The 72,089-nt window shown below is 41.4% G+C and overlaps 3 protein-coding genes across 4 annotated transcripts; all 3 read left to right on the top strand.

The window, feature by feature from the left end:
* The first annotated feature begins 7,299 nt into the window (after positions 1–7,299).
* Positions 7,300–9,048, top strand: NPVF (neuropeptide VF precursor). The gene is given in 5 exon segments (XM_070425165.1): positions 7,300–7,372; positions 7,375–7,436; positions 8,673–8,742; positions 8,745–8,999; positions 9,002–9,048. Coding segments are annotated over 5 exon segments (507 nt in total).
* Positions 9,049–21,966: 12,918 nt separating this feature from the next.
* On the top strand, positions 21,967–46,928 carry SPMIP4 (sperm microtubule inner protein 4). 2 transcript variants are annotated; one of them, XM_070424452.1, is made up of 10 exons: positions 21,967–22,203; positions 22,774–22,931; positions 27,827–28,003; positions 32,316–32,387; positions 34,803–34,832; positions 39,054–39,235; positions 41,154–41,242; positions 41,955–42,129; positions 42,413–42,504; positions 45,833–46,928. In XM_070424452.1, the coding sequence occupies exons 2-10, from the start codon at positions 22,798–22,800 to the stop codon at positions 46,652–46,654; spliced, it is 1,773 nt and encodes a 590-aa protein (XP_070280553.1). In that variant the 5' UTR covers positions 21,967–22,203; positions 22,774–22,797; the 3' UTR covers positions 46,655–46,928. The 2 variants fall into 2 exon arrangements, with proteins under 2 accessions (XP_070280553.1, XP_070280554.1); XM_070424453.1 differs by lacking the exon at positions 21,967–22,203 and having other exon boundaries at positions 22,754–22,931.
* Positions 46,929–52,174: 5,246 nt separating this feature from the next.
* On the top strand, positions 52,175–54,239 carry CYCS (cytochrome c, somatic). Its single transcript, XM_070424450.1, has 3 exons — positions 52,175–52,281; positions 53,285–53,461; positions 53,570–54,239. The coding sequence occupies exons 2-3, from the start codon at positions 53,293–53,295 to the stop codon at positions 53,716–53,718; spliced, it is 318 nt and encodes a 105-aa protein (XP_070280551.1). The 5' UTR covers positions 52,175–52,281; positions 53,285–53,292; the 3' UTR covers positions 53,719–54,239.
* The last annotated feature ends 17,850 nt before the right edge of the window (positions 54,240–72,089 follow it).

The following is a 72,089-nucleotide window of genomic DNA, read 5'->3' as shown; positions in this document are numbered from 1 at the left end:
ACTGGTTGTGAGGTTGTTTTTCTTTTTCTTTTTCTTTTTCCTTTTTTTTTCTGCTGGTTTTTCCCTTCCCTCCCCCACCCCACCCCAGCTATTTTTGTGCTTCTGTTTTCCCTTACCCCTCTGGATATTATTGGTGGTTTGTAGTTTGCATTCATCTCCAGGGATCTGTTGCTGGAATTTGTTGAGATTAGTGGCAGTTCTATTGGAGTTTGCTCCTCATACGGGGAGTCTCTTCCCCACTTCTACTTCATTCTCTTTTTTCGCTCTCTTTTTTCCCCCCTCTTTTTTCCCAATTCTATTTTTGCACTCCTTTTTTGTTTGTTTTTTTCTTATTTTTCTTTTCTGTTCTCTCTTTTATCTTCTTCTCTTCTTTCTCCCTTATCCCCTAATTCTCTTAATTCGGTTGGTCACCTTTATTTGGAGTTATTAATATTGTGAATATACTTGTGTTCAGTGCCTGGTACGTTGTGCCTTGCTCTGTTGTATTTTGTGCCTTTAAATCAACGCAGCAGATCCAAGCAACAGCAGCCCCCTGATCACCGCAGCCTCCTGATCACCACAGCCTCCTGATCACCACACCCTCTGTCTGTGGAACAGCAACTGTACGTGAAGCCTCCCCCCACCAGCCAGAAGAGCCAACACAGCTGTGAACAACACCCACCAGAGGAGCTGCTGCCAACTGGAAAGCAGCTGCTACCGCAACCGTCTGAGCAGCAACCACAACCCAAGGAGCCCCTGCCACCCAGGGAGCAGCCACTGAACACCTCAACATCTACATATGTCAGCGAGATCAAACATGGGTAGGCAAAGAAACCCCCAAAGGAAAGAAAAGGAGGACTCGCCAGAAAAGCAGCTAAGTGAGACAGAGATATGCAACATGACGGAAAAAGAATTCAGAATAAGGTTCCTAGAGTACATGCACCACATGTTCAAGAAGCAAGAAGAAACAGATGAAAAACTCAACTACTTATGCAAGAAGCTAGAAGAAACAGATGAAAAAATCAACAACTTAAGTAAGTCCCAAGAAGAAATGAAGAGTGACATAGCTTCAATAAAAAACTCCATTGAAAGTATCAACAGTAGACTGGGAGAAGCGGAGGACCGAATTAGTGAATTAGAAGACAAGGAAGCAAAACACACTCAAACTGTACGGCAAATGGAGAAAAAAATTAAAAGACAGGAGGAGAGCCTAAGGGAGCTTTGGGACAACATGAAACGAAACAACATACGAATAATAGGGGTGCCAGAACAACAGAAAGATGAACATGGATTAGAAAACCTATTCGAAGAAATAATATCAGAAAACTTCCCTGAGGTGGGGAAGAAAAAAGTCACACAAGCCCAGAGAGTCCCAAACAAGGTGAACCCGAAAAGACCCACACCAAGACACATCATAATTACCATGGCAAATGTTCAGGATAAAGAGAGAATCTTACAGGCTGCAAGAGAGAGACGGAAAGTAACATACAAGGGGTCTCCCATTAGATTATCAAATGATTTCTCAACAGAAACACATCAGGCCAGAAAAGAATGGACGGAAATCTACAAAGTGATGCAAAGCAAAGGACTGAATCCAAGAATACTCTATCCAGCAAGGCTATCATTCAAAATTGAAGGGGAAATAAGAAGCTTCACAGACAAAAAAGGGCTAAGGGAGTTTATCACCACCAAGCCAGCCATGCAAGAAATGCTAAAGGGACTGGTGTAAAAAGAAGAAATATCAAGCTCAGAAAGAAAACAGCCACACACACACACACAAAAAGAAATGGCTACAAACAAATACCTTTCAATAATAACTTTAAATGTAAATGGACTAAATGCTCCAACCAAAAGACATCGAGTGGCTGAATGGATAAAAAAACATGACCCATACATCTGCTGTCTACAAGAGACCCACCTCATTAGAAGGGACTCACACAGACTGAAAGTGAAGGGATGGAAAAATATCTTTCACGCAAATGGAAAGGAAAAGAAAGCTGGGGTAGCAATACTTATATCTGACAAAGTACATCTCAAAGTGAAGGCCATAACCAGAGATAAGGAAGGCCACTTCATAATACTAAAGGGATCAATACAACAAGAAGATATAACCCTGGTAAACATATATGCACCCAATGCAGGAGCACCCACATACATAAGAAAACTTCTGGAAGATATCAGGGGAGAGATCGACAACAATACAATCATAGTAGGGGACTTTAATACACCACTGACATCACTGGATAAATCCGCTAGACAAAAACTCAGCAAAGAAACAGCAATCCTAAATGACTCACTAGATCAGATGGACTTAATTGACATCTTCAGAACACTTCACCCCACAGCTGCGGAATATACATTCCTCTCAGGTGCTCATGGGACATATTCAAAAATAGACCACATATTGGGTCACAAGCAAAGTCTCCACAAATTCAAGAAGATTGAAATCATAAAAAGCTTCTTCACAGACCACGATGGCATAATGTTAGAAATAAACTACAATAAAAACAACCCAAAATACTCAAACACTTGGAAGCTGAATAGCATGTTATTAAATATTGATTGGGTTACCGATGACATCAAAGAAGAAATTAAAAACATCCTGGACACTAATGACAATGAAAACACAACAATCCAAAACCTCTGGGACACAATGAAAGCAGTCCTGAGAGGGAAGTTTATAGCTCTACAGGCCTATCTCAAAAAACAAGAAAAAATGGTAGTCAATCATCTAACTCTACAACTCAAAGAATTAGAAAGAGAGCAACAAGAAAACCCCAGAGTGAGCAGAAGGAAGGAGATAATAAAGATTAGAGCAGAAATCAATGAAATAGAGACCAAAAAAACAATACAGAAAATCAATGAAACCAAGAGCTGGTTCTTTGAAAGGATAAACAAGATTGACAAACCCCTAGCCAGGCTCACCAAGAAGCAAAGAGAGAGGTCCCAAATAAACCAAATCAGAAATGATAGAGGCGAAATAACAACAGACCCCACAGAAATACAAATGATTGTTAAACAATACTACGAGCAACTCTACTCCAACAAACTGGACAACCTGGAGGAAATGGACAAATTCCTAGAAAAATACAACATTCCAAAACTCAATCAGGAAGAATCTAAAAACCTCAATAGGCCAATAACTATGGAAGAAATTGAAGCAGTCATCAGAAAGCTTCCAGCAAACAAAAGCCCAGGGCCAGACGGCTTCACAGGGGAGTTCTACCAAACATTCAAGGAAGAACTAAAACCTACCCTCCTCAGACTACTACAAAAAATTCAAGAGGAAGGAACGCTTCCAAGCTCATTCTATGAAGCCAGCATCACCCTAATACCAAAACCAGGTAAAGACATCACAATGAAAGAGAATTACAGGCCAATATCCCTCATGAACATAGATGCCAAAATCCTCAACAAAATCTTAGCAAATCGGATCCAGCAGTACATCAGAAGGATCATACACCATGACCAAGTAGGATTCATCCCAGAGATGCAAGGATGGTACAACATCCGTAAATCAATAAATGTGATACATCACATAAACAAATTGAAAGAAAAAAAAAAAAAAAAAAAAAAAAAAGTTCGGTTCCCGATTGGTGGAACTGATGCGTTCCCCGCTCTAACTGCCTGCCAGAGGTTAGGGTGTGGCTAGTGGGCATGGAAAAATAATAAGGATTCAGAGAGCCCCTTCTCACCTCAGCCAGAGGAGCCCATAAGCCTATGAAGGCTGTCTGGTGGGAGACCCCAAAGCATTGTCAGAAAGCCCTCCATGGGGCTGTGTAGTCTCTTTTCAGACCCTTCCTGGTGTTTGGGGCCTTCGACATGGCAAGATCCAGCAGAACATATTGAACCTAATAAGTTGTAAGTTGCACTACAACAGAATAAACCTAAACTCACATTCAACCGGCTTATATCTGACTATTCCTATATGGGTCTCTGACCTGGAAAGCCTGAGATGTTAACATGTTATGATTTCAGGATAAGCCAATAAACTTAAGCTCCAATAATGTATAAGTCACAGCCGAGAGAAAACTCTGGTCGACAGCCAAAGCTGGGAAAATTAATTAACAAGCAACTTCAGTTTTAACTCCGATTTCCAAAACTAATGAAAAATGTATTCATTCGTTTAGAAATGAAATGTCCTGAGATCCCAGTGGAAATGCCACTGGGATCTGCACAAGCTGGGTCCTGCCTTCATAATTTCCAGAGCAGCGGAGGGGAAAGAAGGAAGCAAGACAAGTGAGAGTGAGCAGAGGCGCGGCTGGGGAAGGACAAAGCCATTTATTGGAGCTGGACGTCCGGAGGGACTTCTCAGACATGTGGTGCCTCCGCTGAGACCCAGACAGTGAAAAGGTGGAAGAAGTGGACGAATATTCCACAGGAAAATCATGAACAGAGGCCTGGAGGCTTGAGAAAGCACATCCACTTACTTGGAAGAACAGAAAGAAGTTGGTCATAAAGCAGAGAGTTTGTAGGGAGTGGAGAGAGAGAATGCGGGAGAAATAAGAGTACCAGAAATGACAAGCGGGCGCTCTAAAGATTGTCAGAGAAATGGGAAATCATAGGAAGGTATTAAAGAAGAAATCAAATAGATGGTATTATATGTTTTAAATTTCTTCTGATTGCACTGTGGAGGAAGAATTGGAGAGGACCAAGAAAAAGTTCTAGTCTGGAGAAAATGGTGAGTGAGTAATGGCGGGAAGAATAGAAAGACATGAACACATGTAAGAGCTATTTAGAGGTTAGGAGAGGCCAGACGTGGTTGGGCAAACTAGCACAGTGAGTGCTCAGACAGCTCGGGTTCAAATCCTGACTTTGCCACTTGAGAAAGTTAACCCTCCTGCACATTAGCCTCCCTTTCTGTGGTGTAGGAACAATAATAACAGGACCTGCTCATGGGATTTGTATGAAAGATAAGTTAATTCACAAAGTACTTAGAACAGTTTGTGGCACATGATAGGTGCTCAAAAAAAATGTTATCTATTGGCTGTAATAGCTCAAAACTAGAAATAAGTTTCATTAGAATGGGAAGTGGCAGAAAAGAGGAGGAAACAGTCAAGGATCTTACAAAGGATTTTGGCTTGGACAAAGGGTGGATGTGCCAGGACCCTAAGTAGCAGCACTGAAAACTGGTGAACTGCTAAAGTTTGAAACTAGAGACAAACATATTTTGAAAGAGACTCAAGCCATTCCTTCTACTTTTTCCAGAGTGTGAACTCGACCAACATAACTTGCTCCTTGCTTCTCCCATTTCTCAAGTTTGGACCTACTGACCACAAAAAAAAAAAAAGGAAGTTCATCAGCAGTTTTCAAAGAAACAATTTGGAAGAGAAATGTATTAAATCCTCAGGGAAATTAAACCCAAATAAACCACTAACGGCTTTACAAAATTAACATTCGACTATGAATTTAATTAATTGCCTCTTACTGTGGGGATCCTTGGCTACCACAGACCAAAAGAAATGAGGCCAATGCAGTCAACTGCCTTGAGAGGCCGTGGGCAAGTGTGACGTGGGGTACCTGAGAGTTTGCCCACTGTTGTTTTCCACTTTCTGGTTTATTCTCAGGACCTACATTACAAAGAAAGGGCTTCAGCCGCCAGCATGGCTCAGTAGTTGAGCACCAACCTATGAACCAGGAGGTTGCAGTTCAATTCCCGTCAGGGCACACGCTCGGGTTGTGGGCTCCCCCACTCCCCGATGTGGATCGAGCCTGCATCCCTGTGCAGGAGGCGGCTGATCAGTGATTCTCTCTCATCACTGATGTTTCTATCTCTCTACCTCTCTCTTCCTCTCTGAAATCAATAAAAACTTATTTAAAAAAAGAAAGAAAGGGCTTCACTCCTGCCCATCTCACACCTCAGACAGTGATAGGTTGGTGAGAGAAGGTGGTACAATTCATGACACAAAAAGGGCAATTTTATGATTGTTTCTTTTGTTAATCCACCTCTAAGTGTCTGTGTCTAGAAGTAGCTAGAGTGTTGGAAATCTGTCTTTTTCTCCTGAAAGGGTTCAATGGACAGGTAGGAACAAGTAATGATTTCCCTAGAACCTAGGCCCGGTTGGCAAACTGCGGCTCTAGAGCCACATGCGGCTCTTTGGTCCCATGAGTGTGGCTCTTCCTAAGCCTTAGGACTACCCTAATTAAGTTAATAACAATGTACCTACCTATATAGTTTAAGTTTAAAAAATTTGGCTCTCAAAAGAAATTTTAATCATTGTACTGTTGATATTTGGCTCTGTTGACTAATGAGTTTGCCGACCGCTGACCTTGGCAGTCTAGTGATAGGTGGGTCTTTTAAGAATACCAGGCACCTGCTCCAAAAGAGACTCTCTTTGGCATTTCAGTACATAAGCATTTATTTCTGCAAATTCCTTTCTTTTGCCATGATGTCTGTGTGCCTGTGGCAATGTGAGATTACTTAAATAATATGGGCCAGGGGAACGACAAAATCAGCATGTGTGTGACTCACCAAACCTCTGCTGGGGTCCTTAAGGGCTTTGAGGATGAAGGTAGGATGCAGCGTCTCATAAAAATAAAATCCCGATGATTTATACAGTTTTGCCAAATAAGGCCCACAGGGCAAATACAAACGGCCTTGAGCTGCCTCCAGCTTCTCCCGAGACAGCCAGTTTGTCAAAATGCCTATCACATGGTCTTATGCACGCCCTTCACGCTACAGCTGACATTTACTCCGAAGCTTTTTAATAACCAAACAGCATTTTGCAAAAAGTTAATTAATGGCATTTTATTTGGGTATTATGAGACTTAGAATTACTTTCACATTCTTTTTTTATCCCTTCCCCCTTTTCACCCAGCCCCTATTTTCACTTTCTTAATTTTGTTTGACATTTTGAAAATAGTATGCCTAATTCTTTTGTGTGGATAAAAAAAATTTAACGTGGCTAGCATGTATTGAGTATTATTTTTTCCTTCTCTCAGGAATTGATGCAAACACCAATATATTTTTTGTTTGAGCTCAGAGAAATAAAGCATTCTGTTTGTTCAGGATCTTAATTAGTATGGCCCCAAACTTACCTCATTAGAAGCTCCTTTTTAATGAGGAAAATTATTTTCAAAGTTAATGAATCTGCAAGCAGAAACATTGCTGTCTTCCAGAATAGTTACCCACATTCCTTACATACATATTTTAGTTAAACACTCTAATTAATATTAGTACTTAAAACATGTGGGATTGATTTCCATGGTAAAGCAAACTTGCCTCTGTTTTTAGACAGTATAAAAAGACCACAGTTTCCCTTCTTGTAGACATCAGACATCTTGCTGCACCTATAAACTTAATTCTAGATTTAGGACAAAATGCAAGTTATTTCATCAAAACGATTCATTTTATTGACTTTAGCCACTTCAAGCTTGTTAACATCAACCATCTTCATGCAGATGAATTAATGATGTGCAATCTTCACAGCAAAGAAAATGATGGCAAATGTTCTGAAGTAAGCTCTTTAACTCTATCTATCATGACTAGCACTAACTATATATGTGATGGTTCTGTGAAGAATAAGGAAGAGTTCATTTGTGCTTTGCTTTCCGTCTAATTTCGGCATTCCCATGACAGCGATTCCTTACAACTCAGGTTGTTTAACGCAACAGCAAACAGCCTGGCTTCTTCAATTACCGTGTAAGTACAGTATCAACTTAGCAAGCACAGGGTGCATTAATAATTTTCAGTGGACTCGGAAGTACACAGTTGTAATAAACAGTTGCAAAAATAAGATCTGGATACATTTCAGCTGGACATTTGAACTGTCTGCAACCACAAACAAAACCATATGACATTGCTATTTTCTACTTAGCAAACAAATAAAAGTTTGTGGTAAATCTAACTAAAATATGTATCCCTACATGGTGGGTTTGCAAGTTATTTTTATTTTCTTCCTTGTGCTCTTAGATATTTTCCAAATTTGCTGGAATGAGTATATATTACTTGTTACAATCAGAAAACAATCATTTAAAAATCTTTATATGGACAAACTTTCATGATTACATAAATCTAGTTATACAGTTGCTGTATTTTAAATGGTTTCTTTAAAGCTGGCATCTTACTGGGGCGATAACCCACAAACTAACTGGTGCTTTACTAAAAAATATAATTTATATACTAATAAAAATACCATCTTTATCTTGAGAAATGCTTTTGGACTGGAACTCTGAATATGAACCGGTGGAAAGAAATGCAGAGGAGCCTCCTCCACCTGCACCTCAAAACCAGGCTCGCGTTGCTGTGGCCATGTGTCCACTGTGACCTTCACAGAGGGGGAAACAAGAGACACGGAGAGGCAATGGGAGGTTTCTCTAAAATAAAAATATATGAAATACTCCATAAACAACATGAATCCAAAGCCGAAAAAGAATAAGGGAAGTAAAATAAACATGTGTCTCATTTCAATGCCTCATTTTGTTCCTGCTGCTTGAACACATTGCTGTATTCACTCTATATATTAATATTTTATAGTTGTCTTACAATAGTCCAGGGACAGAGAAACCAGATTGCTTTCAGAAACTTAATGCAAATTATTTATTCAATTATTGTGTGCATGAAAACACACACTTTGGTTATAGCTTTAACAACTCTACAGATTAAAGTCTGGATTTAAGTTCATTTGGGGTTCAACTCTATTGCTTATAACAATAATAAATAATTTTAATTCTCATTTCTAATGATATCATAGAGGAACACTTAAAGGGGGGAAAAAAGAAGTTTCCGTTTTGAAGAATTAAAAGTTTGGGGTCCAAAACACATATGAAGATGAGCACACGTGCCGTCAACAAAAACTTGCCCTTGCGACCTGGGAGGCCCGTGGAAGAAGCAAGCACTGGGGCAATGGCCACCCTGCCCTGAGATTTGAGAGAACATAAAGGAAAGCATCTCAGACATGTTCCTAATCTGGCACAAAGGTTTGGGAGAACAACAGCCAAAAATGTGACCGAGACACTGAGTGATGTGCTCCAAAGACCCATGCATTCACCATCTGTCAGTGAGTTGCTTTAGGCTCTGTCCTTCAGCCCCCAGAAATCCAGAATCCTGATCAAAAACACCCAAGGTAGTTACCTGAAAACCCATGACACTGCGTGGGCAGTTATGTGCAGCTGGTCCAGAAACTCTACACAGGATTGCATCTTTTCCAGAGAAGTTTCCAACAAAGTTAAGTTTCTTAAAAGGAAGAAGGCAAAGACCCAGGGAAATAAACACCTGTACGTTGAGAACTATAGAAGGTCAGGTGCAAACATGACTATAGGTATAATGTAATGAGATGGCTCCTCCTAAGCCCCATATGGGCCATATCATTACCCAATAGCCACAAAGATGGGACATGTGGTGACAGATTGGGAATTTAAGCTCATGACATTGTCCAACATTTGACCTCTCTAACATAAAAGGTCTCATATGAGTTGTCTGCAAGTACAAAGGATACCCAGTTCTCAAAATCAGAAGATTATCCTCCTCAACTGCAAATTTCTTTTCTGGATCTCAATTCACAAACAATTTCAGTTATTATAATCATTCTTTTTATTAAATAATAAGTATTTCTTGAGTATCTACTACAGTGGGGCCTTGACTTACGAGTTTAATTCGTTCCGTGACAGAGCTCATAACTCGTATGTCAAATCAATTTTCACCATTACAATGAATTGAATACTGGGCTGATGTTGTGGCGTTTACTGTGACGTTCGCTGCGCCTACTAGCGGTGGAGTATCTGAAGCTGGCTCGTAACCCGAATTTTAGCTCGCAATTCAAAGCAAAAAATCAGCCGAGAGATGGCTCGTATCTCGAAAAACTCGTTAGTCAGGACACTCGTAAGTCAAGGCCCCACTGTATGTACAAATGAGAGTGCAAGGTCTACAAGAGATTAAAAAAACAAATAAGCTACCTACTTATTATTTTCTAGTAGAAAGTACATGTAAAAAATTTTTGGATAAAATAGTACATGACACTTTAGGTAAGACCGGAAGGAGTACAGTGGCATGCTATAACACCTCATTATAAGACCTCGGAACACCGCTGGTTTACTTTTTACCATCTTCTTATCACCACCTAACATTATGTATTTAGGGTCTGTCCCCTTTACGAGAATTTCAGTTCCATAAATCCCACAGTTTTTGTCCATTGCCACATCTCCAATGCTTACAACTGTGTCTTATGCATAATAAGCCCTCAAGATTTGACAGAATGAATGAAATGATGTGAGAGGCACTAATAAATTCCTATGAAGGGTCAACAAAAAGAGAATGTTTCTTCATCTGGGAATCCAGGGATGTTTCATGAGTTGGACTTTGAATGGTGGCTCTACTTTGAGCGTTTAGAGACCGGTGGGAGGAAAGAGGATACTTTCAGGCAAAGACAGGGGATATGAGCAAAGGTATTAAAGCCACATGAGCCAAGAACATCTGGGGTTCAGTTTGGCAAAGCAAAGAGGAGAGGAAAGAAGGTGAGAAGGATGAACTGGAAGCAGAGAGCATATGCAGGGCAAGGCAAAGGACTGGGGGTGTTATTCATCAGGAAAAGGAAAACCGCTGGTGTTCCTGCTGAGGTTCTGAGATATCACACAGAGGTAGAATTCGCCAACTCATCACATGTTGGGAGCGGGGCCGTGATGGGGGAGAGAAGAGTCAATGTTAAGTTTGTGAGTCTGAGTGCCCATTACAAATCACTCCCTTCAAGTGCAACACAACTAGGATCTCTTTCCTCCTCATTTAATGTTTCAGGTATTTAATTTGCAGAAAAAAATCTGGTCACTCCTACACTAACAATTGATGAGCACAGTATGCCACAATCCTAATGCAATTATTTGACTTTAGTCATAGGAATAGGAAGCCCTTAATCAGATATAAATAATTTATCCAACTCCATAGGGTGCAAACCGGAAATGGTGTTATTTTTCATCCACCCTGCTCTGGCTGGGCCGTGTCGGATCTCCTTTCCCTGCTGGGGAGAGATCCCTTAATGATGCTGTGGACAAACTCTATGACTTCTTTAGTCACTTCTTGGTATTTAAAAACGCCATCAAGTCCAGTTAAAGACGCAACCTTGGATCTGAAGCACAGCTTCCCCTCCCCATCGCAGGCTGGGCTGGCTGCTGGAAGCACCGGCAGAGGAAAGGAGCATCTCTCCGCTCTCTCCTCCTCCTCTTTCTCACCTCAGAGGTAGGTGGTGAGAGAGGACGTGGTAGAGCCTGGAAAACAACCTCCTACTTCTCCAGGGTGTTGGGACGGGTAAAGGAGGATGTGCGGGTGGGAATCAAGAGCAGCCCTCTCATCCTCTCTACATAATAGTGCTGCTTCTGCGCGGGAGTTCTTGGGAAGCACAACAGGGACCTTCACGCTGACCTGAGAGACCTGCATGCTGCCTGATCTCTCCGACCACCCCCATCTCACCTGGACTCCCAGGTCCATTTATTGCCCAAGAAGGGCTCAGGCCTGCCACCTTCTCAGCATCCACTTGGTCCACAGAAAATGCAGACACCACTTGCCATGCCCAGGGCAGAACTGCAGGCTGCCCGCACTGCCATTCTGCTGCTCCTATGTGTCTCCACTTCCCTTTGCCCAGCTTAGGGGAGCAGGGGCCGATGAATAAGACTTCTTCCTGCCATTTCCATAGTATTTAGGACCTTTGCACCTCCAGATTTGAGCAGCAGAGACAGTATCATGCAACATCCGGCTACACAAATAAATAAAGAGCCAGATTCACTCCTGGGACCCAGAGGATGGTACCGCCCACCATTGCGGGCCCCCCTTCTGGCAAGTCTTCTGTTTCCCATGATACCTTTCAATCTCCAGGCTGACCTCAGCCCTCACCCTGGGGCACAGGCACGCACTTCACTCATGCCCATTTTTCTCTGGGGTCCTCTACAGCAGGAATCACCCTCTATCGGCTCACCCTCCACATTGGAGGCTCTCCTCTACTCTTCCTCCCCCAGACGCTTCAGCTTTTTGGCCTGGAGTTGGGCACCAGTTCTTTGCTTCTCTTAACCACATGGAGCATGTTTCCTCATCCTACGGAAGCCCCTCCCTGGTGAAGGGACATCTGGGCATAGGTCAGGGGCATTCACAGCAAGCTAACATGCTCTCCAAAGAAATCTCCCCATAAACCCCAATCTTATCCTTTAATAGCCTCCAAGTAGGTGAGAGAATTGAGAAGTAGGAGAACCACTTCCTTCAAAAAGTCTACAAATAGCCCTGGCTGGGTAGCTCAGTTGGTTAGAGCATCGTCCTGATACGCCAGGGTTGCAGGTTTGATCCCCAGTCAGAGCACATACAAGAATCAGCTAATGAATGCGTAAATAGGTGGAACAACAAATTGGCATCCCTCTCTCTCTCCCTCTTTTTCAACTCAATACGTTTTTTTAAAAGTCTGCAAGTGGTGATCTTGCCTTGGGAATTTCACATCTATTATATTTTGGAGTTTTAGTTAAAACTTCAGTTTTGACACCTTTTGCAACAAAGATAAATCTCTCCTTTTAATGAATATTTATAGCTCCTAAAAATGACCATTTCTCTGAATCATTACACAAAATAGGTTCATTTGCAGGGGAGAGAGTTTGGAGTTCTGGGGTTAAATTCTCTCAGGGGTTTGTGATCCCATTAAGTTCAAGAATGACTGCAACAGAAGACATTTTTATTTCTAGAATTATTTTAAAGTAATATCTAATTCAATTTATAAAGGAATAGTATTATCTGATTGGCCATTAAAGTGCTTATGAACATGAAGCCAAAATAATCAGAATCACTCAAGTGGTTTAATCTGCCCCTCCTCCAGATACCGGCTTTCCGCAGCAGAAAATAGAGGTGAGCCGGTGCCTATGCCCCTCTCCTCAATGTGCCTCCTCCCCAGGCTCATTCCCCAAACCATTCTCTCTTCCAACGCCTCCCTTCTGCAAGGACATTCCACCCGATCGGTCCTGACCTAAAGCTCGGGCAGCCTGTAAAGATGAGTGGACGGCCGGGGCTTTGTGGGAAAACTGGAGATGGCACAGTATACGTCAACGATTTTCATGGAAGGCAACTTCCATGTGATCTCAGACCCACATTTCATACATCATACTGTGACAGTGACCTTGAGAAATACAGAAAGGGGAAAAAATATACTGACTCAGAGACCAATTTCTCAGTGAGAAAAATGAAAGGTCAGTGTTCACCTAAGTGTGACCAACAAAATGAAATGGGCAAGAAAGGTGAGCGCTTGGCCTCCACTTGTGTGTGTGTGTGTGTGTGTGTGTGTGTGTACTTTTCTCCCTAGAGCTCTTCCTGCAGACACTGTGTGACATTTCTCCTCTGGATCTTATCAAACCACATGTTATTCCTGTCACATTTCTGCACCTTTTTTCACTCCAATTCCTTCACCTGTAAGGCCCCTTTTCTGTCTAAATCAGTGGTTCTCAACCTTGGCTGCACATTAGAATCACCTGGGAATCTTTCTAAAATCCTGATTTCTGGGCCTCGTCCTCCGGAAATTCTGTTTCTTTGTTATGGGGTAGGGCCACAACATTAGTAACAAAGAAATAGAATTTCCAGAGGATGAGGCCCAGAAATCAGGATTTTAGAAATATTCCCAGGTGATTCTAATGTGCAGCCAAGGTTGAGAACCACTGGTCTAAATCCTTCAAAACCCAGTTCAAATGTGGATGCAGCTGCATGTAATAAAAAACCTAAATAACATTGTTTTTTTTGTTGTTGTTTTGTTTTTTATATTTTATTGATTTTTTACAGAGAGGAAGGGAGAGAGATAGAGAGTCAGAAACATCGATGAGAGAGAAACATCGATGAGCCGCCTTCTGCACATCTCCTACTGGGGATGTGCCCGCAACCCAGGTACATGCCCTTGACCGGAATCGAACCTGGGACCTTTGAGTCCGCAGGCCAACGCTCTATCCACTGAGCCAAACCGGTTTCGGCAAAATAACATTGTTTTAACATTGCTTCCGGTACGAGCCCCGACCGGGGATCAAACCCGAAACCTAGGTAAGTGCCCTGACCGGAAATTGAAACTGCAACCTCTCAGTGTACCCTATAACAGTCCAAACTACCAAGTTACCCAGCCAGGGCTAACCAAGCAAAACTTTTCTCTCACATAAAAATGTCTGGAAGGAAGCAGTTCTGGGCTGGTATGGAAACTCCACAGTCATCAAGGATCCAGATTCCTGCCATCTTTCCACTCCTCTGTCCCAAGCACATGGCTCCCACCAGGCCATTACGGCCCCTTCCAGGCAGCAAACACAAAAGAACAGGCAAAGGGGTACTCTATCCCCAAGGGCCCCTTAAAGATCATCACCAACAGCTTTCGTGTCATTGGCCACCCCCATCGGCAAGTGAAGCTGGGAAATGTAGTTTCTCCACTGGACACAGCGCCCCAGCCACTATTACAATGGCGAAAAAAGCAGGGACATGGATGGACAACTAGAACACTAGATGGTCTGCCCAGCTTCTATGAGCTCACTTCCTTGTTATATAAAATATGTAACATTTTATTTTTTTTCTTTCACTAGGCCAACGTCAACACAATTGACATTTGGGGGGGGGGGGGGGTAATTCTTTGTTGTGGGTAGGCAGCCTTGTGCCCAGAGGGTATGTAACAGCACCCATCACCTCTACCCACTAGGTGGCAGTAGCACCACCCCCAAATGTGACAACTAAAAATGTCTCCGGACTTTGCCAGATGGTTCCTGGGGTGCAAAAGCATCCTGATTAGGAACCACTGCACTAGACTGTCCTTTGTATTCCCTCCCTAGCTTAATAAAAATAGGGACTAGTTATTGTTATAACTGTGTCTCTTTTAACATTTAATGCTGTTTTACCCACTTCTGTTTTGCTCATTTTTATACATGAGAACTGAGCTCAGAAAGAACTCTCTGAAGCCCTAGCCAGTTTGGCTCAGTGGGTAGAGCGTCTGCCTGTGAAATGAAGGGTCCCAGGTTCGGTTTCTGTCAAGGGCACATGCCCGGGTTGTGGGCTCGATCCCCAGTAGGAGGTGTGCAGGAAGCAGCTGATCAATGGTTCTCTCTTATCATTGATGTTTCTATCTTCCTCTCTGAAACCAATAAATGTATATTTTTTTAAAAAGGAAGAACTCTGAAGAAACGAACCTAAGAAGTGGGCTCCACTGAGATCTGTCTGACTTCAAAGTCTGTGCTCTCCTCCATCTGCTACCGGTCAACATTAATTGTTGATGATGAAATCAATTATCAGTTTCTGCTTCGATGGAGAACTGAACTGGCCAAGGGAACCACTGAAATATGTAGTCTCTGGCAAGTGGAGGCATCAGTAGATAAGCTTTTGCAAGGGGAGGTCTCGTCTTTCAATCTCTGGGTTATTTCCAATCTCCTACAGATCTCATCCGTGAATTAGGACAAAGCAGTAAAGGAATTAAAATAAATCAGAATAGAATCCACTGACATGAACCGTAGGAGTATTCCAGTATCTCAGCCTTTCCCTCCTCTCCCCCAGACGGAAGTCTGTTGCCCACTGTTCTGTGGGAAATATAATCACTTTGCTTCTTAGAGTCAGGCTTGAATCAGGAAAATACTGTGCAGCGAACGTTTGTCCCTCTTTATGACATCCAATGTTTATTTTAAATGACTATTTATTAAGTGACCCTGACTTCCTGAGAGGTGTATTAGCTATTGCACATTTTCTCATTGTTGGTAGAAGTGTTTAAAAATCAGAGAGATGCCGAAACCGGTTTGGCTCAATGGATAGAGCGTCAGCCTGCGGACTGAAGGGTCCCAGGTTCGATTCCGGTCAAGGGCATGTACCTGGGTTGCGGGCACATCCCCAGTGGGAGATGTGCAGGAGGCAGCTGATCGATGTTTCTCTCTCATCGATGTTTCTAACTCTCTATCTCTCTCCCTTCCTCTCTGTAAAAAATCAATAAAATATATTTTTTAAAAAAATTTTAAAAAATCAGAGAGATTTCACTTGCCTTTCTTATGTAGTTTTTTTTTTTTTTTTTTTACTGTGGAAAAATATACATACAAAATGTATCCTTTTAACCATCTTTAATGTACAATTTAGTGGCATTAAGTGCATTTCACTTCCCTTTCAACATCATCTATTCTCTAATTATACTATTAATACCTACATAATACCATACCCAAAGCTTTCGCGTTGTTTTGCCTACAAAAAAAGTTCCTATGACAACAGTAAGATTGATGCTTTTTAAATCGAATTTATTGGGGTGACCCTGGTTTGCAAAACCATACAGGTTTCGAGTGTACAACTCAATAAAACATCACCTGCGCACTGCATGGTGCGCCCATCGCCCAAAACAAAGTCTTTCCGTTCCCATTTACCTCCCTTTGCCCACTCCACCTACCCCCCCACCCCTTTCCCTCTGGCTATCACCACTCTTTTGTCTGTCTACGTGCTATATACATGTTTTTTGCTTAATCCCTTCACCTTTTTTTCATCCAGTCCCCCAACCCCTCTCCCCTCTGACAGCTGTCAGTCTGTTCCATGTATCCATGCCTCAGTTTCTATTTTGTTCGTCGATTTATTTTGTTCATTAGATTCCACATATGAGTGAGATCATGGGGTATTTGTCTTTCTCTGACTGACTGATTTCACTTAGCATAATACTCTCCAGGTCCAAGGTTGATGCTTTTTGGAGATGCCCTGATTCTGACAGGCTAATACGTTAGGTAGGAGTATCACATTTTTCACCAGAATGTTAAATTTTCCCTGTAGTCCCTTTAAGCTTATTTTGAATGGAGTCATTGTGGCTCATCTTTTTATCTCCTGAACTATGTTATCATCTCAGCTGGGCCCAGAGCTAATGGTTCTCTGTAAATATCTGAAACTTTCAGGCATGAGAAGGTATTTATTTCATAACAGTAATGAAAATGAAGAGTTTGGATAGTTTAATTTTCCTGAGAAAAAAAAGAATGGTCAAAAATCATTCATGAACTATTTTTATAGCACTTTGAACTTCAGGGCTTTATCAAATTCTTCCTAATGGCCTATTTTTTTTTCATGTATCATGAAGTTTTCCTTTCATAATATAACACTCGTGTAATACGTTTATTCCTATGTGTAGCTTAGGAAATGGGAAGTATTGCCCGTTATTCTCTTCCTAAATATAGAAACTAACATATAAAAGGAGTCAAATAGGAAAATCACAATTAGAATCAGGAGTGAAATTAAATTATAATGAGATTAATGTTGAATTAATACTCTTTGTAGAGGTAGAGAAATACTGTTTAATCCCAAAGAAAAATTATCTCAAAATTTATTTTACCTCTTGTAAGATTTCCCGGCATTAGTATATTGTGGTTAATAAAACATAAAAATATTGTGTATCTTTCTTAAAATATGCAACAATACTAATTAGCTATAGCAATGTACCTATATAATTTTCAAACCGCTTATAAAATAGCATGTAGCCTTTCCCTTATAATTTAAAACACTGAAATGTAACCAATATTGCAAAATTGCTTTTTGCCACTAGAGGGCAGAAAATGCTCCACATTTGTACTTAACTAATTCTAAATTCTTTGACCATTCTTTGATCAAAACAATAACCACCACCACAAGTAGTCTCTGAGATCCTCTGGTTATATTCTATACAATATACTGTACACTTAAGGCTCAGTTAACCACTTAAAAATTGTAAACTAACATACAATCGCCTAAACTCAACGGTTTACAGAAGGCAAAAGTAAACAACATTTTTGCAGCCTGCGTCTAGCTCTGAGGTAAGGGTTACTACCATCAAGGAATCAGTACATCCCCAGGAAAGGCAGAGCACTCAAACAGCACAAAACACACTGTGATTGAGAATCAGTAATATTGTTTCTATGTTAAAATGCCTGCAGTGAAATGCAAAGGTTGTTTTTATTATAAAACTAAAATAGTCACTCAAGTTACAAAGCAATAGAAGACTAAAATATTAACATTTGACTCTGTAATTTCCATGTATGTCTTCTTTTGCCACAAACCAGCTGTAGATCTAACTGTGGCAATGATGTTTTTAGTTTCCTCCTAATATATCTTTTTGACCTAATTAACGTGTGTTCCCCTACCCGTTAAACCATTTGCATTTCAGTAGCCAAAGCACTACTTTGTTTGATTAGAAACCACAACCTCTTCCGTTTTCACTCTCCTTTATTAAAACACATCATGGTAAACTAAGCCATTTGGATTTCAGTCTGGATAGGTGTCATTTTAACCACTGCCCTTCAACCTTCTCTCTCTCTGTCAATCTTGACCGCGTCCTACATCATAGGACAGCAAGAGGGCAGAGATGGCAGCCTGCGAGAGGAATGGAGCAGGCATGGAGCCGGGGATTAGACATCACTGAAGTCAGCGACTTCTCTGATGCATGAGCCTTTCACTTGCCAATCAAACCTTCTGCAGGGTTATGTATGACCTTGCCCGAGACAATAAATCCTTTCTGAAGTCTTGGTTCTTAGCCTAAACAAACCCGCCTTCCCCACTTTTCACTCTAATACTAATAAACACAGCACAGTGGGGCCGAAAAGCTGGGGGACTGGACAAGGTACCAGTGTCACGTCTTTTGGACTAAAGAAGCAATGCACTTTTAAAACCAGGGCTAGCCATAGAAGAGAAAGGGTTCTGTATTATATTCCTATTGGTGGAGCTGGCAAGTTTGAAAGAAACTGATAACAATTACAGCTGCCCTGTAATAGACCTAACGTGAGCCAGGGAAAGGTATTTGAGCAAAGACTAGATGGTTACACGTCAGGAATATCACTGATGTCCTTTCTGCATGGACTGTGAAGCTGGACTCATTGACTCCACAAACCTTATCAGTCTGCATTTAAGATTAATTTTATGTTGAAGAGAAATACATGCACAAAGTTTAAAGAGTCAAAAGAACTCTACGGGGCTTATAATTAGGGTGACTGCACCCAGTTTTCCAGGAACATTTCTGATTTATGCTTATTTTCCGTGTAATTTTAATAGTGCCCCCTTTCACCCTCATGAGTGTCCCAGTCGGATGAAAAACTACTGTCTCAAGTCCAACCTCATCCCCGCCAGTTTCTATTCCCCCAACTACCCTGAATTCATTTAGAATTTTTCTATACGGCTTCAAATTTCTAAAACAAACAAAGAGCAAACAAAGAGGGATTATACTGCTTGTATCAGTTAAAATTGCCTTTGAATTCAAAGGGAGAGGAAAGCATTGACTTAAACAAATAGAGATGCCTGGATGGTGCATTGTTTGAAGACTTATTCATCTAAAAATGACTTTTCCTCTTTCACACTTTGCTGGGATTTCATATCCATCCAAATTCTCAACAAAGTGGGCCTGAATAAGATGTAAGTGCATATTGCAAAGTCAAAGGATAACTGCTCAAAAATTTTAAAAAGAGGTATAATTGATATGTTAAGAGGAGACAAAATGGGATCACATAAAATGCTCAACTAAAACCAGACAAGGAAAAAGAGAGAGGAAGACAAAAGAAAAAGGAAAGACAATGAACAGAAAACAATAAGAAATAAAATAGATATTACCCAAATATATAAACAATCACTTTAAATGTCAAAGGTCTAAATGTATAAGTTAAAGGACATGGGTTGTTATAAGGAATAAGAAAACCACACCCCAGTGTATTTTGTGTACAATAAACTAATTTGGAAGACATAATTATTTGGAAACTAAAGGGATGGAGAAAAATATGCCATGCTACCACTAATTGAAAGACAACGCAGCCTTCAGAACAAGGAAAGTCATCAGTGGTTTCCAGAGGTTCAAGAGGAGAGGAGGGATGACTGGGTGGAGCACAGGAAATTTGAGGGGGCTGTACACTATTCTGTTTGATACTGAAGACATGACATCATGTATCTGTCAAAGCTCACAGAACTACACAACACAAAGGATGAGCCCTGATGTAAACTATGGACTTTAATTGATACTAATGTGCCAATGTTGGTTCATCAGTGGTAACAAATGCACCACCCTAATGCAAGGTGCTAATGGTAAGCGACACTTTATGGGGCGTACATGTGAGCCCAGTGCCTGTACACGTGAGAATACGTTCTATTTCAGAGAACAGGTAGGAAAAATGGTTTTCTAGAACCTGCTAGATTCCCCTCCCCCAGCCCAACTGATCTGCCCTGGTTGCTAGGTACCTGTTTACTTAGGAATAGAACACTCCGTCGAGGTCAGGTATGGCACACAGGGCACTGGCACTCAGAGACAGAGCTGAGCGCCCAACCAGTCATGGAGGGCCACCTGCCGGCCGTGCATTCACCTTTCAGCTAGTCCTGCAGCACCTGTGCAGTGTTCTGCTGGAGATTCCTGAAAGCTTGGGACAGTCCCACGTGCCTACGAATTTCCCTGGAGGATCCTGGTATGTGCTGTGGTGATGGTTTTGATAGTGAAGAGATGACACACTTTAAGAATTGTGAAAGTGCTAGGCAAAAAGTGTTCTGACTTCGATGAAGTCTGTGAAAGGAACAGTGTAGTGAGAATAATGGACCAATGACACAAGCCAATGACTCTGTCAGGCCGTGTGGGGTGAAGATTTGCAACCTGTATGAGAAGATGGAGGGACACATGAGCAAGAAATTATAGAAAGGAGACAACCTTCCATGCTAAAAAAAAAAAAAAAAAAAACTCAAGAAAACTGGAACACAGCCATGTCGACTGAAAATTCATTGAGTTAAGGAAAGAAAATGATTGCAACAGGCAAATGCTGGCCAAGGTTGAGTCCAAGTCTCAGCCTTTCCCAGATGGTCCTTTTTCTCCACAAAAGAACGAACGTGTCAGGGGATCGCCAGGATCATGAGCCCCCTGTCCCCCAGGAAGGAGGAGGCTTATGCAGTAAAAGCTCAAGAATCCAGGGTCACCTGCAGATTTGATGCAGTTTCCACAGCGGCTGGGTCTTGAACACCCACAACCGCAAGAGGACATCTGCATTGTTTTCTCTTTCAAGTGAGTTGAATTGACCTCTTCTTAGTTTAGCTACTGTTATTTAATTGATGCTACAAATCCTCTTACTCAACTAGATGTAGCATTATAATTTTAAGTTAGTATTTTAAAATAAAGATTCGTTTTTAAAATTCTATTGTGAAATGTCATGTATAATAAGGTAATAATTTGTAAGAGAAACTTGGACGTGAAAGTTCGTGTATTGCCTATGGTTGCCTCCCACCTGCTCAAATCTGGGGCCCTTACCAGTTAGACTCCAGTGGGTAGAGCAGCAGGTGGGAAAGCACATGTCCTGGAAATCTAAGAGCTTTGAGAAACGGGGTTGTTTATTTATTTTGGAAACCTTTTGAACTCTTGCATCATCACTTCTTTTCTATTCTACTGAATCACTCCCATTAGCAAACATTCTGCAATACCTCCCATTTTTTAAAAAGTCCTCCCTTGACCCCACATTAACGCCAGTTTCCGCCTGATTTCTCTGCTTCCATTCACAGAAAAATTCAAGAGTTGACTGTACTCACTATCTCTACTTCCCCTCCTTCCTTTTTCATTCCAACCAGGGTTAGGGTTAGGGTTAGAGTTAGGGTTAGAGTTAGGGTTAGGGTCAGGGTTAGGGTTAGGGTCAGGGTCAGGGTCAGGGTCAGGGTCAGAGTTAGGGTTAGAGTTAGGATTAGGGTCAGAGTTAGGATTAGGTTCAGAGTTAGGGTTAGGGTCAGGGTTAGGGTTAGGGTCAGGGTCAGGGTCAGGGTTAGGGTTAGCGTGGAGCATGGAAAGCTGGGTGCTTACAATGGGCTGAGCTGACAGGGTATCTGCTAGGAGAGAATGTAATGAGACCCTGAAAACGAGCGGCACAAAGGTTAGGTGGACTCTTCTAGGAGAAACTGAACAGGCAGCCCTCGAAGAAGAGAGTGATGCCGCCGCCAGAGGGCGCCCTGCGGGCGAGGCGCGGGGGCCGGGCGGGGGAGAGGCGGGCCCGGGGCGGCGGATGAGCCCTGATCAACTCGGGACTGGGCTTCGGACCTCTCTCCTCACTTCCGGTTCCGCTTCCGCTTCTCCAAGGCCCGGAGCTCCGAGGCCGGCTCCCAGCCAAACCGGGACGAGCCGCCCGCCGACCCGCAAGAATGCGTTACCTAGTGCCGCGGTCACGGCCGCCGTCACAGGGGCCCCGACCCCGCCCCGGCCCGCTCAGTCCCTCTCCCTCTCCCGCACCTGCCCGCGAGCTCCCCGGGGCCGCAGGTGCGGGCCACGGCGGAATTCCACGCCCCGCGAGGCCCGCCAGCTCTGGGGAGGGACGGGGAGGCCGATGTCCCAGGTGCGTCCGAACCCGAGGCTGCGCTCGGCGGGGCGCTGATGGCCGGGGGGTCCCCCTCCAAGCCCGAGGGCGGGGTGGGGTTTTCACCCTTTGGGGCCCCGCTCTGCAAAGGGCTTCCCTCGCTCAGGACACCCGAAGTCTTCGGAAGCACCGCTGTTGATCTGCTGAATAATGAGTCTCCCTGCTCCATTGGGGAGACCATGGGGGGCGCGTTGATCAGCTAAGTTTTCCTGAACGGTTACGGCTAAATGTGAGGCCAGAACTGAACGTCAGCCCATGTCCTCGAAGTGGAGCCCTTGTAGGACGGACCTACAGGGGTTCACTCTACTCGGGGACATCTTCCACATTGCGGATCTGTTTCCGTTGAAATTCATTCCCATAGTAATGACTGATGTGCCACCGCAGGGTCCACGGAGGGGCTGGAGGGAGGGAGGAAGCCCCTGCTCCTCTGCAGCCTTGGGGTGGACAATTTAGCAAAGCCTGTTTCCTGCCGGCCCTGAGGGAGGGTCCCTGTGACAGCGACCGAGTCACCCGCTGCCAAGTCATGTGTGCCCTCCTTCTCTTGTCCAGATTGTGCCTTTTTAGCCGGGAAGCATGGAGGTGATCCACCACCGGCCCTGCTGCTGCAGGGAGCGTGAAGGAGCGGACCTCCTGTCAGACACCTTTTACTCCAATGAAGTGCACACTCCGCTGCAAACAGCTCCTCGCCCAACTGCCTCGGAGGACAGGTACAACAAAAACTAGAGAAAGCAAAAACAGTTTAAAAGGGTTTTAATATGTTTGTATATGTAAGAAAAAAAAAAACTTGTGGTTATGGGCTCTTCTGTTTATCACACGATTGGGAACGCATAACATGACAATTACCTAAACTTTAAAGCGCTCACATCTGGTAGGAACTTGATAAAAAGTAAGTTGGTGTGTATTTTTAAAAGGCAGACATCAAATTCATCCATTGCATTATAAAACTCTAGGATGATTGGTTCCTTCATTTGAAAATTAATCTGTTTCAAACAATTTTATTCTATAACACAGTCGGGTTAAAAATACTCCCAGGAGCTTGTTCATAGTTGCACCTAAATTTTTGCTTTACCAAATTTCCTGTAACACAATAACTGCAGATTATGATTAAAATTGCATTTACTGTATAATGAGTCATTACTATGTGTGGGCACTCTACTAAATGCTTTTCATGTAATAACTAGAGGCCCAGTGCACAAATTCATGTACCAATGGGGTCCCTGCGGGATCAGGCCGAAACCAGCTCTCTGACATCCCCCAAGGGGATCCCGGATTGTGAGAGGGCGCAGGCCAGGTCAAGGGACCCCACCAGTGCACAATTGGGGCCAGGGAGGGACAGAGGGAGGGCTCTAGGGCCTGTCCGGCCCGTCTCTCGCTCAGTCCCTATTGGCCAAACCCCAGCAGCAAGCTAATCTACCAGTCGATGCATCTGCCCCCTGGTGGTCAGTGCACATCATAGCGAGCGGTTGAGTGGCCTTAGCGGCCTACCGGTCGACCAGACACTGAGCATATTATGCTTTATTATATAGGATTCTTTTAATCCTCACAACAACCCTAAAAGATAGTACTATTACTATTCCCATGTTATGTATGAAGTAATAGGTAAAACAAATTCTCCAAGATCTTAGTGCCAGCTTTTCTGCATTGTATTTACTTGAATCATTTTGAGGGGGTGGGGGAATTTCACACTTGGATGGGTGAAAAACTAGCCTGTGTGGTTGTTTTGTTTGTTTTTATTTTTTAATTTCATTTCATTTAGAATTATTTCTTTAAGACCTCTTCATTTAAGAATTATTTCATTAAGAAATCAGACAGCAAGTCTGGAACATCACTACCTCACAGGAAGTCCATTTGGAATGTTTCTGATTATTAGATAATTTTCTTCCTACTGAGAAAATTCCCCCTTGTAATTTCCACCTGCTGATCCTGGTTCTTCCCTCTGAAGCCATGTAAAATAAGAAAATCAGTCATCTCCATGATAGCAGCCCTTCAAGAATGTGAAGATTCTTTTGGCCCTCAAAGAGTTCTCTTTGTCAGACTAAACACTGGCTCTCAACAGACTTGACTCTTTTTTCTTCTTCTATCTCAGCTTTCACCATCTTGATCTTGCATAGATCTGTTCCGGTCTGTAATATGAAAAGAAAAAAAGAAGGCTTTTTTCCTAATTATAAAACTAACACCTTCCTTATGAATACTTTAGAAACCATGGAAATCCATAAAGAAAACAAATTTCCCATTGTTTGACAGAAAGAAAAATTATGTACTTCCTTTGTACAGAATACCTGTTCTTTATCTAGAAATGACCACCGTTAACATCTCAACATGTGTTCTCTCCATTTTTTTAAATTTAAAGATCATATTCAATGTGTTTTTTGTAAACTATTTTCACTAAATGAAAAGGAATATTGTCATATTTGTGGAGAGAGGGCTCAGCTCACTTCTCCTGAGTTAGTCCTTGCTGTACGTCTTTTCTACTATTAACCTGATACCAAAAATCGGTTGTCAGCCCAGAATTCCTCTCAGTTCCAAGGGCCATCCGATTAGGCAGGGCTTCCCCTGAGTCAGGGAGAACCGTTAGCAGATCATGTGTGATCTGGGGATGAACAGTTGGCTTAAAAGCAGCATTGTGAGGTTTTATACTTGGCCAAAAGGTTTCGGAGTAGGAATTTAGGTCTGCCATATCTGATTAATCTTTATCCCCTCAAAAGTACTCTAAGGCTTTTCACTGAAATTTTGATCCCTTCTAGCTAAATGATCTTATGGTTGATTTATAATTGGCTCCAAAACCCTTTAACTGGCATGAAATGTAAGAGAAGCATCTTTAAGACAGTAATTGCTTTTTGTTAACTGACTATAAAATAAACACATGTCCTAGGTATAAACATGTTCCTGGCTTCTGATTACTAAAACTTGCTTTCTCTTTTACTCCATGGACTTCTTTCCTTTCATGGTCCCTAAGTGGGAAAGTCAGGATGATCATATATTCTCAGAACCCCTCCTGTTAAATCCCTCTCAAGAATCAGCCGGGCAGCTTACAGAATGAGAAGTTGGCTTTTCTCTCCTGGTTGTCATTTGGAACTGCTCTGGAAAGTGTCATCAAGAGAACATTGATTGGTACCTCTGTTCTATCAATGCTGAGGCTTATTTCTTCAGACCAGGTTAAGGGTCAATAACTCCCAACTCAAATCTCAAAAGCAAAACAAAACGAAAAGCTCCTAGCTTCTAGAAATTACCCTTCATAATGGTAAGGATGAACATGAGTCCTAGCATATGTTAGCTCTCAGCAGCTTAATTTTCTAAACATGGATGTGCTTAAGGGGGATGTCTTTTTTTTAATATAATGTATTTTGAACTCAGTTGGTAATTTTAAGAGCAGTGCAAAATTATTTCCTCACATCAGCCTACTTTTTTATTTCCTTTCCAGAATATGTAACGCAGTCTAGCACCATTGTTACCCAATGGTATACAGACAGGGTACATCAAAATCACCTGAGAAGCTTTCTAAAAATGCAGATTCCTGGGCACTCTCTGTAGATGTTCTAGCTCAGTAAGCTTGCGGTGGGTCTAGGGAATCTGCATTGTAAGATTTTCCAGCTTATTTTGAGAACCATTGGGCTAATGGAAAGCCTGAAAACAGTAAGACAATCAGGATTATGGTTCTGGCTCACCCATTGTCTTAGGGCAACTTAATCTTTATTCTTCAGTTACGTTCTTCACTGGTAAATTTTGAAGCAATTACAGTAGTCATTAATACAGGGTAGGGCAAAAGTAGGCTTATAGTTATTTGTATGGAAAATACTACAATAAATAATAATAATACAAGAAGAAGCTGGTGTGCTTTTGCCTCACCCTGTATATATACTCAGTTGATTGCTTTTTAAAATATTAATAAATTGATGGTGTACTTTTGTATTTCTTCCATTGAAAATTTAAGAATGACAGGTACAGCTATTAAGAATCACAGATGTCTATATCCTTTTTCCATTCGGTTGACATCTTCTGATCTCTAGCACAAGCATGTCAAACTCAAAGGCTAACACGGGCCAAATAAACAAGGTTTAAGTTTATGTGGGCTGCAAAAACCCAAAAGCTTCAATTTTCATAGGAACATACGTTTATTTCGATAGAGACACACTGAATACAAAGGGCTGAAATAAATGAGTAATCGTTAACATAAAATAATTGAACATTTTAATAAAAATTAACATTTTTTCTTGAACATTAATTTCCCAGACACTGAATAACTGTGCAAATTAATAAGTGTAATGCAAATAAACCTATTTTTCTTGTTCTCTGAAAGTGAAACATTTCCTGTTGCGCACACCAAACAAATCAGTACAAGACTAATGACGTGGCAATCGGCTGCTAAAATATTCACTGCTAGTATTAGTGGAGAGAAATGGTGTGCCTGCATGTATGGCACATAAGGGAAATGAATGCAACAGGATTATAGTAATCAGTCATTAACAAACGTTGTAGTTCGTTATAAATAATTATGTATAACAGGATATTGTAAAAATTAAGTTATGAAATTTTTATTAAAACGTTTCTTACATACCGCTATGTTGGCTGGGCCGTAAAAGTATTCATTGTGGACTACATGCGGCCCACGGGCTGCAAGTTTGACATGCTTGCTCTAGCAAGTTATCTTGTTCATTAGGGAGACAAACATATTAATTAAGGAAGTGCCTTGACAATTGCTTCAGATTTCATTATACATTCCCATTTTGTTTCTGGATTCATTCCATTGCTTTCTGATTGCTAAATATTTTTTTGACTATTAGCTCTCTGCCAACTAAAAATTAAAGTATCTTTGTTCTGAGCTTTCCTTTAATCATGCCTTCCAATAATCACTGCTGGCTAAATTAAGCCTCCCAAGATTGGAATGTAATGTTCAAAATTCTGGAAAGTGACATATTTGTGAGTATACTAAAAACAACCTAATTGTACGCTTTAAATGGATGAGTTATATGGCATGTGAGTTATAGCTCAATAAAAACTTTTAAAAGATGTAAGCATACATACTACAACTATTATTGAAGAAGAAAAAAACTACAGATAATCTCTAAGCCCTCAAGAATTTAACCTTCCCTCAGCAGTCCAATGATGCCTAAATAACAGTCTCGATATCATAATCTGCCCAGCACTGAGAATTCTGTAATCTGAAAATATAATCTAAAAATAGTTTTGAAGCTTGTCTTAGCCATTTGGGCAGCTCTAACCAACTACCACAGACTAGGTAGCTGGGTAACTCGTAAACAACAAACGTATTTCTCACAGTTCTGGATGCTGGACGTCTAGGATCGTGGCACTGGCAGGCTCCTGTTCTGGTGGGAGCCTTCTCCCTGGTTCATCGCTGACACCTTCTTGCTGTATCTTCACCTGGTGGCAAAGCCAGCAAGCTCTCTGGGTCTCTTCTGTAAGAGTGTTAGTCCCATTCATGAGGGCTTCGCCTTCATGACCTAGCCACCTCCTAAAGGCCCCACCTCCTGAATATCATCACAGTGGGCATTAGGATTTCAACATAAAAATTTGGGGGGACACAAACATTCAGACCATAGTATTCCATACTGAAGCTATTTTAAAAGTCTCTCTTTTTTCACAGGTATCAGGAATTGAAGGAGTCGCTCCAACAATGCAGGCTTCCATGGGGTGCTGACAAGGAATATGGTGGGATGGTACCCATTTCACTCCCTGAGGAACACAGGCCAAAATGTGACCCTCTCCATGCCATGGGCAAGGGACATCAGCACTATGGATATGGTGGAGAAACCTGGCCAAGGTAAGTAATCCTTCTGCCTTTCACACAGAGGTATTTATTATTCATTTTTATTTCTATTGTGAGTCCTTTCTCATTTAAATCTGCCTCCAAACTTATTTCTTTGACTATTTATAAGAAGACACAGATGGAAAAACTAATTATATAATATCTAATTGTGAAGCCAGTAAAAAAAAAAAAAAAAATCTGTGTTTATGGATGTCTGCTGTCCTTAGAGATGTTCAAGTGTTATTATCAGAAATTTTGATTATTAATTTAATTCCCTTTCTAATCTCATTTTATCTAAAACTAAATGGGAGTATCCTGAGAGATTTAATTAAAAATGTTTTTGCTTGAGCAAATAGCTGGCCTAATGTGTACAGATGTTCTTGAATTTTTGGAACTTTTGATTTCTAATTTGTTCATGAATCTGTAGTTATTAGAATCTATTGGGCATTGTTTTCAGTTACTAAAATATCTCAATAATCATTTATAAATCTTAAAGTCACTCAGTAACTTTATTTAAAACAGGTTAAAACTGAAGAGAAAGCAAAGATAAATCTGAGCAGTAAATATAATGTCACATGAATTATTTGCTAAAAATTATGAAATTTATTTTTTAAAATCCATTTAATAAAAAAATCCATTTTTTATTAAAAATTTATTTATTAAAATAAAATCCATCAAACTTTCACACACAGCTTACTTACTCCTGTTTTCTCTAGCAATCTTGGTTACCTAGTTTACTAATAATCTAACTAGCTTGTTGTTCTAAAGCAGTTAAAAGAAATTAGGAAAGACAAGTCAAAGCTAGAGAGAGAAACAGTAACAACAGGAACATGTGGCAGCCAATGACCGTTTCAAAGCCTAAGTAAAGCAGTAAAAAGCAGACAAATGAAAATGTGCTCACCGTCTCATCAGTTCCTGCATCCAGCTCCAAGTCTAGGATCTCTGTGTACATTCACTCCTGTCTAGTTCGGTCATAATCTTGTCACGATAGTCCACATGGATGCACTTAATAAACCTATCACCAACACACCCTATATGAAATAATAAGGAAAAGTAAAAGTTAATGCATAAAAGTATATAGGACACAACAAGGAAGAAAATATGGGATGTGACTAGACCTTATTTCTACTGGCATGAGGCTCTTATGTTATAATTTCCTTCCTCCACTACCCATTCCAAGTTCCCTTGCCCTCAGCCAGTACATGAGCTGGTAGTTCATTACCTGATGGAACAACCCCAAATTCTGTTCCTGGGAGATCTAAGCTCTTAGTGTGAGGCTGCTACAGTATTCCATTAATTCTATGCCACTGGAAACAATACTAGGAGGTGTCAAAGCTTATTTAGGTTCCAGAAATTCTCCTTTTCCCCATTCATTGTATAGCAGCAGTCCTCTTGTCCTTGATGTTAAGGATCAATCATCCCAGCCTACTTGGTACAGTCCTTTCTTGCCTGTTTTCTCCAGAGTCAAAAGGAGCCCCAATTACTTCATCATCCCTTCAACTTCCAGTTCAATGGGACCGTTGTTGTGTTCTCTTGATGAGAGCACTGCTCTCTCGACCTCTAGACCAGCATAGCCCCAGGGGCGTGCAGGAAGTAAAAGTTAATTCTCAAGTGTAACAGGAAGAAAACAGTCAGAGGCAGTCTCCCACTTACACCCTGTGCTTTTTAGGCCAGGCATTCTGTCGTTGGGGGAAACTATTGGTCAGTAGTTCAGTGCATGTGCCACACTCCAGGACAACACTCAGCCATAACCGAATCTTCAATAGGCTATTCTACCATTCTGCAAATCTGGTAAGACCATTGCACCTTTTAAATTCAAACCTTGCCTCTCTGGCAGGTGTAGCTAGGTTGGTGCTTCCTCCCATACACTGAAGGGTCACGGGTTCAATTCCTGCTCAGGGCACAGGCCCAGGTTGTGGGTTTGATCCCCAGTCAGGGTACATGTGGGAGACAACTAATCGATGTTTCGACTTTTAAAAGAAAAATCGTATCTAAAATGTTTTCCTACCACCAAGAAAAAAAATACATTCTTGTCTATTTTATTTTAATATTTGTATGTATTTCTCTCAATTCCTTCGATTTTTAACCATCAGAAGTTATCTTTTTGAGTAGTGTGAAATACTATTCAGTTATGGCTGAGTGTTGTCCTAAAGAGTGTGGCACGTGCTCTGAACCAATTACCAATAAGTAGTTTCCCCAAAGACAGGTTGCCTGCTCTAAAAACGTCCTCTCAACTCTGCTGTGAACCTAAAACTGCTCTGGGAAAAAAAATCTTTTTTAAAAATCTAAAAGGCCCACCCCACCAATCCCAGTCTCTTTCCTAGAGAGAATTGCAGTCACCACTACCCTGTATCTCCTTTCACACCTTTAGTTTACAGAATTATATGGGCACCCATTGAAAATATATGCTATTATTTTATAATAGAGGCCTGGTGCACAAAAATTTGTGCACTCGGGGTGGTCCCTCAGCCCGGTGTGTGCCCTCTTGCAGTCTGGGACCCCTCGGGGGATGACCACCTGCTGGCTTAGGCCCGTTCCCCAGGGGATCGGGCCTAAGCTAGCAGTCAGACATCCCTCTGGCAGCCCAGCAGCCCTCGGGGGATGTCCACTTGCCAGTGGGGAGCAGGCCTAAGCTGCAGTTGGATATTCTTAGTGCTGCTGAGGCGGCAGGAGAGGCTCCCACCACGACCGCTGTACTGGCAGCCATCAGCCTGGCTTGTAGCTGAGCAGAACTCCCCTGTGGGAGCACAGTGACCACCAGGGGGCAGCTCCTGCATTGAGCGTCTGCCCCCTGGTGGTCAGTGTGTGTCATAGTGACCAGCCATTCCCAGTCATTCTGCTGTTAGGGTCAATTTGCATATTACCCTTTTATTATATAGGATGTGGATACATTTGATATATAGTATTAGGCAAGTTAGTTCTTTTTATCTCTATATAATCTAGAGATTATAAATACAGATCAATCTCATTCTTTTTAATTTCTCAGTGTTCCACAACATGGATACATCATAGATTACTTAGCCATTCTCGTAATATATTTTTTTTTGCATTAACTGTAAGTAATGAATATGTTTGTACAGAAACGTTTCTCTAGGGAAAATCCGAAGTGGAAGTTTTGGGTCACAATATATAAATATTTTTAAGTTTAGTAGATAGAGCCCAAGTGCTTTATATTCTCTTGGTAGTAGCTAAAAGTATCCATTTCTCCACACTCTTGCCCAGCTGTATTATAGTATCAAACTGTATAATTTTTGCCCATCTAAATAGTATCTTGGTTATCAGAATGCATTTCTCTGATTAGGTTGAGAAATTTTTTCTTAGGTATAGCCATTACATTTCCTTTTCTGTTCTTATTTTTTCTCCATTTTTATAGTTTGTCTTTTAGCTATAGATTTTATTAGTTCTTTATGTTCTGGATATTAATCCTTTACATATCTTTATTGCAAGTATTTCTTCCAATCTATGTTTCGTTTTGTATTTTAAATATGTTTTTATTGATTTTTAGAGAGAGAGGAAGGAAGAGGGAAAGAGAGAGAAACATTGCTCAGCTGCCTCCTGCATGCCCCCTACCAGGGATGGTGCCTGCAACCCAGGCATGTGCCCTGACAGGGAATTGAACTGGTGACCTCTCAGGGCACACCAGCCAGGGCTCCAATCTGTTTTATTTGAACTTTTTATGCTGTCCTAACTTCACGTTTTTCATTTGATGTTATCGTATTTACTTTTGGTTTTTGACTTTTAAAATAAAAATATTATTTAAAATGTTTTTCCTATCACCAAGAAAAAAATGCATTCTTGTATATTTTATTTTAATAATTGTATGTAGTTCCTAGTTCTTTAGATTTTTAATCCATCCAAAACTATCTTTGTGAGTAGTATGAAATATAAATCTATTTTTTTCCAAATAGCTATTGAATTTTTCCTGCATTGTATATTGAAAGTAAATCCTCCTCCACTGATATAAAATGCCTCCATTTTGCCCAGCCCGAGTTGCTCAGTTGGTTGAGCATCTGCCTGTGTACCAAAAGGTTGCTGGTTCGATTCCTGATCAGGGCACATACCTGGGCTGTGGGTTCAATCCCCATTTGGAGTGTATATGGAAGGCAACCGATCAATGTTTCTCACATCAGTGTTCTTTCTCTCTCTAAGCATATCCTCAGGTGAAGATTAAAAAATAAAATAATAAAATAAAATGCCACCTTTTCTTATACTGAATTTCCCAATACACATGGTTGTATTAGTCTATTTGCTATTTGCCTTTCCCTGTCTCACTGTTACACTGTGTTAATTTGAAAAAGTGTTAATTTAATTTCTTCTTTCTTTTCAGAAGGCTTCCTATTGAACAGTTCTATTATTTGACACAGAACAAAAAAAGTGACATCTATGGAAATGATTCTTTGTAAGTGTGGGGTTTCTTTTTCTTATGTGAGATCAAATAACATTTTTTATATTTGTATTGAATTCATAGATGGAGGGAGAGGGAGGAAGAAATAGAAACATCAATGATGAGAGAGGACCAATGATCAGCTGCCTCTTGCACACCCCCTGCTGGGGATGGAGCCCGCAACCGGGTCATGTGCCCTGACAGAGAATCAAACCCTGACCTCCTGGTTCATAGGTCATCACTCAACCACTGAGCAACACCAGCAAGGCCAAATAACATTTTTTAAGTGAAAATGAGTTATATGAGAAATGTTTTTTAAAAAACCAAAATAGGAACTTTTAGAAAATACAAGTGTTCCTTTTTTTATAGAGATCATTAATAATAGAAACCAAGACCAAACAAATGACAAAAATAAAACAAATAATCCTAAACTCACTGATTCTAATATTTAAACAAGTGAGGAAAAAGTAGGAAATATAAATTAGATTATAATGTTTGAAGGGATTTAAATAGGCCACATTGGTCCATTTCCCTGCTTTTGACCTAGTTACTCAATCTAATATTTACATTTCTTTAAAGGTTCACAGAAAATGCTAAGTGCCCTCAACAAAAATTTTAATTGGAATTTTATGAGACATTCATTATTATAATCTACAAATAACTCTTAAAAAGACTATTCCCTAAGTCTCTTTTGGATAAGGAATACATGTTAATTATTTTTTACTCTTTGAAATAGTTGGTGGTATACAATACAAAATCATACTTTTTAATTTTCAGATAAAAGTAAAACACTGACAATATTGAAGTAACTAAAAATATCACTTCTTTGCCTTTAACAAATTATGAATTCATTTCTGAGTAAGAAGTTAATATAGAGTTTAGCCACAAGAGGGAGCCAAAAAGACATATTTGTGGTTAGTAGGCCCTGTTTATCCCTTTGGGATTAGTTAACTTTGAAAAGTAGGTAAGAGTATGACTGGTTCAGGTCAAGGAATTGGTGTCTCTGAGCATATTTTCTTTTCATTCATTTTATCTTCTTTTTTTTAATATATTTCTATTGATTTCAGAGAGGAAGGGAGAAGGAGAGAAACATCAATGATGAGAGACAATCACTGATTGGCTGCCTCCTGCATGCCCCCTACTGGGGATTGAGCGTGCAACCTGGGCATGTGCCCTTGACCAAAATCGAACCCGGGACCCTTCAGTCCCCAGGCCGATGCTCTATCCACTGAGCCAAACCAGCTAGGGCTCATTCACTTTATTTTCAAACTTTGAGGATTGTCTTTAGAAGTTTTCCTTTTTCTTTAAAAAAAATTTCCTTTTTGAATCAAATCACTAGGCACACATTTGTCAATGCCATCACTAAATGTGTCACATGAGAAAATTTTTAGATGCTGACAATGTTTCACAAATAATAGCCAATCTACTAACTCTAGATCCCTTCGATTGTTATATTCATTGTCCCCTGTCCCCCAACTCAACCAGAAATATAACCGGAAGACAAGACATGTATGTTTTTTTTTAAGTTCCAAACCCACAAACTTAGAGTCTAAATAAAGAAGGGCATAAACATGTTATAGCTCATATGAATCATGTATTTATAATATAGGCTAATAAAATTATATGGCTAATATACCATTTCCTAAATAGAAAAACATAAAAAATTAAAAGAATATACTCAATTTTACTGATCTTTACTATCAACTGATTAACATTCTGTTCATTTTTACACCTGAAATATTTAGAAATATTTGTATAGTTAGAAATTAATTGTTAGAACCCAATGACAGCGGATGACAATCTTTGCCTAGTGTGGACTTTGTTCCTGGGCTGCACTATTACTTCTTGGCATGCAGGGCTCAGCATATTTAGTAAGTACACAAACTTCAGATGAACTGGTTCAGAAAAGACGTACCTTCAGTACCTTGTTCAGTTTTGTTCTAGCCTCTCTGTCAATGGAGAGATCAGCAATCCTGGGCAAAAGGACAAAGCACACAGTACTCAGGTCACTTTAGGTCGTGTAATTGTACCACATGCACACTGGCAGGCTGGCTCAGAGCACTTGCTACCGCTTGACTATGAGGGTGAATGTCAATAAGAACAAGAGCTCTGTTATCATTACAAGTAGCAATCCTACCTGCACTGCAAGTAAGAAATGCACAACGGGTGTTTAGTAGAACTGAAATTAGAGTAATCAGAATGGTAAAAAAATGATCAATAGACAACTGAGATAGGATGACATCATATCTCTCTGGTCAGCTATTCATTGTTCCAGAAAGTCAATCAGGATATTATGAAGTCAATATTATATAAAAGACACTATAGCTGGAAAATTGGATACTTCTTTATTCTTAAGCAAGTTTCTAATAGAAATGTAAGCTTTAAAAGTCCTTAATATAAATTAGGATTCGTTTCCCGTTTTTATTTTAGGTTGCCCAAACCACCTAATTCAGCAGTAGGGTAAGTATACACTTGTATTTCCCTTCCCTGTTCTTTTGTTTTTTTAATGTATTGATTCTAGAGAAACATTGATTTCTTGTTCCACTTATTTATGCACTCATTGGTTGCTTCTTGTATATGGCCTGCCCAGGGATCAAACCCGCAACCCTGGCATATTGGGATGGTGCTCTAACCATTTGAGATACCCAGCCAGGTCCTTCTCTGTTCTAAACAAGGAGAAAATGTATTGGTGATTCAAAGGTCTTAGTGTGGGGACACATGAGACTTTTCATGAATGTGGGAGAGGCTGATACAGGTCCAAAGTTAGAGTATCATTGATTTCCCCCAATTATATGCCCTGCTAATCTTTTTTTTAAACAAACTTTTTTAGTACAGTTTTATATTTACAAAATTATTGGGAAACAGTAGAGTTCCTATACACCTCACACCCAGTTTCTCCTGTTATTAGCATCTTACATTAGTATGGTACATGTGTCACAATGAATGAGCCAAATATAAAGTCCATACTTTACTCAGATTTCCTCAGTTTTTCCCCTAAGGTCCTTTTTGTGTTCCAGGATCCCATCCAAGAATTTGGTAGTCTCCTTAGTTCCTTAGGTTCCTTTTGGCTGTGACCATTTCACAGTTTCCTTTTTTTTATGGTCTACACACTTTTGAGGATTACAGGTCACATGCTTTGCAGAATGTCCCCAAGTTGGGATTTGTCTGGTGTTTTTCTCATGATTGGACTCAGCTAATGTGTCTGGGGATGGAAGAGGTAAAGTGCCATTTTTATCACATCCTATCAAGAGTACATGCTATTTGAAATTTTTTTTAAATTTTGTTTTATTGCTTAAAGTATTACAAAGAGTATTACATATGTCTCCTTTTTTTTTCCCTTGACCATCCCCTGGCCTCCCCTACCCCCCAGTGTCTTGTGTCCATTGGTTATGCTTATATGCATGCATACAAGTCCTTCAGCTGATCTCTTACCGCCCCCTTCCAATCCTCCCCGGCCTTCCCGCTGTAGTTTGACAATCTGTTCGATGCTGCTCTGCCTCTGTATCTATTTTTGTTCATCAGTTTATAATGGTCTTAATTATCCATAAATGAGTGAGATCATGTGGTATTTTTCTTTGATTGACTGGCACTATTGGAAATTTTTTTTAATTATTTAAAAGAGTACATGCTATCAACATAACTTACCACTGTTGATGTTGACCTTGATTACCTAGCTGAGGTAATGTTTACCAGGTCTCCCCATTGTACAGTTACTCTTGTTTTCTCCCCTTTCCATAATGTACTCTTTAGAAGAAAGTCATTCTAGACAGCCTGCACTTAGAGATCTAGAATTATGCTCCCCCTCCTTGAGGAAAACGTACTTACATAACTTACTGGCATTGTTCTACCCCATTTATTTATTTATGATCCGCTTATATCAATATGGACTCAAGGATACTCATGTTGTACTTTGGTACTTTAGTAGTAACCCTGTACTACTTTACTTGTTCTGTTACTCAGGTTGACCACTGGGAGCTCTCTCAGTTGGCTCCTATATCCACATACCCATCCGTGTGGTGTCCTTCTGACATGTTTGTTTGTTTAGTACTACATCACTTACTGTTGTGAGGGTTTTATTTTCCTTTGAACGGTTCCTTACTTTCTGGCGTACAAGACGCTACACACTCATATATTTCCTGCCCCAGTCCTAGAGTCAGCCATTTCTCCAAGGAGCCCAGTTCCTTCTATGGGAGGATGGTATTAGAAAACAGGATCTAAACACTAGGTGTGCTTGATGCTACTAAAGTCCCTGTCAGTCTTAACTGAAAATAATAAGGTAACATTTTAAAATTGTGTTACAGGGTAAGATCTGCTCAAAAGGCTATTAAATTTTATCCCTAGCCAGTTTGGTGCAGTGGATAGAGCATCAGCCCATGGACTAAAGGGTCCCAGGTTCGATTCTAATCAAGGGCACATACCTTGGTTGCAGGTTTCCCAGACCTGGTTGAGGTGCATGCAGGAGGCAACCAATCAATGTCTCTCTCTCATATCGATGTTTCTCTCTGTCTCTCCCTCTCCCTTCCACTCTCTAAAAATCAATGGAAAAATATCCTTGGGTGAAGATTAACAACAACAACAAAAAGGCAAAAACATTTTTTAAATCTTAGTTGTTTGGGGGTTTTAAAAAACACAACTATGTGAAGACCTTTGTTTTGGACTTTCCAAATTCTCTTAATAGAAACATGAAAAGTAAAGCCCTTTTTGTTGGGTTCTTTTTCCCAGATCACCTGTCTGCTTGTAGCCTGATAAATTCCAAAGTCTCTTCCTTTGACATGGTCCTCAAACATCCCCAGGAAAGAGCTGTTATCATCTTGTTAAACATCTTGGTAAATCTTGCTCAGACAGCCCATGCCTCTAACTGAACGATGTATACCAACCAAATTCCTTTATTTAAATGCCTGTGAGGTTAAGTAAATGATGTTCTGCCTTATCATTTCTTCTCTATTTAGGGACTCAAGGCACAAAATGAAAGTAACCTTTATAAATCATTTAATATAACCAGGAACATAATATTTTCTGAATAATATTTTATTCCTTAAAGGAATAAAAATACATTCTGGTCATTTAATACTGTTATATTCAAAACCTGAGTAGGATAAAACCTGAAAATTTAGTGGAAGGTATAATTTTGCAATATGTTTTTTAACAAACAAATATAACCTTTGCAATATATTGAATGAAATCTCATAACATACATAGACTCACAGCACACAGAGTCCATAGTTTTCAGGTCTTAGAATAAATAACATCTTCCTGAATCATTACTAGGTATAACTTAATACTATTTGCTAGGAAATACACATTTCTAGAATTTAAAGGGGAAAAAATTTCTGCCCTGCCTTCCTAACCCCCACCTTTTACCCCTTCTTCATGAAGCCAAAATCCTGGCCACAGACAAAACCAGAAGATTCTGAGAACTACACACACATTTTGCAAATTTACTTCCTCTCAAGGAGACCACTCCCCAGAAATGGTTTATGGAATTCATGTAGTTCTTTTGTTGTAATTTAACATGTTCTTGGCCTTTAAAACTTACTTTCTAAAAATAAGTAATCTCTACTTTTTTTAAAATAAATTTGTATTGATTGCAGAGAGGAAGGGAGAGATAGTTGAGATAGATAGATGATAGATAGATAGATAGATAGATAGATAGATAGATAGATAGATAGGTAGATAGATAGACAGACCAATCATGAGAGAGAAAATCATCAATCAACTGCCTTCTGCAAGCTGGGGATCGAGCCCACAACCTGGGCACATATCCTGACCAGGAATCGAACAATAACCTCCTGGTTCATAGGTCAATGCCCAACCACTGTGCTACACCAGCCAGGCAGAACATGGGTTTTGTACTAGACCACAGCAAACACCATCCTTTCCTGATTCAAGTAGATCGGACACTCTCCATGAGCACGGATGTGTTCATTCCTACTTTATTCACATAGTTTGCTCAAACTCTAAATGCTTATTTTCAAGTAGATTTTAAAGAGGAAATTAATTTAAGGGGAATGGTTTACTATGGAATCCACTGAATTGGACACTGGAAATATTTATTTATAACAAATGTGTAGTATATAAAATGAAAGTCAGTATTGCTTCATTAAAAGAGCAGTTACTACTCTAATTGTCATGACTCAGGAATGTCAGTCATTTGGAATTTAGGAATGCCTAAATTCTCATATCATTAGAGTTGACAACCTTGTGTCCTATGTAGTAGTTGATGTGGCACTTTTTAAGCAAAGTAAGTAAACTGAAAAAGTTTTTAATGATCAGCAATAAAATAATGCTATACCCAATTCAAAAATATGTTCAGGTGAGAGAGTTTGTGACAAGGGCAAGAAAACCTAATTCCTTTACAAACAAAAAAAGAGCTGACTGGCCTCCTAAATGACTTTTGCCTGGAGTCCAGATTTTTTGTCTTACAAAAATATTTTATTGATTGATTGACTGATTGATTGACTGACTTGAGGGAACAAGAGAGAGAGAAACATCGATTCATTGTTCCACCTATTTATGCAACCACTGGTTGATTCTCGTATGTGCCCTGACTCGGGTTTGAACCTGCAATCTTGGGATGGTACAGTACCTGCCATAAAGAAGGTTCTAATAAATATTTAGTGATTAATTTTTTAAAACTGCACTTCTATTCTGTTTTGTTTTGTTTGCTCAACTAAATCTCAGTGAAATCTGCTCCCCGTATCCAGTTGAACATCCCTACCACACACACATCTGTCGCGGTGCCATGTTCCCAACCTTCACATCACCTAAGGATCGCTACACTGGCATTAACGCCCGAGGCCAACAGCCATTTCCTCCAACTGTGCCAACGAAGCCTTATGATACACTGATTTTGAAGACAAAAGGTAAAATGTACTTTAAAATCAGAACACTGTTAATTTTTCTTATATTTGGAGTTTATTCAATAATAAAATTAAAGAAAAAAGGGCAAAGGATTCAAGTCACAAAAGTATGACCATCAGAAAGTTGTTCTCAACTGTGGCTGCACTTCAGAATCAGCAGGGGCCTCGCCACGGACCAGTTAAATCAGAATCTCTGCAGAGGCCCTTTGCTTTTCTTCTTTATACAGAACCACCCATGGCAGAATCAGAAACATTGTAGAATTGGTTGTTTTTATTCTACTTACATTTTGTTTTTATTTCCTTTTTGCTCTCTCCTATGGGTTAGCTTTTTAAAATTCCATCTTCAGGTCATCAGCACAAGGAACAGTGGTGGGTTCAGAGCATTATGGATGTAGCAGCCATGATGAAAGTGAAAGATCCTCATTGAATAGGACTCAGAAAGTGATGGGAGCAGTTTGCTCAGTTCCTTTTAACACCTGGGAGCATTTCATCACAGATGCAAACATTGGGGTCTTCCCAGATTAGTTTTATTATAGAGGATGCTAAGCCCATACACTAGTCTTCAAGTCTGTCCCACACTAGACACCTCAAAACAGAGAAGAAACCTACGGCGAAAGACTGAAGGTGACAGAAGGTGACAGAAGAGGTACACGGTAGGCAGAGATAAATACTTGTTGAATGAATGTGGGCTGTGAGGAAGGTAAGACCCAAGAACTGTCCTGTAACTCAGGTCCTCTGTACATGAATAATTGAACCCAAACATAAGAATAGGTCCTGCCATTACTATCAACCTCAGTACCTTACAGGGGTCAGTAACATTTTGAGAAATATTACAGTGGAATGTTTAACAGCACGGACTATGGAGTCAGACTGCAGGGGTTGAATTCTGGCTATGCCACTTACTCACCATAGACCAAGGGAAAGTTTCCTCACTTCTGTGCCTCCACTTCTCAATCTATAAAACAGGAATATTAGTACCTACTTCATAGGTAATAGAGATAAGTGTTAGCAGTCACTGTTTTTGTTACTCAGTTACCTGCTGTCAACCATGGTCTGAAAATATTAAATGGAAAATAAAATGAAAACCAACTTTACCTCCTGGTTACTTGCTAAGAGAAACTTACCACCCACCTGAATTTCTATTGGTACTTTAGATTAAGAAACAGGGGGAAATATTAGATGAAAGCTCCTAAAACCTTCACTCCTAACCTATTTTCTCCAAAAATAAACAGTTTATAAGTTTGAAACTGCATGCCATTAAGTAGGGTGATGAACTCTCCCAGTGTCCCACTCTGTGCCACCCTGACATAAATCATCCCTTTGTCCTGCGTGTCCATGCTGTATGGTGCTACCATTCATTAGTCACTTAGAGGCATCTGCGTTATCAGCCTGAAAAAACATAGTATAGAGAGAGTTCAGTACTATCCTCAGTCTCAAATATCCCCTGCGGATAAGGGGAGAACACGGTACCACCAATACCTAGGAAGCTGTATTGTTTAAGATGTCCTCTTTCAATACCTTTTTGGTAATCAAGTACTACATTTCTTGGTATTTAGGCAGGGAAAAGCCAAAACAGGTAGTTTAGAATTATATTTGCTAAACTAGAAAGAGGATCCAGGAAGATTTATAATTTACCTAAAAATTCCTTTCATTAACAAAGGTAAAGTACGATTCCCCCTCCTACCACTGGGAGCACTGTGGTTAGAGAGTCATTCTCAGTCTTTGTGGTCCATACGCTGTGTATTAAGCGGGGGAGGAGGTCAAGAAGTCAAAGCAAGCTGTAACTATATAGCTAAATGTGCACCTGCATTTCTCTCTACCTCATATTGTCTTGTTTCTATTTACTGCACCCATAAATCCCATGAATTAGAAGATTGTTCTTATATATTCAGGATAACAGTGCTTGCCCTAAAAATTCCAGGTAATCCTTACAGACATGAACTGCTTGATATTCCCATGGATTCAAAGAAGAAAGCCTTGATGTGGCCAGGTCAGGGTGTGTATTATGACGTAAGTATTTTTAATGTGTGTTTAAAACAAAGTAAAAAATGTTTTTACTCTATATGTTTCTCAGAGTCCAAAAGATTGATTACTTTGATATTCTATCTGGGTGAAAATTTTGAGAGTTTGACCAGGATTCACATTTTTTGTTGTCGTTTTCTTAGCTGATTTCAGATAGTTTGGGCAGTTTTGTAACAATTCCACAATTACCAAAATAAGGTTCCTCCTGAAAGAAGGTGGAAGAGGACTGTATTTCAGTTACTGTGTGTCCCCCAACTCTATTCTTATGATTTAAACTATATTAAGTAACTCTAAATATGCATAGAGTAAATGAGAGATTTTAAGCAAGATTTACAATTTACTGTGCAAACCATTATATTTGTGTAGAATCAAAAAGAAATTAGCCCTAGCCAGTTTTGCTCAGTGGATAGAGCACCAGCCTGAGGACTGAAGGGTCCCAGGTTCAATTCCAGTCAAGCGCACATGCCCGGGTAATGGACTCAATCCCCAATAGGGGGCGTACAGGAGGCAGCCGATAGATGATTCTCTCTCATTATTGATGTTTCTTTCTCTCTCCCCCTCTCCCTTCCTCTCTGAAATCAATAAAAATATATTTTAAAAATAAAATAAAAACAATAGCCACTGTTTATTGAGATAGTGAATCAGCTCTTATTCTACTAGACGACATCAATTGTAATAATCTTTTATGTTCATATTCTAGTTTCCTAAATGTGTTGAGAAAAACAAGCCAGTATTCTACCCCAAGCCTCCTAAAACCTTCGCTCCTAACACTTCTTTAAATTCATGGGATCCTGTTAACTCTCAAAAAGAAGCCAACATACAAAGAAACATTGAGCGGTCCCACTGGATCAGTTCATACACTCACGATTTCACAGGTATGAGTTCACTTTAATACAAGTAAAAAGAACATAATTAGATCATTGACAAATGCTGCTATAAGCTTTCCTCTAATATTTCCCCCTGTTTCTTAATCTAAAGTACCAATAGAAATTCAGGTGGGTGGTAAGTTTCTCTTAGCAGATAACCAGGAGGTAAAGTTGGTTTTCATTTTATTGTTCTAATTATACTACAAAGGGGATGGGTGAGTTTTTCTCTAAAAGGTCACTTACATGCCATTTTTTATTTAACAAAATAATAAGACATGATGTTTCTATTAAGGTCTGGGGCCCATGAACCCCCTTGAACTGGATGATTACCATGACAAGGCGATAGCAGAGTTAACTGGACAGATAGGATTTGACCCACAACCTGTAAGTAATTGCAGTCAACTCTCAGTTATTTGGGGGAAAGTATCCACATGTTGGACTCTTTGCCCACTTCTTATTTGCTTTTTGAATATTGGTGAGTAAACTAGAAAATGGACATTTTAACTCATTTTAGAAGTTAATTCTGAATTGATCTAAACTGTCTTGAATACCTTTCTCCACTCTTGAAGAACAAGGTAGGTTTCTTTTTTTCTTCACAGAACTGGTTGTTTTCTAAAAAAAACACATTGTACACTGTTACTATTGCTAAAATTTACAATGGCATTGTTTTACAAATGCTTACCTAGTAATTTAATGAGATTCTTAAATTCTGTGAATCTTTGCATATTTGTATATCTTGTACATTATCACTGCTTTTGAAGAGATAAAGGTTTCTTTCTGATATCCACAATGATTGAGTGTTGGCTGAATTACAACCAAAAGCCAGTACATTCTCTGTAAATATCAGAGGTTTCTTAGTTATGTGAAGTGACCTGAAAGAAATGATCAAGCCCTTTATGATTATGTAAATAAAATAAAATGACCTAATAGCATTCATTTATTGTTTTATTTGGGGCCTACATTTTATCCTCTAAAATTACAAAGTTTTTAAAACAAAATTAATATTTTCAAAGAGGTAAACTGTGGAAAAACACATAAAAGACAACTATAACCTATTTCAATATGAACTCTTTAAGACTGAACTGTACACAATTTTTTATACTAGCTTCAGTATTTCCCAAAGCGATATAAAATCATTAACACCAGAGTAGTTCCATAGACTGTGCTGTGTCATTCACTGAAGGGTTTTTAATTTTCTTCACTTTTCACTTTCAACTAGCATTCTCTAAGGCTACAAAAGATGATATATAACTCTAGCTGGTTTGGCTCAGTGGATAGAGCATCGGCCTGCAGACTGAAGGGTCCCCAGTAGGGGGTGTGCAGGAGGCAGCCGATCAATGATTCTCTCTCAACATCACTGATGTTTCTATCTCTCTCTCCCTTTCCCTTCCTCTCTGAAATCAATAAAAGCATGTAAAAAAATAAAATAAAATTTTTTAAAAAGATGATACATCTACTTTTGTTAGGTATGTTCAGCAACTGTCCAGACTTCCACAGAGTTCACCTGAGGAAGCAGTTTTATCATTTTTATTTAGAAATATATGCACAGTTGTACAAAGGATGTCAAGAATATTATGTGCAAAATTATTGTACAAGTAAAACAACACCTACATTTTTATTAATAGCAAGATGAAAATGCCTAAAATAGTTGGAAGTTTCAGTGAATCTTGCTGGTTTCTAACTAAAACATAAATAACAACTCTAGGAAGGCATGGGTTAGTGGTAATAAATATGTGTATGAAATATTTTGCTGTAGTAGAATAAAATAATGGTATTAAAAACTGCTTCTTCATAAAGGGATGCTGTCAAAGTAGGATATGATACACCCTATACTTTTTATTTTTTTAATATTTTTTTTTTACTGATTTCAGAAAGGAAAGGAGAGAGAGATAAAAAATATAATGATGAGAGATAATCATTGATCGGCTGCCTCCTGCACACCCACTACTGGGGATTGAGCTCACAGCCGGGCATGTGCCCTTGACCAGGAATCAAACCCGGGACCCTTCAGTCCACAGGCTGCCGCTCTACCCACTAAGCCAAACCATCTAGGGCTATACTTTTAACAAAGCATTTCAAAGAGCTAGGGTTTTGAGGGGGTTTTTTTCCTTTTCTTTTTTTTTTTCATAGTATCTACTCAGACCTGATTAAAGGTTGTAACAGATTTGTTACAAGTAGTATGGAAATTCTTCCAACTATGAACAGAGAAGGTTCCAAAAGTATGTTCCTCAGTTCATTTTTTTCCTAAGTCCAAACTACTTTTACTATCTCACCATTCTCATTTTTATCTCTGCCGTCTCATTCCATTATCATCATATATCCATTCTTTTTTAGTTTTTTTCTTCAATATATAAAAATGTTCAAACACACAGAAAAGTTTAAACAGTTTTACAGTTAATATGCATATGCCCATCTCCTCAATTCTACCATGAGCATTTTACTATACTTATCACAAAATCCATATTTCCATCCCTCCACCCATCCTTGTTATTTTTATGCACTTCAAAGTAAATTGAAGACAGTAGCATACTTTATCTCTCAACATTCAGTATGTATATCATTAACCACAGTTCAGTTTGTTTGCAGTGTTTTCTTTTAAAGTAAAATGTACATTCAGGCCGAAACCGGTTTGGCTTAGTGGATAGAGTGTCGGCCTGCGGACTGAAGGGTCCCAGGTTCGATTCCGGTCAGGGGCATGTACCTGGGTTGCGGGCACATCCCCAGTAGATGTGCAGGAGGCAGCTGATCGATGTTTCTCTCTCATCGATGTTTCTGACTATCTCTCTCCCTTCCTCTCTGTAAAAAATCAATAAAATACATTTTTTTTAAAAAAAGATGGATTTATTTAAAAAAATGTACATTCAGTGATATGCACAAATCTTAAGTGTACACTCAATGGATTTTGACAAATGCATACACCTCTGTAACCCAAACCTCTAGCAATATATTGAAAATTACCATCATCTCAGAAAGTTCCCTCATGCCCCTTCAACTCCCCCCTCCCTCCTCCTGCCCCCCAAAGACATATACCTATTAATCAGCTTTTCAATACACTCACTACTTTTGCAGTTACAGACATGACTGAGTTCACAATATTTCTAAAACATCTCAAAAAACAGGGACAGTTATGACAAATTCCTCTCAGACCAGTGTTTCCGCAACATAGCACATCACTAACCTCAGCATCACTGAGATGTTAGTTGAAAAAGCAGATTCCTGAATCACAATCTCAGAGGATCAAGTTTAGGAATCTCGCTTTCTTCCAGCTCCAAAGCTGATTTTCAATGAACCAAGGTTTAAGCACCGTTGCCCTTGGCCTAATAAAGAAGGCTAATAACAGATTTAAATAACTTTCCATAACATTTAACATCAACTGTTGGTGGTGGGCAATTTTGTTCCAATGATTATTTTACATCTTTGAAAGTTTGAAAGCAAAGCATTCCTACATAGAGGAATTTCTGTATAGCCAAGTACAAATACACCCTTTCCATATTAATAAAAACTAGTAGAGGAGGAAAACATGTTTATTAAAGACCCAAATTTCAGTATCTTTAAATATAAAAAAAACAGTCAAATGTGTACTCTTACCCATCTGTGTTTACTCAGGCAGTGAAAATGGGTATGATTTTTGACTGGCCATTCATGGCAATATCCTTTATAACGCCAGGTTTATTAATTAATCACTTTTCTCCTTTTTATCCCACCACTACAGTCAGAAAAATTCCATCCTGTCTTTAAACCCCCCAGACCCTTGGATGGACGAATAGCTCGACTGATTCAGAACCAACGTCCTCTGGAGGCTACTGTCCAGCAAAGACCACCTCCCTGTCCTGATTGTACCCCTAGAGTTTTGTGTAATTTTCATACCTTCATACCCAGTTCTTCAGAATTGATGGCACTTCGTGATAACACACTAGCAGGTATGATCCATAAACACCAGGAAATTGAAGACAAGATTAAGGAAGAACAACGTTTGTTATCTACCTTTGCAAGTCCACCTTGTTACCCAACGAAAGATATGACTAGCGGTTATGACATACAACCATTTCCAAAAATTACAGATACTAAAAAGACAGAAGATTTGTACTGGAGACAGCTGCCATTAAAACCGCAACCTGCACCTCACTACCACCCCAACCAATACATTCAATATGAACATTTTAAATCTGCCTTACTTGACCAGCATACTATGTGTCAAAACCCTGTTAACCTTAGTACGCCTAGTCCTGTACAAAATAAGCCAGACTCAGAAGCTCTTGATCTAGGATGTTTTTTAAGGAAGCCAGAAGAACAGCTGACCTTCAACACAGAAAACGATGAAGAAACAAAATCTCTTCTGGGTTGGATTCCTAAAGTTGAAGGAGCCAAGACTCAGGCCAACCTGCTTGAGCTTAAGAACTCTTTTTCAAAAACTGGTGCACAAAAACGTTTCCATAAATCAATTAGAGAAGACCATAAAGACCTTAGGAATAAGGTACATTTAGGGATGAAACACCAATTCTATGACCATAATTCCTATTATTTCTACAATTGAGATATTCATCTTTCCCTTCAAAACACAGCCTCTTGCAAGAAAAGAAAATAGAATTTCTTCCTTGTTACTGGATTCTGTTTTATAGAGGAGCCATCATGAACCTTGCTAATGAGGTTTATGTTTTCAGGAATTTAAGTTCGGATCTGGTCAGAGGAACCCAGAAAAGGTGATGTTTTGACTTCTTGAAAAGTTTAACAATTTGGCAATAAAATATTAGAACCAGAAAAACTTATAGTCTTTCATCTCATTTCCAAATGATATTCCAAGTAATTTCCCAAAACAATGTGTATGGCAAAGTTTACATTAGTTTTTAAAAAATGAATATCTGGGGGGATAAAACCCTCAAATGTCCAATAATGGACAGATGTCTATACAAATTCTATTACCTTAATAAAATAAATAGGTGAACACTATCTCTTTATGTAAATGTTTGTACAAAATAACATTAGGTACAAAAGACAAAACGCAAATGCCCTGTCAATGGAGGGATAGACAACTCTGCAAACTACATCCTTCATAAAGTAAGTATGCAGGCCCTGTTCTTTTTACATGTAAAACATGAACAAAATGTCAGCAGAAAAGATGAAACCCAAAATGCTCTGTATGCACGCATTCTACGCAAGATGTTTCTTTTCCTTTACACATGTGGTAGAGAAACGTAACCATTTCTTGAATGCAGGGGGAAAAATGATTCTATTGTGAAGATGTGGCAATGGCTTTATTTAATAACTGGTGAGTTCTTATTCTGATAAGAAAGGATGGTGTCTTAGTCCGTTTGGCCTGCTAGATAACAAAATACCATATGCTAGGTGGCTTATAAACAAACTTATTTCTCAGTTCTGATGGCTGGAAAGTCCAGAGTCATGGTGCTGGCAGATCTGGTGTCTGGTGAGGTTCTCACTGGATCCTCACATGGTAGAAGGGGTAAGGGTCTCTGGAGCCTCTTTTATAAGAGCACTAATCCCCTTCATGAGGGCTCTGCCTTCATGACAATCACCTCCCAAGGCCCCGTCCTCATAAATAAATTTGGGAATTAGGATGTCAGCATATGAATTTTAGGGTAACAAACATTTAGACCATAACAAATGGCTTGATATTAATTAAGCCAAATCTCATCATTTTTGCAAGGTGTCCACAAGAGTTAAGCTACCCCAGATGCAGGTAAATTCATTTAATGTGCCAAGAGGTTTATTTTAGACAGTATATCACGGAAAGTTCATAAGGAATTTCTAGGAGGCATTGATCGAGATTTCTTTTTTGTTTTTGCTTCATAACCGACATGTCATTTGGTTACACCCTCTTTAAAATTATTCTGGGCTAATATTATGGAATATTTTCCAAAGTCTTTTCTGTAGTACTAGTTATATTAGATATTATGGAAGCAAAAAGTTACATGGTAAAATAATATTGGAGAAAACTGGGAGCAACAAAGTAAATCATGTGACTACGATAGGATTCTCCATAGACTTTAATATATAACATATCTGGGAATTCCCAAGGTGAAGGGGATAGAGTATACACATTTCTCAAACTAATTTGACCCTTTTATCATAAAGCATATCATTGGACTAGAATCCCAAAGAACAAACTTTGGAAGATGCACCTCTGCAGTGTAGGAATTGGGGGTTTAGAATGCACTTGCCCTGGGTTGCAGGGCTAGACAACTGCACTCTGACTATGGGTATTCACTCCACCCATCTGTGCAGCAGTGGTGCAGCCTTCATTCAGAAGTCTGTCCTAGTCATCATCCTCAGCACTCCTACTCCCCACTGCGGGCTGTTAAGGCTAGTGGATCTTATTTAGGCCACAGAGAATACACTCCAAATATGCTCATCACATGCTCATGAAATAGTTTCAAAAATATTTATGGAGGTTTTCAGATTAAGACAGATTGAACCAATGCATATAATTTCACTTGCTTTGAAAAGTCCATGAAAACTATAGTAAACTTTTTTGTTTTTATTTTGTTTTTGTTTTATCTTATATACTAGAGGCCTGGTGCACAGATTCATGCACAGGTGGGGTCCCTAGGCCTGGCTGGCCGGCTGGGGGAAGGGACCCCAGGTGGTTGGCCAGCCACCCCCCTCCCCCCAAATCAGGGCCTATGGGAGCGAGGGGAGGCCAACCAGCAGCAGGGAGGGACCACAGGAGGTTGGCAGGCTGGTGAGTTTCCCTGTGGGAGCACACTGACCACCAGGGGGCAGCTCCTGAGTTGAGCGCCTGCCCCTGGTGGTCAGGGCGTGTCATAGCAACTGGTCATTCCAGTCGTTCGGTTATAATGGTCGCTTAGGCTTTTATATATATAGGTAAAAGCATAGGTCAATAGGGGGAATAGGAGCTGAGATGTTAGGAACATTTGGAAAGGAGATGGATAAAAACGATGGATTCTAACTAGCTAGAGCAGTGATGGCGAACCTTTTGAGCTCGGCGTGTCAGCATTTTGAAAAACCCTAACTTAACTCTGGTGCCGTGTCACATATAGAAATTTTTTGATATTTGCAACCATAGTAAAATAAAGATTTATATTTTTTATATTTATTTTATATGTTTAAATGCCATTTAACAAAGAAAAATCAACCAAAAAAATGAGTTCGCGTGTCACCTCTGACGCGCGTGTCATAGGTTCGCCATCACTGAGCTAGAGACACTAGAGCCCTACCCTGGCAGTGGAGAAAACAGCCCACTTTACACATCAGAATCCTCAAAAGGCTCAGGAACTCGGTACCAGGCGTGTATGAGGCAGGGGTGGAGTGGGGTGGAGGGTTGCTAAATCAAGGAAGGTTGAAGGGGAAGGCACAGTTGCTACCTAGATCCTCTCCCTGCCCCACCGCGCTTCCTTCACCGTGCGAGGTAACTGCCCTCCCTCATCCTGGCAGAAGCCCTGAGGATTATTTTCTGAAGATAGGTAAAATAGGATTTCTGGCATGCAAAACACAGGTATAGCTGAGGACTGGGTACTATTCTGAAAATTGGAAATGAGTAGTTTTATCAATAAGGGTCTCAGCAGAACAGGCCCCCAAGGCTTCCCCTGAGGGGAGTTTCGGGCAGGGACTATTTACAAAGATGTGGGTAGGGTTATGGGAACCTCAATAGTGGGGTGCCAGGAAGGAGCAATAGCAAGGTCAGCACTCCCAACCCCCCAGTGTTACAGTGCCTCCCGCTGGCAAACCCAACCAGAAGCCGAGAGCAAAGGGGCTCAGAGGACACCGTTCTTAGACACCCTTGTCCTAAGGCAGGAGAAAAAAAAGGGTGGGAAATGGATCTAGAGAGGCAAGCAGAGAAAACCAGCAAACGATCTTATAAAGTACTGACTCCTCCAACTAGAGGGGCAGCCCCCTCCCCCACCCACCAGGCTACCAGAACACTGACATCAACTCTCCCAGAGAGCTCCCAGCTGAGGCCCAACATGGCCACATGCTGCCTCCTTTTTTTCAGTTCTCACACCGTAAACAAAGTGTCCTTTTTGTGGTCTACTTCCTGCCACATTTTTTTTTTCATATTTTCTGTGTCTTTCCTTGGTGATTTCACTGTTTCAAATGGCCCCCAAGCGTAGTGCTGAATTGCTGTCTAGTGTAGCCAAACACAAGAAGTCTGCGGTGTGCCTTACGGAGGGAATGCTTGTTAGATTTGCTTCATTCAGGGGTAAGTTCTTAGACTTGACACCAAAATGTGTTCCATAAGAGAAAAATGCATACATTTGTCTTAATCATAATTTAATTATGATCTTCTGTGCAAAAGAAGATCCTTGGTAAAAGGATGAAAAGCTATGCTATCTACCAGGAGAAAATATTTTGCAAACCACATATCTAACAAAGAACTAATTTCTAGAATATATTAACTCTAAACATTCAACAGTAAAATAATAATCCAATTAGAAAACGGACAAAAAAACATTTCACCAAAGAATATATAGAGATGGCCCATAAGCACAATAGATGTTCAATGTCATTAGCCACCAGGGAAATGCAAATTAAAACCACAAAGAGCCCTGGCGGGTGTCTGAGCGGTAGCCCCTGCACCCAGGGGTTGCTGGTTCGATACCCTGTTGGGGCACATGCCCAGGGGCTCAATCCCCAGCAAGGGGGCAGCTGATGGACATTCTTTCACACGGCTGTTTCTCCCTCTCCCTACCTCTCTATAAAAAAAAAAAAAAATCAATAAAAATATTTAATAATTTTTCTAAAAATAAAAAGAAATTGGGTGGCCTAGAACAGAAATCATGGGCCCAGTGGTTTGGAAGGGATCCGAGGTCATTTAGTTCAACCTCCAAGCAACTGTTGCTTAACTTGGGGTTGGGAGAAAGGAGGCTCGAATGATCAATTCCTATGGGAGAAAAAGTCCCCACTGATTTCCTCTCGGCAGTAATACGTATTCAGTAACTATGAAGAGGAAAAATCCATGAGAACTCGGGGGCTGGCTGGAGTTTTTAAAATATATTTTTATTGATTTAAGAGAGGCAGAGGGAGAGAGAGATAGAAACATCAATGATGAGAGAGAATCATTGATCAGCTGCCTCCTGCACTCGCCCCATACTGGGGATCGAGCCTGCAACCCAGGCATGTGCCCCTGGCCGGAATCAAACCCGGGGCCCTTCAGTCCGCAGGCCGACGCTCTACCCACTGAGCCAAACCGGCTGGGGCTCGGGGCTGAATCTGAGGGACAAGGGCGCCCAGAAGAAACTTTCCAGGGATTCACCTGAGCACGTCGGCAGGGGCGCTGGTTGGAGGGAAAGTGCACAGCCGGACGCTGTGGCGATCAAGCCAGCGCTCTAATATGACTGCAGCCATGACCTTCACCTAGGTGACAGGTGGTGCAATCGGCCTAGATTTCAAAGAAAGTGCTCATCGTGTGACAGTGCTGCTTCCTCGAGGGAGAGAGACTGGTGTGGGCAGGTGAGGGGCCAGAGCTCCGATCCAGCCTCTGCGCGCCCGCAGTGCCCGTCCCCGCCCTGGAAGGTGACTTATAAAGTCCCAGGGCGGAGGGAGAAAGGTCAGGTGCACGTGTCCAACCGTCCTAACGCCTGACTCCAGGCTCGCTCTCCCGGTGCCGCTGGCACCAGAAGTGAAAGTCTGACCAAGTGCGTGTAAAGGTCGCCAGCTGAAGGGAAGTGGCCAGGAGACGTCTCTATCCCGGAAGGCAAAACGCCGTCCTCCTAGGCCCGACGTCGGCGAGCGCAAGAGCCGTTACCTTAGCAGGATAACGCCCACAATCCACCTCGGGGGTCCACTCCACCCTCCCCAACGGCACGCGCCACGCATGCACACAAAAGCCGGACGGTGATGTCAGCCCCGCCCAAAACCTCCTCCGTGACGTAAGTCTAGCGGACTGTCGTAACTGCCCGGCAGTGAGGCTTCCACAGGAAGGGCACCAGTGCGGTACACCCTACCCTGCTAGCAGGCATGCGCGCGCTGGTCGCTGACGCAGGGCCTGGCGGCTAGAGCCAATGAGATGCGGCAACGTCACTGCGTATCAGTAGGCCAGGCCGCACGTCGGGCCGCAAAAGGGCGGAGCGAGTTCGGTTGCACCAACACCGGTACTTAGGCGCGGACCGGCGTGTCCTTGGACTTAGAGAGCGGGACGTCCGGCTCGCGAGTGGGCATCTTCTTGTCGCGCGCGACTAACGAGCGGTGAGCGCAGGGCACGGAGTACCCAGCAGGTGGCAGCGGGTGGAGGCCGACTCCTGGGGGCGCGCACCATCGCGGGGGGCGCGCGGGCGGTTGGAGGCCTGCGCCTGGGATCTCCGGGTGGAGCCCACGCGGGCAGGCCGGGCCAAGAGTTAGGAACCCGAGTTGTGGTCAGTCTGAACCCGGTGGGCTACGGCTTGAGATGGGGGCGGGGGGACCCAGCCAACTAGGTCGGGGCCCTGAGACCCCCGGAGGCGGTCTGGAAGCGGAGCCGAGTGAACGGGGCCCTCCTGTTGTCGGTGCGGAGGGGCTTGCTTTCCGGGGTGAGGGCGGGAGTGGGAGGAGGTGCGCAGCGCTCCACATTCTTCTTCAAGGAGAGTAAAAGCGGCTGTTTCTCGGAGAAGGGGTAATTTTTTCCGACTACCTGTCTCTTCACCCCTGAACCCGCCGTGGCATCTCAGGGAGTGTTCGTCACAGTCCCCTTGAAACCGGCCGGGATGGGTGACCTCGTGGTCCCTCGCCGCCCCGCTGACCTTTCACCCGCAGCCAGGCCGTTTAGCGTGACCTGCGCGGGCCGAGGCGGCCTCCACCCCTTCACCCCTTTCCTTAATGTCCTCCGTCTCCTCTTCAGTGAGAGGAGTGGCTTTAACTTGTAGTCTTGATAAATAGGCATTTTTAGTCGGAATCTCTGCGATTTTGGCTTATCGTGCTCACCTTCAAACTTCACTCGTGACCTTGACCTCATCCTTCGAAACACTTTCGAATTAGGTTCCCATTTCGCTTGCTTGGGCGTTGACTCTCCCTCGCTGAAGCAGAGGCGTGTTTTTTTAAAGAAAGTTCTTCCAAATAGTATTTTGGTATTAAAGCGTCTATTGCAAATGTACTCAGTGAAGGTGGTTGTCAGAGATTTGCAGTGGATCAGTAATTCGGTGATCGCCGGTTGATTGGGTCCCACTATATTTTTACTTGGAGGAAAGACTTAATAAATTGAGTCTTTTGTTTTTAGATTTAAAAATGGGTGATGTTGAGAAGGGCAAGAAGATTTTTGTTCAGAAGTGTGCCCAGTGCCATACTGTGGAGAAGGGAGGCAAGCACAAGACTGGGCCAAATCTCCATGGTCTCTTTGGGCGAAAGACAGGTCAGGCCCCTGGATTTTCTTACACGGATGCCAACAAGAACAAAGGTAAGAGGGAGGCGGTGAAATCGCCGAAGCACGTTCCATGGGTGTGACCCGAGGTGAACGCTGTAAAAGGAGTGTGAAATACTTACCGGCACCTGTCTTCTTGTTTAGGTATCACCTGGGGTGAGGCGACCCTGATGGAGTATTTGGAGAATCCCAAGAAGTACATCCCTGGAACAAAAATGATCTTCGCTGGCATTAAGAAGAGCGCAGAGAGGGCAGACTTGATAGCTTATCTCAAAAAAGCTACTAATGAGTAATAGTTGGCCACTGCCTTATTTATTACGAATGTCTCATGACTTTTTTTATGTGTACCATATTTAAATTGATCTCATACACCAGAATTCAGATCATGAATGGCTAATAGAGCATTTCTTTCGGGCAGTCCTGATTTAAATAAGATTGGCTTGTGGTTAAATGAACAGGGTCAGCTTTTTGAGCTTTGATGATCATTTTGGTTCAGCAAGCACTGTCACTGTCCTCCCTTCTAACAGTATGGTGGGACTTGATTCCTAGTGTTCCACTTTTCACAGAGGTGGCGAGTGCCATCTCAAAACCTGTAGGAGATTGGCTTACATTTAGATTTCTATGACTGGTTGTGTTAATATGTTTAAATTCTGAGGAAACCCCTTCACTGTCTCTTAGACCTGCAAGACTAGCTTGTGTTTCAGGTTGTGTTCATTAGCTTGTTAAAAGGAAGGGCTGCAGATAAGCTGGCAGTGATCATTTTATCTCTTTGGTCCCAACTATGCCAATTTAATAAAAATTCCCTGTATCTAAACTGTTGCCTTTTACTGAATGAAAGGCATTTTAGTGTGGTTTCTGTATAATATCAAATAAAGAGTATTTAACACTTCTACATTTTATAGATGATCTTTAAGGTCAGGTGCTTTTAAAATTCAGCATGACAAGATAGGAGCAAACTGTGAATTCTTTAGGTCAGACTAAGTTATAATTCAGGATTGTCTTGAATAGCTGTTCATTGACTATATATGTGTGTGATTGGTAATGGTGCTTTTGCCAGCTCACTAGGATTAAAGTAGAGAATAGATCAACACAAAATTGTAAATTATGTCATCATAAGGCTTAAGATAATTAAAAACAAAGTCACAGATCATGATTTTGCTAATGTGCTTAATTTAATGCCTGACGCCCAAACTTTAATGGTTGAAAAGTACAATAGCCCTAAGTGATGCAGCAGTGTTACTAGTCATACTACTAGTATACTAGTCATACTACATACTACATTTACTTGTCCTCTATGACCATTGGACTAAATTGTATTTGTGGTACAATGCAGAAGATGCTGGGTTTGAAATTAGATTGTATTCAGAGTAGGGGTTGGCAAACAGCCCATGGGACCTGTTTTGGTAAATAACCACTTTACTGGAACACAGCCACATTCATTTATGTCTTCTCTAGGGCTGCTTTCATGCTACATCGGAGCTGAGTAGTTGCTACAGACTGTATGGCCCACAATGCCTAATATACAGACTGGCACTTTATAGAATAAGGTTCTCGACCCTTGGTTTACAGGAGAGCTTTGCACAATCTCATTTTTGCCATCTGGAGAATAGAAGTAATCTACCTCATAAGATTGCTGTTAAGCATTCATTGACATCTGTGAAAGCTCTTAACTGGTAAGCACTGAAATACTCATTTTATATCCAGGTCATATTCCTTGAAAATCACATAAAAAATACCGCTCTCATAGTTAGCAAGTTAGCAGTGACCTGCCATGTCTATATTCTTTTTATTCTCAACCTTGTCAGATGCTCTCTGGGACATTTGACACCCTTGATTATAATTTTTTTTACCATCCTGAGTTTAAGTTTCACACGTGAACTAAAAATACATTGGCATAAAATCTTCATGTACATACAGCTATAATCATCTGTTGGTAATCCAGATAATTCAGCATGGCATTTTCCCAAATTCAAGTCCCATAACTTGAATTGCTTTATAGTTGTAAGGCACATTCACATCTCAATTTATCCTCACTACCTCATGGAACAGGTACAGTAAGTCTTGTTGATAGGCTCTGCAACTTTAGATAAATGGCATATAACAAAACCAATTTTACCCTAGATTACTTGATATAAACGAGTGAAGTTCCTATGGCATCTCTTCTAACAAAATGATGTTATTCACGGACCTGCTATGCTGTCCCCTATTTGTACCTAAGTTAACACGTTAAGCACCAAGCTTGTTTTTTCTTCCTTTCCGTAAAGCCTGCGATACTCGATTTTACCAATAATGCTGGCGGCACCAGTGACTGACATGGCGCTTAACGTGTTAACAGGCTCGGAGGTTGTTACAGCCAAAGTTTACACAGGAGCATTACTTTGGGAGTATCGCATGTATGGGCCCTGCCTTCTAAAACTCCATGTAAACTGGGTCATCTCTATTTTCCTCTCTACAGAACTCACATGTCTTTCCCTCCTAGAGATGGCTCTCTCCAGGCCTCTGAACCTCTGCAGCCCTCCCAGGTGGAACCTGCTTATTCTTCCACAGTGTCCACAAGAGGCTTTGTGTTCTTGGCGTCTTCCAGGTCATTACTCTTCCCTTCTCATGCAGAACTGCCTGTGTGAGATTCATGACATCTTTTTTTTTTTTTAATATATTTTTATTGATTTCAGAACGAGAGGAATAGAGACATCAGTGATGAGAGAATCATTGATCGGCTGCCTCCTGCAAGTCCCACACTGGGGATCAAGCCCGCAGCCTGGGACATGCGCCCCCATGGGGATTGAACCTGTGACCTGGTTCATAGGTCGATGCTCAACCACTGAGCCACACCAATGGGGTGATTCATGACATCTTTATGGGCCCTTTACTGTTTGTACTTCTGGACCTTAATCACACACTACAACTTCAGCACCTAGCTTATATACTGCATTCTCTCTCTTTTTTTTTTTCTTATAATGGTAATAGCTGCACACAAGTTAATGAATGATCAATCCTTGGTGCCACTGTAGCCTCAAACGTTTTATTTGGTTGTAACTCTTCTCAGCACTTTTCCCATGGTTGGTTGTAATTTAGACTTGTCGTTGCTTCAAGAACCTCCCTACCTCTGAAATTAGAATGCCACTCCACCAGTCTGATTACAACCTCATATCCCTCCAGGTCTCTTATTCTCATTAATATTGCTGGTTCAACTGAACCAGCAGATACCCTGTGTCTGTCCTTGTATATATTTAATACTGGCCCAGTGCACGAATTCATATCACTATTCACCCTTTATAATAGAAGTGTCAACCAAATTCATGATTGACAATGACAGAAACACACATGTGCTATTGGCGCCAGTGAGAGCTTTATGTGTATCGTGCATGTGCGAGTCAACTTAGCCTTTTATATAGAATAAACTTGATTAATTAGACCTGCTTTCTGATCTAGCTAAACTTTTTCAGCCCAGTGAAGCACCCCCAACTTCACTTTCAGGTAATTATCAGCAACATAGCAGTAAATAATCAACAAGAAGCAGATTATTATTGTAGATCATGCAGGGAGAATAAAGGGTAAAATATTTAACTGCAGCAGTGTTTGACTATATTCTGCGCAGTGAGAAAACCGGAAGTCATTTTCAAGGTCCATCATTCTTATTTCTTTTTAGTCGGGTCAAGTTTCTAAGTTTTCTAAATCTTCATTTTCCAGCTAATGAAAAGAAAATAGGATTCCACCGAATCTCCTATTTACCTACTCCAGGACTTCTGTGAAGATCAAACAAGATGAGGCACAGGAAAATGCTTCACAGACTCTCGGTTAAAGTGTAAAGTGTTTCCACCTAGTTATAAAGCAAGTCCTGTTCCTGGGCTGAAGAACTGCAGGGTGACTAGTCACTAGGGAGAGGAAGCTGGGTGTTGCTATATGACATTACCCAAATGGTTGGACACTTAGCATATTAGCCTTTTATATCTATAGATTCTCCCCCCAGTCTTCCCAGGGGTTAATGTAGAAGTTCACCATGTTCTTCAAACTTATCTCACCCCTAGCTTCCCTTCTCACATGCCCTTGCCTCCCATTTCAGATATGAATTCTCTACTTCTGACTACAGGGAAGGCTGTTCACCATCCCTTACCTTCAACAATGCTCTTAGTTCAGATATGGTTCAGAATGTTCAATTGCATCAGACAGCAGCTCCAGATGTTACACTGCAGTGTGGTCAATCTGATGTCCATCCCAACCCCCTTGTCCTCTGCCTCACCTCCCTTAGAAACTGGAAGAGCTGAATGCTTGCTTTCTTTTCTGTGCAGGAACTGCACTTGGAGCTGCACTCCCAACAAAACAGATAAACTGCATACGTTCTAGAAATTACATAGTTTTTATTCAATTTAAGTTTAATGAAATTGTCGCTACCAAAATTGGACATCTGCACTGAATTGACAAATCTTTTTAGTTTGGGGTTAATAGGGGAAATCTATAATTTTCTAAGTCACCTGCCCTGAGTTGGGACAGGCCATGTTATCAGCTGAAAACTTGATCCGTTTTTCTGGTGAGTGTTGGAGGAAGATAGCTCAAGGTCTGAACCCTCTGCTAATACTGCTTAATGGAATCTTAGGCACATTAACCCTTCTGTGCCTTAAGTTTCCTCATTTGTAAACTAACATTAAGTATATTTACCCTTAGTGTCGTTTTGAGAATTAAACAATAGACTGTACTGGCATATTGTCTGGCACTTGGTAAACACTCAAATATTAGCTAATTTTTGTCTCCATCTGGGGCCCAGACCTCCATGCTAGGTCTCACACCTACATCCAGGGCCCTGACCCAGACCTCCATTCCAGACCCAAACCTCCATCCCAGACCCAGACCTCCATCTGGGGTCCCACTCTGTCCCACTCTGTCCCACTCCTGGATTGTATAGACAAGACATTTGTCAAAGTAAAAATAGGAAACAAAAAAAAAGAAGAGGAGATCTTCATCGGCTCCTGGAATACTTTAGGGGAGGAAGCTGCTAAAAAATACTTGCCTGAACCAAAATGTATTGCCTCTGTTAGTGTGTCATTAGTTTCATGGACTGTTCTCCAGGGGTCTCTCATGTTCTACTTGAGCTTATGAACAGAAAGAAGTACTGCTTTAGAAAACAGGCCCATGTCTGGGTGATTTTTCAAGGATGCTTGTATAATGAACAGCCTTGGAAGAGATAGTGTGTCTCTCTGGGAAAGTTGGTTTACTGTCCAATAAAATAAAGATAATGTCTCCCAAAGGGGCAAATTGGGTCAGGCAGGCCTAGGCCCAATATAAAAGATTGGGTTCCCTATGCTCTGAGTTCCTCATGTAATCCACTGTGTATGCAGGTATTATCTGACTTGGTGTTGGCCTTTGGGAATTAGGGAATTGCTGATACTCTGGCTTCTGTTATTGCAGCAATTAATAAACTCCTGGATGTAGGTCTCAGCCCCAGATGGAGATCTGGGTCCTAGGATGGACATCTGGGCACCCGATACAGGACTGGATACTAGGTTCGAGGTCAGGGTCCTGGGATGGAGTTTTGGGCCCTGGCATGAAGGTCTGGGAACCGAATGTAGGTCTGAGCCCCTGAGGGAGGGCTGGATACTGGGATGGAGGTCTGAGTCCTGGCTGGACGTCTGGGCACCCGATACAGGACTGGATTCTGGGTCAGGGTCCTGGGATGGAATTCTGGGCCCTGGCATGAAGGTCTGGGACCCAGTTGTAGGTCTGAGCCCAGGATGGAGGTCTAGGCCCCAGAGGGAGGTCTGGGTCCTGGGATGGAGGTCTTGATCAAGGCTGGAGGTCTGGGCACCCGATACAGGACTAGATTATGGGTTCGAGGACAGGGTCCCCAGATAGAGTTCCGGGCCCTGGCATGAAGATCTCAGACAAGGATGTAGTAGTATGCGTGACCCCAGATGGAGGTCTGGGACCTAGGATGGAGGGCTGTGCCCTGGAGGGAGGTCTCGTTCCTGTGATGGACCACTGGGTCATGGAATGGAGACCTGGACATTGGATGCGAGTCTGGGCCCGTGATACATTTGGCTGTGTTTGACGGCAGGGCCCTGGGATTGCCCTCTGGGACCTGGACTGATGGTCTGGGACCTGGATGTAGGTCTGGGTCCCTGATGGAGGTATAGGTCCTGGGAGGGAGGTCTGAGCACAGGAGGGAGGTCTTTGCCCCGGATGGAATTTTTTTGCCCCGGATGGAGGTCTGGGTCCCATTTGGAGGTTTGGGTTCAGAATGGAGTCTGGGCTCTGGATGTAGGTCTGAGTCCTGCCATGCGTATCTGTGCCGTGATGTAGGTATAGGTACTGGATGCCTGTCTGAGATCTTGAATGGAAGTCTTGGTGCTTCTGTGGATATCTGGGCCCCCAGTGGAGTTCTGGGAATTGGGATGGATGTCTGGGCCCTATTGGAGGTCTGAGCCCTGGCATGGAGTTCTGGTGTCCGGAATTGAGGCCTGGTTCCCGATGGAGTTCTGGACATCGGGATGGAGGTCTAGGCCCTGGCTTAGAAATATGGGCCCTGGCATGGAGACCAGGGCCCCGAATGGAGGTCTGGGCATCTCGATGGAGTTTTTGGCCCCAGGATGGAGGTCTGGGCCCTGGATGGATAAGGGTCTCCCAACATAACTTTGGATTTTTATGGAAATCAAAGAATGAGTCCAGAGCTGGAGGATGGCATGAGTTTGAGGATCTTAACCCAAATGCACTACTGAAATTGGACAATTAATGGGTCTGGCTGCTTGTCACTACTTGAGCCAATTAAGCAGAGACAGGATTGAATCATATATGAGCATTTAGTTCAATAATGCCGACAGTATGGGAGAGCAGCAGGCCATCCATGAAAATCTGCTCAGCACCCCCCACCCCCACCCCATAAACCAGCTGCTTATATTGGGTAGGACAAAGATTACATGGGGAAGTAGGTGGAAAGGAAAATGGGTATAATGGGTATAATGATTACAGATTACAGGCAATGTGGGCTGTGGAGACTCCATGGTTTGGGCAACAAGGTTGTTAATCTCTCCATGGAAATAGGCTGTTCTCAGATGAGAATGTACCACATTCCAAGGTTGACTCCCAGGTCCTGGGACTCCCAGCCCGGTTAGAATGTGCTTTCTTTAATCAGAGAGAAAAAAAAAACCCAATCAGTTAATAGAGCATGATTAATATTTCATATAACTAAAAGTTAGTCCCCCATATTCCATTTCTGTCTTGCTCCAACATTTTTGGTTGCAGTACAAGGTATAATTGACCCAGCTTTTTTTGTTCATCCCAACCTTAAGCCATATACAGGGGTAGGCAAAAATAAGTTTATATTGTAGGTGGTGGGAACAGCACCAGTGTGGTCAGACCAAATCTGAGTTTGGCAACCTTGGTACTTGGTACTTGGTACTTGGGTTTTGTCTAGGAAAGAATTCAGAGCCAAGACCCAACCTGTAAGAAAACTTTTATTTGATAAGTCACAGAGGTAGAAAAAGTAATTCCTAGAAGAACATGTTATAGAGCAGTGGTTCTCAACCTTCCTAATGCCGCGACCCTTTAATACAGTTCCTCATGTTGTGGTGACCCCCAACCATAAAATTATTTTCGTTGCTACTTCATAACTGTAATTTTGCTACTGTTATGAATCGTAATGTAAATATCTGATATGCAGGATGTATTTAGGCGACCCCTGTGAAAGGGTCATTTGACCCCCAAAGGGGTCACGACCCACAGGTTGAGAACCGCTGTTAGAGAGGCTGATGGTAAGTGTCTGAGGCAAGGAGGGGTAGGGGAGGGAAAAAGGGAAGGGAAAGGCATGGGCATGCTCCCAGGAGAAAGAGAGCACTGGGTCCTCCATCCTAAGGGCTTTAAAGGTGGAGATTTTAGGGGAGATTTAAGGGGAGGTCCCCGGGAAGATCTCAAAAGCATATTCAGCAGTTTTCCAGGTGTGTCCTTTCAGGGTTATGATCTCCACTCATTGATTGGCCAGCACCAGGGGTTATTATTCAATGCAACTGGTCCTGAAGCTGGTTTTGTTTCTTATCTGGGCCTGGAGCTGAAATACAATTGAGGATGTGAGGGCGATCTGGCTGCGACATCTGTCACCCCATTGATCGCCAGGGTTGAAATACAATTGAGACACATGTTATTTCTAGGGAGGAAAGGTCAGGGGGTCCAAACCTCATGAGCAGTGATATGCTAGGGTGGAAAGGTCATCCTGGGACAAGGCCCCTCCCCCCTACAATTGATTGTCCATTGCTAGGCACCTGGGGCTTTCCACCCCCTGACTTCTGTACCTGGTCATTGCTCTGCTCATGTCTACCTAACTGCCTGCCACAGGTTTACAGTTGTTCGTATGAAAAATAATACAATAATTAAATAATAATACAAGAATAAACCCTGTGTTTCACATACTCACAACTGTAAACCTACTTTTTTCCACCTTGTATTTCTGATCAGTCTGTTTTGGCTTTTGGTTCAGTTTCACCAATACTCTAGACAACAGTGGTTGGGGAGTTCATATGGTCTTACAAGACTTTGTGTGAGTGTTGCTGTTTCCAGAGGGTTTGAATAAGGACCTCTCTCCACCACACAGGTTCTGAAAGAGAATGAAAAATAAAATAAACAACAGGCAGTTGGAAAACTAAATTCTGATTACTGATAAAGATGAAGTTGGAAAGTTTAGGGCAAGAGTTAGGCAGACGTAAGTAACTACCTGTAGGCAATGCTGGGCCAGAGTTAGGATGTCTGCTTCTTGAGCTCCAAGTTTCCAAAAGGAAGAAGAGAAGAGGGCCCATGCATATCTATTTTAATTCTTCCTAAATTTATAGTTTTCCAGAAGAGGGGATAAGGGAATGGAGAGAGGCTATGAATTATATTAACTGAGCTTCCTCCAAGTGGATGGAAGCACTAGGCAATATTCTTTTCTAATAGCAGGAATCAGTAACTGTGGACATTAGAAGCATCTCGGTCTCTCCCCCATCCCTTTTGCATACTGGGCATCCCCTTCACACCATTCATTTCCCATTGGAGTCTCTGAGCCCCTGGAAGACAGGGTCTATGTTCTATTTTTCTTCATATCCTTGACACTTAATACACTACAGTAGTGTCCCCTTAATCCTTGGGAAATGCCTTCCAAGACCCCCAGTTGGTAGTATATATAGAATTTGGATAGCACCAAATTCTATATATACTACCTATTTTTCCTGTACATACATACACATCTACCTATAAAAAAGTTAAATTTATAGCCCAGCCCATTTGGCTCAGTGGTTGAGTGTCAACTTATGAACCAGAAGGTCATGGTTCAATTCCCGGTCTCAGCACATGTCCCCAGTGTGGGGCATGCGGGAGACAGCCAATCAATGATTCTCTCTCATCATTCATGATTCTATCTCTCTCTCTCGCTCTCCCTTCCTCTCTGAAATCAATAAAAATATTTTTTTTAAATAAAAAGATTTTTTTAAAAAGTTAAATTTATAAATTAGGCACAGTAAGAGATTAACAATGACTAATAATAAAATAGGACAATTAGAAAAATATACTGTGATAAAAGGCGGGGGAGGGTGGGTGAGTAGGAGGTTATCAACCAAAGATCTTGTATGCACATATGCATAACCCATGGACACAGACAATAGGGTGGTGAAGGCCTGGGGGTAGGGGGGAGGGTGCGCAGACTGGAGGGGGTCAATGGGGGACATATGTAATACTTTCAACAATGAAATTTCTTTTAAAATTAAAAAAAATAGAAGTTATGAGAATGTGATCTGCCTGTCTCTCCCAGTGTTATTGTACTGTGCTCATGTTTTCACTTAAAGGAAGCACTTTCTGTCTTCTCCATGGCATTTCTGAATTACCAGCATCACTAGTCCTGCGCTTTGGGGCCATAGCTAAGTAAAATAAGAGCTACTTGAACACAAGCTTTGTGATGCCCTGACAGTGGATCTGATAACCTAGTGGCTACTAAGTAACTGATGGTCCAGGAGCGTCTGCAGCGTGAAGACACAGGTCCAAGGGGTGTTCACGCACGGGATCGACAGGTGGACACAGACAGTGAGAGATTTCATCCCAACACTCAGGATGGCTCACCGTTTAGAAGGTACCAATTGTTATTTTCTGGAATTTTCCACTTAATATTTTCCGAACCACGGTTGATTGTAGTTGACCATGGGGCAACCGAAATGTCAGAGAGCAAAACCTCAGGTAAGGGGGGATTGCTATAGTTTTTTGTGGGTGAATTGGAAATAAAAACGAGTGAGTGGTGGAGGTTTGGAGAGAAAAAACAAAGAAGAAGTAACATCTCTTCTGTATCTGGCATTGTGATTAGACAATTTCATTTAATCCTTACAAAAAATTGTATTATCCCTATTAAGTTGATGAGAATAATGGAGTTCAAAAAGGTTAAAAAATAATAAAACTGATTTAAAGTTTGCATGAGTTTAGTTACCTCTGATATCAGATATTTGTGGATTACAAAGAGAGAGAAAAATCCTCTTCTTCCAATATAGGCTGATGAAATAGACATTCATTTTAATCAGGAAAAAAGTTCTTCATTTGGTTTCATTTGGTGACATAGGTTGGAATTCGGCTTTAATAAGCATAAGTATTGCCCTGGCCGACGCTCCATGGTTAGAGCTGGGCCCATGGACCGAGGGTCTCCTCGGGTTCAATTTCCAGTCAAAGGCACTTACCCCAATTGGGGTTCGATCCCTGGCCCAGTTGTGGTGTGTGGGGGAGGCAACCAATCGGTGTGACTCTCTCACATCTGATGTTTCTCTCTCTCCCTCCCACTTCTCTCCCTTCCACTCTGTCTGAAAATCAATGGAAAAAATATCCTCAGGTGACGATTAAAAAGAAAATACTAAGCATAAGTAAGTAGTGGTGCACACAAGCAAGTTCTTAAAAAATGGGTGAATGTGAAACTGCATATATTTTGATAATAGGCAAGATTATCATTGGTTCTGCTCTTAATATAAACAAATTTTATTCAGTAAAATATTTCTGTTTTAAAAAACCATTAAATAAGCTGATAAAAAGAACCTTTAACTCTATTATAGTTGTATTGCCTTTTTATATAGAAATTTTTACTATAAAAATATTTTATGTAGAATTTTTCTTTAACTCATTCAATTACCAACTCAAAACTTTTCAACAGAGACTGATTATTTTAATACTAGAGGCCTGGTGCACGAAATTCATGCACGGGTGCAGTCCCTAGGCCTGGCCAGTGATTGAAGCACAAGCATCTGGCGTGGAAGGGCAGGTCCCAGCTGACCTCTGGGCCCTGGGCAGCACCTGGACCCCTGAGCCCCCACGCCACCCCTCTGCCTGAGTCATGGCACCTGAGTCCCCATGCAGAGATGCGGTGAGTGCGGCCAGAAGCCATGGGCTGAGGCACAGGGTGGGCCTCTGAGCCTCCCAGCAGCATTGCAGGGAAGCCGGGGGCGGGGGGGGGGGGGGGGGGGGGGGCGGGGGGACAGCGCACTCCCTCCGGCCGGCCTCGCAGACCGGTCCCTGCAAGAACCCACAGGGAGCCCGACTGGCCCTTGCAGTCCCAGTGGCTGCAGCCCGGCTCACCTGGAAGAGGCTGCATGGGTGCAGGGGCTTCCCCAGTGCAGGAGCCTTGGCATCCTGGGGGAGGCTAGTAGGGGGAGTGAGAGTGAGCTGGGTGAACACCCTGAATTCTCACCACACCTCTGTCTCTGTCACCCCCATCCCTAGGTAGCCAGGATAAAGTTCACAGACCCTGCCCAGGTGCCGCGGGAGGTTGGTCGCCACCGCCCACTCCTAGTTCCCCATCCCAGCCCGGGGCCCATCCCTGATTGGGCAATCAGGGCCTGCCGGCTGCTGGTCACTGTCTGCAGGGTGATCGGGCCCCCACACCCTCCCTGGCCTGGTACAGTCCGCTCACTTGCTCCACCATCCGACCAAGGTCCCGCTCTTGTTGGGGCCCATCAGGGCCGGCCTCCACTGTCACCTGCTGCCAGCGCTGTGTCCCCGATGCCCGCCATGTTTTGCACTGCCCCCTGGTGGTCAGCACAAGTCATAGTGAGTGGTCAAACTCTCAGTTGAGGGTACAATTTGCATATTAGGCTTTTATTATATAGGAAGTAGTCCCCATTCAGAATAGACTTTTAAAAAATTAACTGACATCTGTTTTAATATGACTTGATTGGATAAAAATTCAAGTATTAGATAATACTAGCAAGGTAATACCAGCTAATTTTATCATAGCTACAGTTAATTAGCATGATAACTCATTATATTTTTACCAAATTAAAAGTAACCTAACTTATATTTTATGTAGTTTGTATGTGTGTGAATGTGCATATTTGTGTGCATGTAAAACTCATTTTCATACTATTCTGTCATTTTGAAATAGGTTATTTTGATACATAAATCAACTGTGATGAAAATATTTTAGAAGTGAAAAAGTGTACTTGTGTTTGATTGCTGCTGAATACATTAGTTCTTGTTATTCAGTATTTTTTTTTTAACTAAAAAATAGGAAAGTCATTTGACATTAGGACAGATAAGATAGTAATATTCTTTTTGTTAGTGCTGAATAGACTCCAAGAAAATACTTTGCCTGAAAAGATGGAGTTTATTTTTATTGTTTGCTATTTTTATTATTATGACCATAATCATTGACCTAATATTTTATGACATATGACCAAAATCAATGACAATGCTTTCATTTAAAAACCTTTGTTGCATATCCTGGCCAAATTTTAGGGCACACACTTTTAATTATGGTAGTCTAACTTAGTATAGACCAAACATACCGAAAACAGACATTTGTACAGCAAAGGGATGTGTGTGATAACTGCACATTATTTGAAAGATTTGTGTGGTTCATTTAAATGGGCTGCTTAAGCACTGGCAGTGGGCGAACTGAAATACCTTTTACTCCATTTCTGCAAAAGGAAAGACTGCCGCTAATAGAAACCCTGTAGTGTCTTTTATCTTGCATGTCTTGTATTTCCATCTGGCAGGTGGAATTCAGAGGGATGGCCACCATTACATCTTACATATATGTTTTCTCATTGACATCAATGATCACTTCTATTTCCCCTCCCAAGTATTGCTGTCAATGCCATTTTAAATAGGAGCTCATTGGCAAATAATAGTAGGTTTGCTCTCAGCCTAAAAAGATCTGACATGAAAGATCTATGCCCGAGCAGTTTATCTCTTAATTTAACTTCAGCTCAGGTACCTGACAATGATGAGCAGTTTGTACGAGACTGTCAGGCTGAAAGTTGTTAGTATGACTGGTTTCTTGACATTTTCTGTGTTTTTGTCGTTTCTTTATTTCTCTTTGTTTATTTCCACTTCCAGGGTCTGTTCTTGCATTGTGTTGGTGCCCCGCTAGCTTACAGTCACGAGGTGATTTTATTTGTCACATTGTGGCATCAGCAGAATCCCTGCGTGATCTGAGCAGAGCTCCGAACAGCAGCTCCGGAAAACTAATTTGATCAAAAGACAGTCCTGTTCCCTATGTTTCGCCAATATCCCAGGAGAAGAAATGGGGGGAGATCCATGAATATGCAAGGGTTTACTTCCATTTTTTTCAGTACGTTCACAAGGAAAAGTCTGATGCTGATGGGAGACAGTCAGTAGTTAAAATCCATATGAGATTATTTATTGTATAATATAAAAATTCTGGGCCAAACATTCATTGGCTTAGTATTATTTTACATTCATGAACTTTCACCCGCTCTACGTTTTAGCCTCCTTTTCTGCTTCCTGGTTGCAGTAACACAAAATGAAGTAGCTGTTGGCATCTCTTAGAATTTCTGAAGTGTTTCTGCCCCTCAACCTGGCTGGGCCTGACTTTCAGAGACTTTGTGGGGAGTGATTTATGGGTACGGCCCTCCTGTAATTGCAGAGTGAGCATTTGCCTATGCAAACATGGTTGCCCCAGGGTTTACTTCTGATGTTTTCTGTTCTACCAGCTAATGGCAGCTATTGACTTGAGGTGCAAATGTTGAAATCAGCCAGTGAGATACAAGACGCCTTAATGAGCCAATTAATTAGGAGTCGTTTATTGTGCTAGGCCTAGAGGGAGGTGTTACTTCCAAATCTCTGCGCAAAGACACAGAGGAAGTTTTTTGTATTTATACCTTTCGAGCTTCTTTGTCTGTAGATTTTACAAAGAGGTCTGTGTGAGTTATTGTTACAGACAGTTTATAATCTTGGATACATAAAGAACAAACATTTGGCATAAGAATATGGGCATTATTATCAGTATTATATCTAACGTAATGACGTTAGATGGCTAGCTTGCAAGGTCAGACAGTTAAGTTTTTATATTTTTCTATTATTCAAACTAAAACAGTTATTCTACAGAATAAGAGACTATCTAAAAATGACAGTTTACAGAACAAGGGACTATCTAACAATAGCAGAGAATTTCAAACAGCAGTTTTTATACAAGATGGAGGTTACTATGCTTCACAAATAGTAAAAAAAAAAAAAAAGGTATAAAATGTCATCTTGATCATGAAACTGACCTAATACATTTTTGTTATGTTGGCATCATTTAAAACTCTAACTTGTTTAAATTTGCAGACCACTGACAGTTTCACAGGAGACAATATCAACGGTAATAAGAGATGATTAATACCTTGCAACTTATCAAACCCATAGTTTTCCCACCTAATATCATAAATCTCACACAAATACATATGTAACTTCAATTTGCAGATGTTTGTGAGCAGTGTTTTCAACTCTTATAGTTGGTTTCTTACATTTCTTGGGTTTAAGAGTAATAAGAGTTTTCTTCCAAACCCTTTCCCATGTTACATGCTTTTAGTTCAGCTTTGTTAAAAATTGTAGTAAAATGCACATAACAGAAAATTTATCATTCTAACCATTTTTAAGTGTTCCGGTTCAGTGGTACTCACATTGTTATGCCAACATCAACATCACCCATCTTCAAAACTTTCTCTTCCTCTCATATTGAAACTCTATAGTTATTAAAAATGACTCTCCATACTTTAAGCAATAAAAAAAAATGACTCTCCACTCCCCCAACCCTTGGAACTGCTGTTCTATTGGCTTGATTTTTTGTTGTTGTTAATCCTCACCCGAGGATATTTTTCCATTGATTTTTAGGGAGAGTGGAAGAGAGAGGGAAAGACAGAGAAACATCAATGTGAGAGAAACACATCGATTGGTTGCCTCCTGCACAAGCCCCGACCAGAGCCAGGGCCCAAGGAGCCTGCAACTAAGGTACTTGCCCTTGACGGGAATTGAACCTGGGACCCTTTGGTCCGCAGGCTGACACTCTATCCACTGAGCCAAACCGGCTAGGGCTAGAGGCTTGATTTTTGATATGAGAAGATAATTTTGTGTGCTGTTTTATGTCTTAATATAGTTATTAGACATATGATTTCAAGAAACCTTTTTAGCAATGATATATATCTTAATTAGAGACTCTTAGAAATTTCCAGAAGGACGATAGCTAAGGATGATGGCTAGGCAAGGCATTCCCCTTCATTAAAGTGTGGGAAGAGAACAGTCACATTTCCAACATTTCCCTTTCTGTGGTGTTCTGAGTTCTTCCTAAAAGCTAACCCTGTCACCTGAGTGGGAGAATTCATCTCATTGAGTTTTTTGTATCTGAAAAAATTGGTAATGATTCCAATACTATGCCAAATGCCAGGGTGAAATAACTGCCTTTAGGTAATTTTTTACTTATTTTCTTATTGGACCTCTTTTCAGTTTTTCTTATTCCTCATTATTCCACCTCTTTGAATTCTCTTCTCTTGGTACAGAGGTATGATTTTCCCTTTCCCTTTACACGCCTTTGATTCCTCCTCCTCACTCCACTCATCTTCCTTCCTCTTTCCCAGGGTTCTGTCCCCCAACCTTTTCCTCTTATTTTACCTGGGCCATGCTAGAACTTTCTGTGATGATGGAAATAATCTGTACCATTCGATGCAGTAGCCACTAATCACATCGGTCATTGAGCACATGAAATGTGGCTAATGGGATTGAAGAAATGAATTTGTTTTTTAATTTTAAGACTTTGGATTTAAATAGACACTCTAGTGACCAGCGCATTCTGTATAGCTATGTTGCCCACATTGTGATCTCTAGCCGGGGTCTCCACTATGCCTCTATTTACTGGACTTCTTCCTTGGTCCACCTCTGGGTCCTTGTGCAAATTAGAAAAATGCAGCCCCTCTGGACTCAGCTGAGCGTCGTCATAAGACAGCGTTTACACAGCAACCCCAGTCAGTCTTCAGTGCGCTGCCCACAGACAGGTGACTCTCAGCAGGGCTGATCTTGAAATCCTGCTGTTCCCTGGCCAACATCTGTCTCCTACTTCTGCTGCCTTTCTAAGTTGATGGCATCACCATCCAAGCTGAAAAGACTGATTTATCCTCAGTCCGCCCAGTTCTTTACCATTAACCTCAGGTTGCTTACCAAGTTGCCGATTCTACCTTTCTAATATATCTTAATTTCATGACCTTACTCATCTCTGTTCACACTTTGCTTCACACCACATCCTTGCTCTCAATTTTTCCTCCATTCAGTCCACTCTCTGCAGAGGCATCTGCACACAGCTGTCTGACTTTCTTACTTTTCTCCCACAACTCCCTCAGGACAAAGTCCTCATTCTTTAGCTGTACAGAAAAATCACTCTATAACCTAGGCCTGTGCTATGTTTCAATTTTAACTCCCGCCGTCCCTGTCCCTCCCTGTCCCCTGAACTTGAGCCTTTCTAATTGTTCAGTTCTCCAACAGAGTGAGCTCTCTAATGCCTCTGTGCCTTTGCGTTCACAGTTTTAGAGTAGCCCCCTCTTACTTGTGGGGGTATGCGTTCCAAAACCCCCAGTGGATGCCTAGAACTGCACTGTGATAGCACTGACCCCGATATATGCTGTTTTATCCTCTGCATACATACCTAAGATAAAGTTTAATTTATAAATTAGGCATAGCAAGGGATGAACAACAATAATAAAATAGAACAGTTATAACAATATGCTGTACTAAAAGCTATGTGGGTGTGATCTCTCTCTCTCTCTCTCTCTCTCTCTCTCTCTCTCATAACCAAGATGGTTATCAAGTGTCTAATGGGCAGGTAGCTTAGGTAGGGTTCACACTTCATGCAGGATGGAGTGGGACAGCACAAGATTTCATTATGCCACTCAGAATAGTATGCAATTTAAAGCTTATGAATTTTTATTTCTGGAATTTTCCATGTAATATTTTCGGATTTTTGTTAACCACGGGTAACTGAAACCATGGAAAGCAAAACTGTGGATAAGGGACTACTGTACTTAACAGTAGGAAACTAATAAATGTTCCATGAATTAATATGCATGACCTTCTCAACTACAGTGTAGTTTCCATGGTAGCAGAAACTATCTCCTTTAATTTCTTCCATACGGCTGTTAATTACTCCTTCCTGATTGCGTGAACCAAAGATCTCACACTGTATCAAGTAATAGGGGTTTATTAAAAGACTTCTAAGAATAGCACCATTCACAGTCTAAGGCAGCCCTTCCACAGGAGTTGCTGGGTTTTTAACATGCTGTCATTCATGTAACTCCTCTTTTAGACTTTGCTTCTCTTTTATGTCTACACTAGAGACCTGATGCACGAAATTCATGCAAGAGTAGGCCTTCCTTTCCCCGGCTACCAGCACCGGCTTCCCTCTGGCACCCGGGACCCAGGCTTCCCTCACAGCCCCGACTTCATCCAGAAGGTCATCTGGAAGGATGTTCGGTCTAATTAGCATATTATGCTTTTATTATTATAGATCTGCTGTGAACTAGCCGACTCCTCCCATTCAACTACCTGAGGTGGGAATCCAATAGCCTTATTAATGATGCCTAATAGTTAGAGCTTTTTATTTTATTTATTTATTTTTAATCCTCACCCGAGGATTGATCTATTTTCCCATTGATTTTAGAGAGAGTGGAAGAGAAAGGGAAAGACAGAGAAATATCGATGTGAGAGAAACACATGCCTATGATAAAGTGCACTGTGGATAGCACTGAACCCTATATATGCTGTTTTATCCTCTGCATACATGCCTATGATAAAGTTTAACATAGGGCCAGGGAGGAACCTGCAACTGAGGTAAGTGCCCTTGCCTGAATCGAACCCAGGACCCTTCCGGTCTGCAGGCCGATGCTCTATCCACTCAGCCAAACTGGCTAGGGTGGTAGAGCTTTTTATTTATTTATTTTTAAAATATGTATTTTTATTGATTTCAGAGAGGAAGGGAGAGGGAGAGGGAGATAGAAACATCAATGATGAGAGAGAATCATTGATCAGCTGCCTCCTGCTTGTCCCCTACTGGGGATCAAGTCTGCAACCCCGGACATATGCCCTTTACCAGAATAGAACCTGAGACCCGTCAGTCTGCAGGCCGATGCTCTATCCACTGAGCCAGAGCCAGTAGAGCTTTTTAAAGCAAGCCACCTCATAGGTTTTCAGGTGCCCATTTCTGTCCTAATGCATAGCTTTCTCTTACTTCAGAAACAACCTAGGAAGGACCCACTTCCTTAGCCCCTGGTTCTCAAGGAGACAGTAGCTGGTGGCCTGACAGGTGCTGTGATTGGCATGTTTGTTAAGCGTCTTACACAGAGTTCAAAATGAATGTTTGTTTAAGTTATCTGAAGGGAGAGGAAGAAGAATTTAATGACTATATATAAATTAATCCTGT

Source organism: Myotis yumanensis, unplaced genomic scaffold (genome assembly GCF_028538775.1).
Source record: "Myotis yumanensis isolate MYYU_CA2020_CCGP unplaced genomic scaffold, mMyoYum1.0.hap1 SCAF_9, whole genome shotgun sequence".
Lineage (NCBI taxonomy): Eukaryota > Metazoa > Chordata > Mammalia > Chiroptera > Vespertilionidae > Myotis > Myotis yumanensis.
The sequence above is the reverse complement of the archived record's forward strand: the minus strand, read 5'-3'. Positions and strand labels throughout refer to the sequence as shown.

Coding starts and splice junctions, on each gene's coding strand:
- CYCS (XM_070424450.1), top strand. CDS start 53,293: ATGGGTGATGTTGAGAAGGGCAAGAAGATTTTTGTTCAGAAGTGTGCC. Junction 53,462..53,569: donor GGATGCCAACAAGAACAAAG/GTAAGAGGGAGG, acceptor CTTCTTGTTTAG/GTATCACCTGGGGTGAGGCG.
- SPMIP4 (XM_070424452.1), top strand. CDS start 22,798: ATGGAGGTGATCCACCACCGGCCCTGCTGCTGCAGGGAGCGTGAAGGA. Junction 22,932..27,826: donor CCAACTGCCTCGGAGGACAG/GTACAACAAAAA, acceptor CTTTTTTCACAG/GTATCAGGAATTGAAGGAGT. Junction 39,236..41,153: donor ACTGATTTTGAAGACAAAAG/GTAAAATGTACT, acceptor TAAAAATTCCAG/GTAATCCTTACAGACATGAA.